The following is a 71,016-nucleotide window of genomic DNA, read 5'->3' as shown; positions in this document are numbered from 1 at the left end:
CCAATGCAAAGCACAGAGTGAGCATGTGCACATGGGCACACATTTTTATATATATGTGCACACATAAAAATCCCTGAGACTTTGGGGAGAAGGAGGAAGAGGGAAATCCCTCCTTTCATCTGCATTTAAATGGGAAGACCTGGTTTGCACTGGAAGTGAGATTTCAGAAACGTAAGGAATGAATGGCCTGCTTTGTCTCCACAGCTTTGATATATCAGTTCCTTCAGTGACAGACTTGTTAATCTTTCCAATGTTGCTTTTTCAAAAAAGACAAACACAGTGGATAAATGCGAAGGGCCAACCACATCCCCTCCCATAGGAAGTCTCGCCACATGGGCAATTCTTCCAAGTAAAGAAAACAGCCCACTTTATTTACAGGGTAAATCATTTTGACTTATCTTGCAGGGGTTTGCTCATAGCAAACTGACAGTTTCCCCCTGTTGCACAGTAAATGGCTGACGGGGAAAATGTTTTCCTTCCCACCATGTAGAAACAACCAGCCAGAAGGGGAGGAGGGGTCGAGGACTTCATTTTTCTAATACTCCATTAATGTTCTCCTTGCTGACAATCGCTGCAAAGGCCTGAACTCGCCACTCCAGGCAGCTCGAGCAAGAAACCTGAATCTCTACAGGGATTTTGAGCTAAGTACATTGAATCAAGAAGGAACTTTTGGTCTTAAAGGGTAAGTTAACCATTAAAATGATTTTCAACTAAGTACCATTACTGTCGGAAAACGGAAAAAAAAATCCACCAACCTAAAGTTGCTTCTTTTGTCTTCTGTTTAAATCCTTTCTTAAAAAAAATCCCCACATCTTCATTATCTAAAATAACAGGACAGCAGGGATAGAAACTTTTTAAAGGTATAATATTCCCAAGAAGAATGTTAATGTCTTTTTCTTTCATACACAAAAAAAATTATTTTTTTTAATTGTGATCCACTGATCCATTAGTTGGAAATATTTTTGATATGTACAACGTACTACAAAACCAAATCTGGATATAATGCAAATTGCTAATTTTTTACAGATGGAAGTTTTCAGCACAGGGTTGTGACAAAGCCCAATCTTTCTTCTCTGGAAGTCAGAGTGATCTCAAGACATCACCCTGAATAAGCCATTCCACTTCTCCAGCTCTGATCCAAGTTACAATAGTTGCTACCCTGATTTTTTTCACCCCAGCCTACCCTACAAGCACATTTTCCTTGGGCTACCTCATATAAAAAAAACCCGTCAGTGTTAAAAAGACTGAAAACCTGCAGGAGTTTTGGATTTCTTACAGTGTCAGGTGAGCACCAGGACCAGCTCCAAGGGATGATGAAAGTGGAGCAGGAAATGCATTTGCAGAAGGTGTGCTGATCACAAGAGGAAGGACAGGGTGAGTTAGGCAGCTCAGAGCAGTGCTGATGTAGGTCTGCTTCGGGTTGGAAAGAGGAGAGTCTTTCTCCCACCCTGCTTTCACAGGATTTGTACATGATCCCATTCAGCTAAATTGGGATGAACTGCAAGTGCAAAAGTCAGCCTTGGCAATTTCAACAGGGATTGCAGCAGGATGCAACTATCTGCTGAAGTGTTTTCCACAATAGCAAGCTAAATAAACCATCCAGGATGGCAGTCATCACTCAAATAACACAGAGAAGACTGTTAAATGCACTACACACACACACACATAAAGAGAGCAAGAGCGGCATTTTGCAACCCTAATACAGCAGGTTAAGAGGTGTGCAGGTTTCACATCCCCAATAATATCTTATTTAGGAGAGACATCAATCAAGCTAGACCTCAGGCAAAATCCATGTAATTGCAATGATTTATACCTTTTGACACTCTGGCCTGCTGACACTGGGAAGACAACGTGCATCAGAGTGTGCTGCAAATATCCACTAACACATTTCTCTGTGTTTTGGGGGTTGGAAATATGAAAACATATGTTCTGATTTATAAACTGCAGGTCAAATATGCAGGTGTTAATGGCTTTTTCCCTGAGATTTCAGCTCCAGCCAGACCTGTGTACGAGCAGCCAATTAAGAAACAGAAAATAGCACAGCCATAATGGTGTTCCCATCATCTCATAGTAACCAAACAGCACAGCAAAATTAGAAACACAGACCTTTCCACCAGGACTCAACCTCCAGGTAAGAAAACAACTCAGGATCCTGCATGAATCCAACAAATACTCCTGGCGTGACCTTAAATGTCATGATTTAAAGTAATAATAAATAATTTAAAGACCTTTCCAATTTAAATGGGTGAAAGTTGAAAGTTTGCACTAGTACAGTTAGTTGAAGAATTAAAAATAACTATAACCCTATTGGTACTAATGAAGGCTGAACAAAGGTTCACATTGCCTAATAGGTGCCTTTTTTTTCCTTGATTTTTTTTCCCCTTACTTTGTTCTAATATTCCCTTTGGGTCCCATCTGCACAGGTAAATTTATGATGTTGAGGATTATCCTGAAATATGGGCTCTATCTACAGTGGGCTAAAAGCCCAGGCAGGCATATAAAAGATGATCACAGGATCTGGTCCAGTTCAGCTGTCCCCATGCCTGGCATAGGCACTGTGGCAGCCAAGAACACTGTGAGTGAAGGACTTTATCTCTCCTTACTCTGCCAGTCCACAACAAAAGGGCATTGCATGAGAAGGTCAGTCCAAGGCCAGGGTTCATACTTTAATTTTCATCTGTGGCCCCATAAAATAGCAATGATCACTGTGTGTGCTTTCTTATGCATGGACAGAAAGCAGCAGCACCCAAGGGCAGCTCAGTCTCCCCATTCCCTTGGGCCAGCTAATTTTGGAGGACGGAGTCGCTCTCTAGAGGGTTTTTCTTTTTTGCCTGGAGAGTAAACCCAGGCTATTCCAACTGAGATGCCATAGGAAAATGCCTACACTGGCAAAATTCAGGCTTGAATTGCCTGAGTCACGGTGTATGACAAACTCCTTTGCTGGAAAGAGCATGACTGCAGTCTTCAGCGTTAACACATCCAAACTCCAGATGGGATCTCCGGTGTCCCTGAGGCCACATGGCAGCCTGCAGCTGCTTCAGGACAGCACTGCCCCACAACACAACAGAAGACAGCCCTGGAAAAGGGGCAAAAGGACCATAGAAGCATGGGTGTGCTTTCTGGGAAAGGTAAAAGAAGATTGATTGGTTCATTTCCTCCTTGCAGGAGGATCATGGCCAACAGCAGAGCAGGTATTGAAGGCCTTCAGGTGTGGGGATCCTTCAGCCTTCCTAGTACCTGCTCCAGCACTGCAGCACTCCCTGAATGAAACATCTTGCCTTAACATGCAGCACTGCTAAGAAAAGACAAGTGCATCCAGATGTACCAAATACAGATGTGAATTTGAAAATTAGCCTAGTTTTTCTTTGCAACAGGTGGCTCACATCATATGAGCACACACAACTCTGATACTTATTGGTGTTTTGATGTTTTTTTAAGGCTGGTTGGTCTTTTGGTTTATACAGAAATACTATCCAAAGCTGTCTGAAAAAAGTCTATACACCACTTTTCCCGTTTTAAAGACTATTTTCCCATCAGGTAACATTACTTATAATTAAGCCAAAGATTTGTGAAGATGACAAGTCAATACTTCCTTGAGACCACAGAATTGTTGAAAATTATTGTTTTAAGGGGGATTCAAAGTGACTTTGTGTTATTATATCAATATATAAATCAGCTACAAATTTTTAAAAAAAAGTTAACTGGCTACATAATTCCTAGCAAGTCTAGTTTTTAGCAACAGCAACAGAAGACCATCATTTCCAATCCCAGGAAAACATAATACATGTGGTAGAAGCTGCAACCAAAGAAAGCTAAAGAACATCCTTTAAAAACATTCCAAACATCTTTCTTTTTCATACCATGAGAGATGATTTTTTGCTATTTCTTGTTAGGCACTCTGTTATTTTGCTTATAATTCCTCAGGGACTGGTGACCTCATGAAGAAAAACAGCCAGGACAGAATTAGCCTTTATTTATATATTAATAGTTTTACCTCCAGCAGTGGAAAATACAATTTTGAGTTAAAAAATCATAATTTGTGAGTGTTTGGATAGCGGCTCTCCTGCAAAGTTGTGGTAGCAGGAATTGCTGGGGAAGGCTGAACTGTGGTTGCCAATCACTGCATTTATTAATGATTGGATTTGAAAATTAAGTGTCTACTCCAAAAGTGATGAAAGCCAGGAAGATCCTTTGCATTCCCTGGATTTTATATCAAACCTTGAACATAGAGTCGTAGCACAGTGGGGGGCACTTGACAGGGAATGCACGACTGTAAATCTCTTCCACCGTAAGCTCCCTCAACAGCATTAGTAATGGGATGGAGCTGGAGGTTTTGGGGAGAACTGGGTGACAAAAACTCCCCTCCCCACCACTGCCAGCCCCCCAGCCAAGGTCACTTTAGAAGGTGACTGATCCTTGTCCTCACCCTGCCCACTGAGAGGTCTGGTCCCGCTGCCTCCCTCCCTTCCCAAAACACCCTTGGTGGGGCTGCGAGCAGGAGCTCCCACCCCGAGGGCTGGCGAGGCAGTGAAAAACGATACCAACTGAATGGCAAAATCAATATTTGGTCAGGCTGAGGGGGGACTATCGATTCTTTTCTCATGATATCCATGTCTCCTGCACTTCCTGCTTCTCTGGGGCACTGGAAACCCAAGTCCCTCCTAGACCAAGGGTGGCCAGGCTTTGACTCTGTAACATCTGTACCTCACAAGAAGTTCACGTGTGGTCTCCCGGCGTGATGCTCGTCCATTTGAATGGCAGTAGGGACATGCTGGCACGAGGGCTACTGGGTAAGACAGGAGGAAGCAGGACAGCAGGAGATGCTGAGGGCAATGACACTGGGTCAGTGCAGGGGAGTACCACGTGAATATGCTGCCAGCTCCTGCCTCAGCCCTCTCCCTCACAGCCATGTGGCTACACCACAGTTTTAACTAACTTTTCACTCAACCCCTCATGTCTGTTTTCTCTAGGCTTTCTTGATCTCTCCCTTTCTGTCCCAAAAGTCTTTTGTCCTGGGCAGACAGCCATGAGGTCCCCACAACTAGGAGATGCAGGAAAGGTTGTCAATCCTCATATCAAGGAACGAGAGTGCAAGGAAATCCTCTGCCTGAAGACCCTCATCCTACATCCAGATTTCCACATGCTATAGGAACTGAGGGCTGAACAGCAGCATTCATCATGGGTAAATGCGAGCACAGCCAAGACCTAAGCTTGCTCTCTAAGAGACTTTATCCCAGTTTCCCCACCACTGAGGCCCTTCTTACAGGTAGCCATGGACAATGGCCAGCACAAAGGACAGTGGACCAAGAGGGAGATAAAGTGGCACTGCTGTGTCACTAACCACACTCAGGTTAGCATCTCAGAAGATGGCAGTTCTTTTCCAGAAACATTTCTATTTAAAGGTCCCTTTTCCTTGGAGAAAGCTGGGGTCTCCCTATAAGTTACTTTAGATTGAGAAGTTTGCCAAACCACACACTGCGCTACTTGGTGTTTCCATTTGTTGAGTTGTGATGGTTTTGAATGACTCTGGAAAGCACCCAGGGATACAAGAATGAGAAGAGCACAGGAAAGGTTTCCTTCTCTTTCATAAAAACATTATCCTGCCAGGTTTAAAAGCAATACTGCTCACAGCAGAGAGACTATCGTTAGCCAAGGCTTAGAGAAACCTGCCAGGTACCTCGAACTCCAGGATGGAGAGTGACCAGTGAGGCTTTTGACTTCTTGCCTGGGCAAGAGGCCATTTTCTCTGGAGTAAGAATGAGGTGGTGAAACAATTCTCCATGAACACCTGTCCAACATCCATAAACTCAGCCCATGCTGCTCAACAGCCGTGCAGATGCATCGCAACAGCCAAACACCGCAGCACAAGTTTTCTGCTCCAGGGAGGACAGAGGAGGGATTCTCACATCACCACATTCACCCAGAGTTTGGTCCCACAAGAAAGCCAAGCTTGCTCAATCATCTGCCTGTCATACATGCCGAGTCCTGCTCTGGCTTGAACAGGGAATATGGAATCCTGCTCTTCCACACAGTCTAGATCCAAGCAGAAGCAGCCTGGCTGGAGCTGGCTTTTGCCTCATACATTCTCCAAAGGCATTCCCAGGTTTTCCAGGGTCCTGGCCTCTCCCAGTATTCTGCCCTCAGCCAGGATGGTCTGACAGAGGTGAAAAAACCTGAATTCATTCCTGCTAAAGCACAAGAGAAAAGTATTGGACAGCCAAGGACATAATATCAGACAAAACTGTGCATTAAGGCAAACAATAGCCCAGCAACAAGAAACTCACCCAGGAAAAGCTCAACCACGTTGGGACCAGGGTTAGGCACGTTGTTGCTGGGAGCACCAGGTGGTGGCACAGTTGCTGTGGTGCCAGGGACAACACACAGACAGAACTCTGCCTCCCAAAGCCTTCCCACAAATGAAATGGGATCATCAGGCACCTGAAGGAGGGCAGCTCCCAACGCTGCTTGCAGGAACACAAACAAACCACGGCTGCAAGTGTCCTTTGCGGGTTGTGTCTGGCAAAAATTGCCTTTCAAGGGCTTGGGAGAGTCCATAGAGAAAGCACTCAGCCCTCAAAAAGACAAATATACAACAGAGCTGGCTAGGTGGTGGCTGCCCTTGCTAAACTTCATGGAAAAACACAACTTGTGCAAACCGAATTCCCTCGCTAACCTCTTCCCCTTGTTGAAATATTAAACAAAAATAACTTCTCTTTTTATCTTGGAGCCAGCAGGACAAATTCATCATTAAAGGAACTTCACTGAAGTCAACAGGGATATATCTGAGATGAAAAAATGAATTTGACCTATTGCTTTTTGTGTCCTTATGTTGTAACTAATAACTAAATAGCGCAGACTCCTAATCAACGGGATCAGAGAACCTGGCCAAAGTAGTTCACTTTCTTCCCCCCAGCATCGCTATCTGTACTTTTATACTGCTTTCTCTGTAAGTAACTTTTGAAAACAGGTATTTTCAGCCAGTTTAATCACATAATTTTTTTTCATGAGTATGCTGTCAAAATCTTAACATAGAGTTTTCACAGAATATTTGCTCCTAACACAGAAAATAAGTAAGCAAGAAATTTTCTATTTAAAATTTTACCAACTTCCATTAAAAAATATTTTTTTTGGGGTGTTTCAAGAATGCACATTTGTTAAAATTACTCCAGCCACAGGATGCCTAGTCTGATCCAAGGATCTCCCTGGAAGATGCATGGAATGAAGCAAAACAAAGCTGTGGCTACACAAGGAGATCCAAAACTCCGTGTCTCGGCACACTGACAACTCTTTCCATGGAGCTGGGGCATGCAATTCTTGCCAGGCAGAATACGAGGGATTCAGAGAAAGGAAGAGATGCCGGCAGAGGAGCAGCAAGATGATGAAATATGGAAGCTACCAAAGGCTGCGTTAGGCAGAAGATGCATTTTGTGTCTCGTGTTATATTGGCTGCCAGTCGATTACAGCGCAGCCTGTATAAACACGTCATGCGTGCTCTGACAGGGAGTCGGGGTGAAGCAGGGTGTCAGGGTAAAACAGAGGATAATAAAATCACTTTAGATTTATTTCTCTAAATTGGAAACTTCATGCTTACACCTGACTAAATCATCAGCCTGAAACTCTAGCTCGACTCCCACAGAAAAAGTATGAAACCTTATCCCATCTTTGTTTAACAAAGGCCAATCAAGCTCGCCTAATGAATTCTGCAGATGTAGGCGACAGGACGTGTTTGGCCATTTTAATTCTGTGGGGCTTCCTCAGACCTGTCTCCAACGTACCCATCTTACTCTTGAAGCAACTGAAGAGCTCTCAGCATCTCAAAGCCAGGCTGCCCCCCAGCAGCCATGGGCAGAGTGGACCCAGGAGTGTTACTGGACCTTAGCCATAGCATTTATAAATTCTCACCAATATTAAGGAGAGAATCACAGGTGGCTGGCGGCAGGGGCTGGAGGATGGCAGTGCTCACCCTGCTCCTGCCCAGCTTGGCAAGAGCAGGGCACCAGCACCTCCACCTCCATCCCACCATCATTGACTCTCCTTGCTCAAAAAGTGCAAAAGGACCTTTAAAAAAAAGAAAAAAAAAAGTCTAGCATAAGGAGCTGGTTAAAAAACAATAAATCAGTGGTGAAATGTGGATAACAACCTTCTCTGTAAAATCAACATGGATTGTGTTCCTGCAGAGAGCTGTCTGACAGGCCAGTTGAAGCCTGACTGCTTGCAGCCAGATTTTTTTTTTCCCCTTTTTTATAATTTTGTTTTTTTACAAGCTGGAGGAATATCTTGGATCAGGGGGAAGCAAGGAGGTCTCTTCCTTTTGTACGTGTTTCTGCTGTGTTAGAAAATCAATAAGCAAGGTCCCGACCTCAGCATAACTTCAGACATCACTCATGACTCCTTTGAATCTCTTCCCCCAGATAAACCAAATTTTCTTTTTAACCGTGCACACCAGAGGGAGTGCTGGCAGGGAGGGGATATCTTTCCTCAAGATGTGGGCAAAACCCATTTGCACCCATTTTTCCTGACAGGTAGAAATCAAATCAGAAGAGCAACACACACGGGGAGGGCAAGGGGAGTGGGGTTAGCTGAGGTAGAGCAGAGCCCAGCAGGAAATGCCAAAAAAGAAACCGTATGGAGTGTGGAGGTGCTACGGATTAATATGAGAATTCCCACTTATTTTTCTTTTTTTTTTTTTTCAGAGGGAAGGGAAAAAAACTAAAATGCACATTATTTTTCTCCCTTCTTGTTTTAGCGCTGGGCTATTTTCTGTTAAATCTCCTTTATAAAAAGATAAAACAAAACAAAACAAGATTTGCCACACATTTTCCCTCCAGCCAAGTCCTCAGGCTGGCTAAATTGGGTGATTAAAATATAGGAAGGCCTCCAGATTCCCCTCAGGACTGTTTTTAATATCTGTAAAACTGCCACTTTGTCTTGCCAAGGTAAACACCATCGCATGCAGTTCAAAGGTGAGCAAGCCTAAATGTTTCCCTTCGCCTGAAAGGAATCTGCCTTGGGACCCCGCGGGCCGTGCCCGAGGGGGACGCGGCCAGGCCCAGACCACGGTGTGGTGGCCGGAGAGGCATCTGTGTACACAACGCTAACTTCTCCCACACAAATACTAAAAATTTCTCATTAAAAATTATTGCTGTGTCAACATGTGAGGCCGCTCAGCCCCCAAATCTGGAAAAGACGTTCTGTTTTTTTCTTGCCTTTGCTGGGAAAGCAGCGGCAACAGTGGCAAGGTGAGGGGGGGGAGTGGAAATGGGATGTGAGACTGGAGTCATCTGCTGCTGACTTTGGATCTCTTCTTTCTCCCTTGTCACTCAAATTGGGACTTCCAACTGTTCCACTTCATCTATTTTAGTTTCTTGCTACCCAGGTTTTTTTCCCCTCTCTCCTCATTCGCTCCCTATTGCAGAGTTTTATATTGCCCTCACATGGCTGGGCTGGCTGCTTGGTGTTACTTTAAATGGAAATGCAATTTTAAGCCATCTCTTTTGTCGTGGAGGCTGCAGTGCCTTCAGAGCAGAAGGTTTGCTGTTATCTAGACCCATCTACACAGATGCAGCCGTAAATCCAAACGTGCTCTACCCGTGCACGAGCCCTTTCATGGGTGGCCAGGAATTCATAGCAAAGCATCACAAGGACAAAATATTTGATCCAGTGAGACAAAATTCGCAAAGCCCCATCAATTCAAACTCTTAATTTTGCCCTACGACATCAGGCATTTTGCCCCAACATACCAGAATAAAAATTCTAAAATATGCTCTGTTATCGAGCGAGGTGAAGGGAAATCACCCCAGGGAATGAAAATATGGGATGGGGTGGGGCAGAGAAGGGAGGGCAGGGAGCCAGTTGTGTGCTGTAAAACCAAGCAGCCGCCTCTGCAAAGCATCCATCCCCAGGGAGGGCTGGTGGTGGGCGGGTGGCCAGCACACCCCAGCCCTCCAAGGGCTCCCGAATCCCTGCTCTCCATGGCACGATGCACATGGGTTTGTGCCGAGACGACATGAAATACAGCGAGGCGTAATTAACCTGATGTAATGCTATATATCAATAAGTTAAAAAACCAACAACTTGCTTTGAGGTCAGGCACCCACACACGCAACTCAAACAGTGGAGACCTAATCCAAATTTATTGGAGTTTGTAACAGCTGGACTTATGCCTCTAATACCTTTTAAGTGCCTCTTTTAACAGTGAGCTGAGTGTGTCTTTCATTAAGGTGGAGTTGAAAGTATGTTAAGTTCAAAAGCATGAAAATAGCCATTTAGTTCTCTCAAAGATTAATTCTGCCTTCAGTTTGCTCTCACTGAACCCCATTAATGTCTGGGATTTGGTGTTTAGTGTCCCATTTGCATAATCTCTGTTTATTACAGGGCCTCGATAATGTGAAAGTATTAAAATATTTCTTTCCCAAAATAAGGAGGTATTAATCTTTGAATCCTCCTAGTGTCCTTAATTTGCCATCAAATCCCACAACAGAAACAAATGTGCTTAATTTGCCATCAAATCCCACAACAGAAACAAATGTGCTTTCTAATCAGCAATCTTTTCTCGCTTATAGGCCCTGATCCAACAAGCTTTTAAGCAAACAATTTACTTTAAGCAATGAGTAGTCCTATTGGAACCAATGGAACAGCTCGTGTGCTGTGATGGATTGGGGCCATAGAAAATCGCCTGATGAAAATGTCAATGCTCCCAAGAGCTGGTGAAAATATATTTTTATTATAAACACACAGAGGAACTGTTTTGATCTGAACATTATGGGGAACAAGCTTTGAAGCAATGCTTTTCCACGGTCAGACCTAAACAGAAACTGAATACCACCAGGTTGGATGACAGTTTAAAAAGGCAGCCCAGAGCCAGATTGATGTTTGTATATAATGAAATTCAGTATTGATGTGATGTGGACACTGTCCAGCCTCTATGACTTGTTAGGGTGACGTACAGAGAATGTGGAGAAGATAAAAATCAGAGCACAAGGAAAATAAGGCTCTGCACTAAGAGGAAACATTGTTTTGAGGAGCTATTTTGCTGCAAATGTTTTGAAGATAATCCACAGCCAAATGTAAAACACAGAAGTGACGATGATGTCTAAGCACCATGCACAAGATATCCATCATGTTTCATTTTAAGACAGAAAACCAAAGCTGGGCCATTCCCTACACATGTGTTGAAAACTGGAGATGAGTTCAGAGAGCCCTCAAGCCACGCCAATTAATGCCTGTGGGCACCGTGTGTCCAGGTGGTTTCAGGCAGCCTTCTCCATCTCCCTCCCCTGCAGGGGATTTTGGATAGCACCACTCCAGAACCAGGTACCAACAAGAACAGATGTTACGTGGCAGCACACGGGACTGCCAGATAAGAGGTGGTAACAGAGAGCAGCTACACCCCAGAGAACAGCATGGAGTTAATCCTCAATTCCTGCTGCAGCATACAGGGAATCACCCCTGCTCTTTTATGAATATCATATGTTCATCTGTTTGCTGGATTGCCCTTGTGTTGCCTGCTCTATGATCACCACAAGGAGCCAACTGCACACAGGTCAGAGGGCTGACGGCAGCCCCAGCTGTCCCCACTCACCAGCACCTAATGGACAACACAGGTGTCCTCCACTCTGGAGGTTCACCTTGCACCATACTCAGCTTGGCAGGAGGGTGAGAAGGCAGGAATCAAGCCAGAAGTAGGAAACTGCAAATGAAAACGCAGGTCCTAAAAGTGTAAGGGGGTCCGGGAGGAGCATTTCTGGGAAGGAGAGAGCCGTGGTTCAGACACAGCAGGGATCTGTATAAACCAGACATAAATGGCTTAAATTTTCCCAGCTTCCCAGCCTTTTTTTTGATCCTGTTACCTGCAAACTCAGAAAAGAAGAGTTGCACTGACACAGCTTCTGATGTTTTCCATGTGAAGAGAGGACAAACCACACGTGACACAGGAGACAAAATTAACTAGTCTCTCACAGTACTGCAAGAAAAGGGTCACTGCTGAAGAAATCAGGAAAATGGATGCCAGCAGCAGAAGGTTTTGCTAGGGAATTGTAGAGACCAAGAACCCATTCAGAGTTAAAATAATAAAAAATAATAAAAATAAAAATAATTAAAATAATAAAAATATTAATGAAATATAATTAATAAAAAGGACAAGACAAATTCGATGCCAGGCTCATCACTGACTCCACCCCACCATACTGCTAAATTTCCAGCACAGAGGAAATGTCAGGAGAAGAATCACTCTCGTCTCATTTTTCCCAACTTCAGCAAGCAGACCCACACACAGCACTGGGCTGGGCAGGCTGTGGACTGACCCAGCACAGTGTGAGGTGTATTTACACCTGGGAGGACAGCAACCCCTCAGAAAGAGGTTATAAGGGCAGGAGGCAGAGCACCAGCATTGCAGCAGGGAAAGAGGGAAAGGGAATTAGAATGGTAAAAGAAAGGGTGAGGTAGAAGAGGGAGCTCTGTCCCATTAGCACCCCCAAACTGGATGCCTTTGAATGTGGAAAACTGCCGGACCAAGGAGAACCCGGCAAAGAGCCAGCAAGGAGCAGGCTATTCACCAGCTTCATCTGCAACAAAGCCACATCCTGACTGCAAATCTTGCAAATCAATTATGCCCACAGGTTGTTGGGTTGCAAAGGCGGGGAAGAGGGAGTTTGTTTTGCTTTTCTTAGTAAACCACAAGACTATTTCCTAGCACATTACCCCAAGAATGACAGGCAGGGCCAGGGCTGCCAGGTGCCTGGGAAGAGGCTGCCAAGTCCCAAGGATCACCATTGCTAATTGGCTCCTCTGAAATGAGCGTGACAGAGAGCCACATTTTCTCACCCACAGGTTTCAGGGTTATATTTAACTGGCTGAGGCAGAATTAAATGTCAACTTGGCTGGAAGGAGAAAAAACAAAACAAAACAAACAGCAACAAACAAAGTGAGAACTTGTCATTAAGCCGGAGGGGAGTCAGTGCTAAGTGCACTGCGGACGGTGCCCACACACAGCCTGGCAGGCACCAGCACAGGCAAGGAGGAACCGAGGGATTTATCCCTTTAAAAGCACAGTTTAAATTCATGTTGCTTATTTTGATTTGTAAGCAAAACAGGGGGTGAGGGAGAAGTGAAGCATTTTCCCCCTCTGATTTCTGTCCTGGGTACTCCCACCTCTCAGTTTGATTTCAGCCACAGATTTCAACATCCAGCAACACTGATGGCAGAAACTTCCAGCAAAAAGAGGAAGGGGTGGTGAAAAGAGACAGACTCCTCAAACACATCTGGAGCCACTGGAGGAAGTTCAATTCAGCTGGAGCACAGGTCCCTTTGTGGGTGATGAAAGAGGGTGGAGGAGGAAGGGGAGGGAGCACTGCCTCCCCCTGCCCAGCACCTGCTCCAAAACAGGCAGCAGGGCTTCTCACAGCACACACTTCACATATCACTGGCATGGGAAGGGCAGCTCCATATCTCCATCCTCTTGCTCTCTAAACCATGGGTTTGGGCTTCCTTGAGTCACGGTACCAGTCGGCAGAACCCCATCCCCACAACCTGCTGTTTTCACCCCCTGCCTGCTTCTTACCGGCCTCCAGGCATGCAGGTGTGAGAACAGCCCTTGCCACAATTCCCAACAGCACCAAGCCCCTTCCCCCTTGGGGGAGGGCAGTGCTGGCACATCTCAGGCTTCAATGTCAGTATTGGGCTGTTTGAGACCTCAGGGGCCCCACTCAGATACAGCAAATGGGATATTTGTCCTCTGCCAAACAGGGTAATGCAAGATGTCCAGAAAGACAAGGCACATCCACGGCCTGCTTTGGTTGTGCCTCACTTGCTTTGGCTCAGGAAAGAGAACTGAGGATATCACCATGTTCACCCTGCAAGCCCTGTGGTCAGGCTTATGGAGACAACCCCAGGACTAACAAAAAATGAGTCACAAACTTCCCAATCATACTGGACAACACAAACTGATCCCACTGCAAAGGCAACCCGGCTGTGTGCCCAATCCAGAGTCATGGACTGGGAATGGAGGATCAGGACCAAGGGGAGTAACGAGGGGAGAGCTCAAACCAAGAGAGATTGGCTGCTTCATGTGCACTAAGAAAATTTAAGTAGGGATTCAGATATAGCCCTAATTTTGCATTACCAGAAGATCTCTTTTCTTTACTCTCTTCCACAACAAACTTTTGTTTAATCCAGGTAACCTCTTCCTCCTCCCATTCCCCAAACAAGACAAAATTACATATTCTAGGAAAATAGAATACAAAATCAAAAGCATCCTTTTGAAACATGGTGTTTCACTTTCCAGTGAGAAGTGAAGTATCCTGGACCAAGCTGAGTTTAAAATCATGCTTTTCCAAGTCAAAATGTTCATTGCAAATGAGATAATTGTTTTGAAGCAGTTTAACTTTGTGAAGAAAATTACAGAGTTAAATATTTTGACACTATTACATCAAAACTTCTTATTCACTGGAAACAGGTTATTTTGACCTTTTTAATCTTAACCAGGAACCAAAAATTTCAGAAACTCAACAAAATGTTGACACATCCAAATTTTCTTCAGGCTGGCAGGTCTATTTTCTAACCACCTCTTCTTAAATGAAGACGGAAATATTAAGCTTCAGCTCATATTTCTGCAGGCTTATTTTCTTTAGTTCCCATCTTTAAAAACTAGAGACCATAAATAGCCTGGGTTTTTTCCTCCAGACTGCAACACAGACTTTTAAACCAAACATTTGCAATCATCACAGCTGTAACAAGTACAACGTTTCTTCAAAGGGATTACATTGGACTGTGGTTTTCAGTACTGCCTTGTTGTCTGTTGTGAAATCTCATCATAAATTAATTTGATTCTATTATCTTTCTGATACAATCTGCTTTCTGACAGATCAGTTTTAATCTTGGTTGATTCCTGTTTCTTATTGACAGCTCAGAGCAGTGTTGAAGAGATGCAAGTTATTAATGTTGACAGGGTTTGTAATGGAATATCTTTTATCCAGCAATGTATCCTTTGTAATGTTTTTATTCCCCCTTCTCTGGCTACTTTAAGAGGCTAAACAGAAAAATCAAACAAGCCATAGAGCTTGACTTTCCTGGAACCTTTTCCAGTTCTTTCTGGAACTTCCTTCTACATCCACTAAGGATGTTATGGTATAAGGTGTTATTCATATTGGACAAAACTACTAAAACAATAACATGCTGAAGGTTAAGCACAGTGCAATCCAGTTGGAAATCCAAACTGGATCAAACAACTTAAAAGAATTTAATATTTTTCCAAATTTTGTAAATCACAATGCCAGCCAACAAGAGAAACAAGGAGGGAAATTAGCAAGAGAGCTGATGCACTACCCAAGCTTGAGATAATACTTCCCCATGCACCACTAAATAGGACAGAAAAGAAATTAAGAGATTTGGCCCATTGAGTCAGAGATAGTTGGCTGGCTCACTGGAAATTAGGCTATCTGCCTTCTGTAGTCCTGATCCCTAGCACAAGGTAGAGGAACGTGAACCTCCTCTATCCTGCTTTACCAACTATCCTCAAAACACCTTTCCATTTCACACATGATTCATTTAGCCTTAAACTCCTATTAAATATTTTCTTGAAAACATTATAACTGTGCAAGGAACACAAGAGATGAATTAAACTGTCACACCTCTCCCTTTGCACCTTCTCTGCTGGAGCATATAAATTCCAGGCACCAAAACTTCAGCAGCAGCAACTGCAACAGCTATACCAGGGACAGCAGACAAAACACCTCTAAATCAGTGTAATTCTCTATTCAGGCTCCCCTGCAAAAGTGTTTTACAGCCACCCTGGGCTCACACTGCACAAGATACCAGAATTTACAATTGGGATTTAAACAAATCTGTAAGTCCTAATGAATGGGAAAAGGCTTTTGCAGGAAGCATGACCCCCAGCAGCCTCCTCTTGGTTTCCTATCTCTCTTTTCCAAGTGTATTGTGCTCATGCTGCCACAGGCAGCAGAGGGACCACGTGTCCAGGGATGGCCCAAATAGTTCCAGGATAGAGGAAAAACTATTCTAGCATACAGGAGGGAAAAAAAAATAATAAGCCTTGACAGTCACAATTTACACCCTGAGCTTGGCATTTTCCCATTGGCCTCTTAGAAGCTGCACCATTGGGAATGCCTCTCCCAACAGCGTGGCAGGAGAGCATCCCACCTCCTGCCTCACTCACAGGAGTTCACTAGACCAAGGGCTCCCTCAGTCTGATATGTCCCCACACTGACATTTGCTAACAGAATGTTTTCCCTAGATCTGTAGGTTTACTTTGACCAGCTTCCACGTTCTTATCTTTCCTCCAAAGTGATCAGGCCCTATTCCTTGGTGTCTTTAGCAGTAGGCTCTCAGAGCTCAGCTGGCTTGCCTTCCAGTAAAATTAATAGTATCTTTCTCCAATTATCTGGAGCCCTTCAGAGCCCATGTTATTACTGGAGTGCTTTTCATTAGCTGTGCTGGTTCAAGGCTGCAGGAGGATAGAGCTCAGCACAGGAGTCAAACTGTTCTGGACAGAATGAACTAGAAACCTCGTAACACAATTAGAAGTACCCACAGGGTAACATATAACTTTACCATCAAGCCCTGAAATAACATGGCTAGCTAATGAAATAAAATAAACTTTGTTTTAATTAAAATTAAAAACATTTTATCTCTCTCATTTCAGTCTTAAAACAGGGGTAGTTCAAAAGTCACCATGGAACAAATGAGAAAAACATTTGCAAAGTGAGGGGCAGGGACGAGGGTAATATCACTGGTTTGGAGTGACCTGCACCACCAGCCCCTGGCAGGATCTTAGTCTGAAAGCAGCCTGCAAGAGATGTTTGTGAATAGATTCCTAGTGAAGACTTAAACCTAAAAAACACAGGGATGTTCTCATGGACCCACCCTACGTCTAGATTCCAGCTGAGCAGAGGATATTCCCCCAAACCAGGCAGACCTGATAGTACATGGCTTTGCTGCCACAGCCACCATCAAAGGCAAACTCTACCCCCACTATTCTCATTTCTCCTGGCCTCTTCCTCTTGTAGCTGATCACTTCTTTCTTTCACTTTGTTCTCCAAATCCTTGGAGGGGCACTCTGCCAGAGGAACACCACTGCTTTCGTCTCACTTTCCATGGTTATCCAGCACAGGAGTGAGCCTACCTAGAGATATTCTAACCAAACATGGTGCATTAGAGAGGCTTTATGCACACAAAGGGACAAAAGGAAGAGCTGGTAAAAATAATAATCAGTTTTTCTTTTTTTACATATATATATATATACAAACAAAAATTTTGGCAGAACATATTGGGGCAAAAAATATTCCATGCTTGCCCAGTTTGATTAACAATGGAGGTACGTGGAGAGCTAGACTGTATGATCAGGGTCTGATGAAAACCAGAAATTACCCAGGGGAACCAAATCCTCTTGGTTAAAGTCCCAGTTTTCTGTCAGAAGGTCTCCAACAGCTTTTCAACAGTTTCAATTTAACTTTCTTTAAAACCAGTTTGGTACCTAGTCCTGCTGTAAATGAGATTTGAGGAATTTTCTGATCTCTTAGTGCTCCATCTACACCTACACCACCAGCATTATCCACTGTAGGTATGGATGAGTACTTCCACACAGGACAAGCAGCAGTGGAACTCCAGAAGGAAAAAGTTTAAAAGTTTATATAAATGAAATTTTATACATATATATATATATATATATATATACATACACATATATTAATTTCTCTCTTACTCTTATCTGTCTTTTACTCTAAAATTCAGTGTAATCTCTGTACCTCTACATTTGTTCATTGACTCCAGTATTCCCTAGCCATTCCTGTCTGCCTACAGCAAGTTGAGGAAGACAGATCACTACTAGTCTGGAAGTGAGTTAGGGCAGGGCTGATGTGTTGGTTGGGTTTTTCCTGCTCACAGTCTGGTCTTCCCCATCTGTCCTTGAGTCCAGCGGAAGCACAGGTAAATAACAAACCATACTGCATCCTCATTCCCACTGCTGGTTAAGGGTCAACAATACTGGAGGGTGCTCTGTGGGGAGTACTAGAAGATGTTCAGAAGGCAGAAAGATCCACAGCTTATCCACAAAATCAGGCCAAAATTAAAGCACCCAAGCCCTGATTTCACAGAAAGTGGGTCTGAAATCACCTGCCCAAGCCAAACAGCTAGCTTGGAGATACATCTACCATTTCCCAAAGAACTGGCAGGATCTGTATCTTGTTTTAGTCAAGCAAAGCATGGAAAAAATAAAATCCCACACCAAAGAGGAAGTAAAATCCAAAGCCAGGGAGTATCAAATCAGTTGAAATAGCCTCCCTTGCTTACTGTGAGAGAGCTCACTTGCTCTGGAGGGGATCCAGTAGATGGGCAGCTATCTTCTATCCAAAGTTTAATTAAATTCCTGACCTCAACCATTGGATTCAAGAGCCAAAACCTTGAAGTTACAGAGAAATCTGTCAGCAACCAGGCAGGACTGTGGCACATAACTGTGGTGGGGACTCTGCCAGACTCAGCATTGTAGATGAATTTGCTCTTTCGACCAGATCTAATTGCCAGATGACCTGAGCTCCACAGCAAGCAGCAAGGCAATGAAAGACAGTGCTACAGTGGTCAATGTATCTGCTGCAAACCACAGCACAAGCAAAGCTCTTTAGGGCTCTTTGATGCCATGGGTACATTGCTTTTTGATTAAAAACAGCTCAAGTTTGCTTACTTGTGCTGTAATCATAGTCCTAGAGACCTGCTTGGTGCTAAGTGTGCACTCACTATGACAAATATTAGATGTCCATTAAAAGGAAACAGACTTCCAAAGCCAGAGCAGGAAAGATTAAGGGAAGAGGTGTGAAAGGAAAAGAGCAGAGGAATGGGAACAAAAGTCTCAGAAGCAAACTCGGGATGTAGAGAAATAAGAAGTGATGTAAAAATAACACAGGAGGTCAATCACAAGTGATACAGTTCACTGTTCAAAACATGTATATCTTAAAAACAATCTGAACTTACTCAATCCAATAAAAGCACCAGTTCTCATTACACACTTACTATAGGGAAGTATTATTTCTGTGTTGGCTTACAAATTGTCTCCCTCTCTCTTTCTCAAACTCATCGCAATCTTAACTAATACAAGTAAATCTCTGCACATGAAATATGAGCCACTGGCAGCTCTCAGGCTCGCTTTTCATCCCAAGCCTAATGGGCAAAGCACTGTGATTTCATTTCACAAGCTTTTCCAACTGAGCTCAGAGTCGATCATTTGCCAGAGTTTGACTCTTGCAAACAGCCTGCTGGAGCCACTGAACTCACAGGGTCAAATCCATCAATGGTGCAACCCCAGCTAACCTGAGACACTTCAGGCCAGAAACTGGTTTGTTCCAACGCATTAAACATCCCTGGAGACCTGTGATCACAGAACATTGTCATAACACTTAAGCAGCTATGGTATGCTAATTCAAAGTTGTCAAAATACGCATACAGCCCTGCTTGTGCTTCGCTTGGATGCACACAAGAGACCACAAAGTCCATTTATAATATGGAGAATGTCCCCAGAGTGCTGCAGCTCCATGAGATGGTGAAGGGGCTGTTCAGCACAGTGGGACAGGCTTTCAGAGCAAACTCTTTGCCTCTCCAGTACAAGGTTCTTGTTCCTTTAGTTGTGCTACCAGGCTCAGCCACTCATTTAAATGCCTAGACCAAAACCCATGTATTTCCTATCTTAAGTAGAATCCACGCTTGGTGCTCCTCTCCAGAAAGAGGGCTCTGGTAGCTTAAAGGAATTTTAAAACCCCTAACTCTCAGGCTAAAAGCCTATAAAGCTCACTAGATAGTGGGGTTTCCCTACACCCAAGAGAAATGGAAAGATATCACATGTATTCAGGTGCATTTGCTGCTGACTGGTTTCAAACGAGACCAAGACAAGATGCAAACACCTCCTAACAGAATTAAAGGCTGCTATAAAAAGCAGAGCAAGTCAGACCTCAAAGCAGTGGGGTCCCAAGACTGAAAATTAAGCCTATAGTTACACGCAAGAGCTGACCTCCCATCAATTTCCTATCTCAAGATTTTTTTTTTTCATCTATTGGAAATTTCTTCCTGCAACAAACATGGAGGAAAGCCCAGGCTACAGGATGAGAGATGTGCCAGCCCTTGGCCACTCTGCAAAGGGGCCAAGAAGCAGATCCTGGTTCCATGACACTCTCAAACACCAGTCTAGGAGCATTCCATGGTAGATATTCCCCAGGACCACTGCTGGGGGAACCAGAGCTCCGTGTTAGAAGCCCATGCATATGAAACCAGGAGCATTGCCTTTTACACTCCATCCAGGGGCAGAAGGACTTGGTGTTACAGCCCTGTTCCACCCACTCCAGTGCTCCTCAGAAAACTGAACAGACCAAACCAAGGCTTGCAAGAGAACCAGATCCCAACTCCTACCTACTGGAGGCTACTCCACTCCCAGGGTTGCCTTGGCCAAAACCCTACACCTCTCCCAGCACAGTAAAATCTGGAGCCACCCCCCCTTATCCCATTTTTATGTCTTTACCAAAGTGCTGCTGGGAAGAAACACCTTCCATGGAAAACACAGTAAAAGCAGGAACTTTCTGTTAAAAATTTCATTTTTGACAAAGGCTTCAGTTTCCCTGAAAAGTTCCCCCTACCAGGGGTTAGGGGACAGCAAGGGGGAAATGGGTTGTCAAAGAATTCTCATAGTGCTTTCTTTAAGTGCTTTGTTGGACCTGGATACAAAGAAATAAGAGAAAGGATAAAAAGCATGGACAACTTGCTACAAAACATATCAGAATCATTGCAATCCTTTGGAAAAGTATTTTGGTTCCCATTCCTATTAATTATATATCATAAAATGTCTGTAAAAATACAGCCTGTAAAAATAACATCTTACAACAAAATACTTCATTATCACTTTCTGCTTAACTGCCCTAGAACAGCAAGCTACAAGAACAGGGAAATTTCCAGGATAAGCATTAATTGGAAAATAAGGACATGTTGGATTCCTCATCAGAGAAAAAGGCACTTTTATTGAGCAAAGATCATTATTAAAATTCAAGTCATGCAGCTCATACTCTGAATCCAACAGGCAAGAACTTTCCATAGCTACTTACAGTACATTTTCATAGTATTAAGGTGATACACAGTTAGTTCTTTTTAAGCCAATTATGCAGAACAAACAACATTATTTGGGTGGATCTAGGAAAGCAAATAATATTTGTTTCCAGAAGAGCTACATGAAGCATTTGTTGACTATTCTGCTAGGTAGCTCTCCAGTTATTCACTTTTCAGGGGAATTGGCAGGAACCTGCACTTGTGGCTAGGTCCCTGTTACGTTGAATAATGGGAGAAGGGAAAGCTAAATCCAGAATCAAACCAATACAAGTTTAAAAAAGTCAGAAGCCTTAAATCATGTCGGTGTTTCCACTTCAGATGGTCTCAGTCAAAAGAGCAATGTTCCCTCCACCACACACCCTGTTTGTTCTACAGTAACTGCAATGGGTGTAAGCACAGGAGAAGAGGGACAGAGAGCACCTCACATCCTTTGGACTCAGTGGTACCAAAAGCAGCTCTGGATGCAAGTTTGAACTGTCCTAGAGGGGTTCTGATTTACAATTGTTCAGGGGCCTGGCAGCTTTGTGTCAACAGCCACTCAGGGATGCTCACTGGCAGAAAGGGGATAAAATTCTAAGCACAGGCCCTTCTTAGCTGCAGGTTTTGTGCCATGAGCACCAGCAGGACAACAAGCATGAGAAAAAAATATTCAACTTATCTTCAACTTTAGCACACCTGAGCTACCAGTAATTCTTGTTTCTAATGGGTTATTTCACCTAAATTCTGATTCCTGTTCTTGAAACAGCAGAAGAGAAAAAGAAAAAGTAACTGAAATGCACATTTTATAAAGCTCTGCTGAACTTGGCAGTAGGCTTTGGATGTCCTCAGAGAGCTCAAAATTTAGGGCCTGAATCAATTCCTATTGGAGCCTTTCCATTCATTCAACAGCAAAGAAATTGGGATTGTCAGTAAGAAGACAGGCAGGGAAGGCAACTGCACAGGAAAGAGGACAGCCAGGATGCCTGGGTTGCTTTCTCAAACTCATAGCCCAACAAGCCCCTGCACCTTCCCACAATTGTTCCCCCTCCACCCCACCTTTGCAGACAGCATTAGGCCATTTTAGCTGCTGCAACTCTGCCCAAAAAAAATTTCACCCTTTTCAAAAAAATTTCCTTCCCCATGATTCATGAGCTCACAGACCAGAGGTGAAGCCTGGGAAAGTCCAGCCCAGAAGGGAACATTTTGGATAGGCATGAATATGTAAAAGCAGGGTGTGGAGACTGCATGGGCTTTGCCAAACCCAGGCTGCCCGGGTGCTAGAAAAACCTCTTCCCTTCCGTGGGATACTTGAGCAGAGCAGGGGGGTGGGAGGCAGCTAAGCATTAACAGCTTGTGCTGCAGGGTCGGGGCCTCCATCGAGGTCAAAGACGCTCTTCATTCCTGGAACATCCCCAGTCCCTGGCCTCCCTTGAAACCTGGGAACACAGCCACCTTTGCCCCACCTTCCCTGGCTCTGCCAGGCCCACGCTGGCCACCACCCAGCTTTGAGGCCACTAATTCTCATTTTTAAAGTAAAAAAACGGGGAAAGGGAAGAAAAGAGGAAGCAAGACATGGAAAGGTCAAGTGTCTTCGCCAAGGTGAAACGGCACATCAGTGGTGGAGCTGGCATTTGAGCACGGGAGCGCCTGTTTTCTGCACCAGTGCTAAAACATTCAGACCACCCTGCTGCCTCCCAGACCACACCGCCTCTGTGAAATGTGTGGAAATTTGCAGGCATTTTCCCTGATTTTTACAGGGATTTTTTTGTTGTTGTTGTTCCACACTTGGCTCACAGCTGTTTGCCAAAATCAAATTGCTGAGGTGTTTCTGTCTCTTTAAAACTTCACGAACAGACACTTGGACAAAACCCATCAGTGACTCGCAGCTGCAGAGGGGGGGATCTGACTTAGCCTGGCAGGCTGAAAGCAAGAAACCCAAACTGAGATACAGCCCAGTCCCTCTGCCACTCCAGGCTGCTCACAACACACAATCCCCCTGGCATCAGCCACAGCTCCTTCACTTGCTGTGAAAGGTTCTGGTACCGGTTTTGATCCCTCTCAACAAATTAAGCAGCATTTTCTACAATAACTGTTTTACTTCATCCTTTCAAAGGAAAATAAATAACAAAATATTCAGATGGCCTCCTGCTCCAGTGCTATCAGGCTCTGCTGCAGTTTGCCATCCATATTTCTGGAGGATGATGACAATTTTCTCAGTTAAGCATCTGCACCTCACCATATTTCCCCAGCTTGTCACCACTCTGCTCTACTTGTGAAACATGCACAGCCCCAGCATCCTGAAAGCCAGAGAGAATCCTCTCCTGTCCCTTCTCAGCACTCATTCCTGATGGATGTACCACAGATAAGACTTCATTCCTGCCCTCAAGGTCCCTGCCAATCCCAGAGCCCTCCCCTGGGCCATGCACCTTCCTACAAATGCTCAGGAACATCAGGTGTATCAGAGGACCAGGGAAAGATATTCAAGGTTTACCCCAGGCAGAGGCAATGCTGCAAGCAAAGCACATGGAGATGATCTGACTATTTTTTCCTCCTTAAAAAAAAACCAATGTGAGACACCAACACATCTGCAACCAAATCACATTCTGCAACTTGCCACCAAGGTTCAGGACAGCAAACAAAAGGTTAAACAAACAAACCCTGAGCAATATCTCAGACTTGACAGATTAAAAAAAAAAAAAAAAAGCTTTCAGCCAGTAACATTTCTTCTTCTCCAGCTGTAGGTTCATATTTTTAATGTCAGATTGCAAAAATAATAAAAGGAGGGGGGGTGAGAAGACAAAGAAAAGCAAACATTTAGCTCACAACTGGATGGGAAATTAACTGGAAGCTCACATTTGTGTATATTTTTCCCTGGCAAAGAGAAGCCAGCTGGTATGTTGGAAGGTCCTGAAAACCTGTCCTGACATCAGCAGAAGTGTGAGCAGCAATACCTCTCCCGTGCTGGCTCATGCGTTTTCTCCTATCTCACTTCATCTCTCACTAAGCTCGAGCAAACCCACACTATTGCAGATTTATCGCCATCTGAAAAACATTAAATATCTCAGGGTTTCAAATATTTGCAGACAGCTGAAGAAGTGGCTGTGATGGAACTGTCTCTTTCTGGCATAAAGCTATCAATTTTCCATGAAAGTTAAGGCCTGGATTTTTATTTTTTTTATTATTTTTTTACCCCTGGTAAAACACTGTAACAAATGACTTACTCCCCTTTTAGCGAGAGCGAGGAAAGCGGACAATCATTATTACCAAATGTGTGCACACACAAGTAACTAAGGGAAAATAAATCCCATTTGAAGGTTAATTAACTAAGGCAGGGTCACAGCTTGACAATCTGCCCTCAGCAAAGGGGAAGCACAACATCGGAGGGCCTATGAAGCAGAGCCATAATGAATTGTGACTTGAGGCTTGTCTATACAGGGAAATTACCGTGCAGCCAGCTCGAAGCTGGATTTATAGTGCTCACTCCACATTTATAGCATGAGAACCTTTGTGCAGACTAATTAGGAGCTAGTTTACCTCCTTTACCTTCTGACAAATGCTACTTTGCACAGAAGCCCAGAAAAGAAAATTGAGCCCCATCAACTCCTTGGTTTCCTGCCTCGCTGATGACTTTGTTCAGTGAGTAACAAGTCCAGGCTGGGGAGTGAGCAAGGAGTGAGAACAGACATGTTCAGCCCCCAGAAGGTGAGCAAGAGCTGGGGCTTGAGCTCAACACCCTTCAGCACCCCCAGATTCACACAGAAACAAGCCTTCAAAAATAATCACACCCATCCTTGTTAGAAAGCTGAGGGTGAAGCACTGGAGGAGCCAGGGTACATTTGGCATCTCATTCACTCCACTCCTCACTCCATCCCTGCCTAGGCTGTGGTGCCTCTCACAGCTTCATGTGCCCAGTGGATCAGGGAAAACCACAGAGGTTTAGCCCCAGAGGCTGCAGGGAGTCAGAGCAATGCCTGTGAGGAGAACCACCATTCCAGTGCAAAGCACAAGGGAGTTCTGGTGGAGCAGACCAGGGCTGAGACCAACCTAGATTTCTTCCAAGGAAATTTCTGAGAACAACCAGCTGGCTCCCTTTCACTTTCCCTGGCCTCTTGGCCAAGCTGAAGGGCACCAAGCCAGCACCAGGCCACCACAGTGCTGAACACACCCACCCACCACAGAGGTTTTGCACAGGTCCTTCTGCTTTCACCCCCCTGCCATGCACCAAGCACAGAGGCCACACGGAGTCAGTGTGCTGCAGAGGGGGCTGTGTCAGGCACCAGCTGGCACAGGGACAAAGGGCAGAGCTGGCATGGGCAGCATCAGGCCAGGAAAGGTGACAGGATCAGGCTCCCACACACTGATTGACAGCTAAAGTCAAGTCCTTTAAGGTTGCTTCACAGATGCAGGGTCACACATGTGAAGGTAGTCAAGACACCAGGTGCCAAAAAGTGCTGGGGAAGGTCAAATATGCCATCAGCAGTTAAAAATAAACACACTTCTTTTGGCATTTTGGCCTTTTGAGGCACCATACAGACAGGGATGTTAACAGATGTCAGGAGGAGGAGGCGTGGGAAGAGCTGTCATGTGGGACCCTATAGAGACCTCAAAGTCAGCTCACCTCCCTGTAGCTGCTCTTTCCCTGCAGTAACAGAATAAAAGTAACCTCCTCTGGGGGAAAATTCTCCAAGGCTTAAGGAGTGGCAGAGGTCTGATAAGAAGGAACCCAAGCCATGGCTTTCAAGGTGAAACATGGCTCCTTTCACATCCCATTTCCCCCATACCAGAGAGGATGGGCACGTTTTAGGGGTAACCTCAAGGTGCAGAACACACTTTTTGTCCAGCAGGGTCTCTAACACAGTGAAACAGGCCAGCCAGTGGGGGACACACCATATGGTGGGCTAAAAGCTCCCCCTTTTGGGGAGATCCCTTTGGAGACAGCTCCAGCACAGGGAGGAGGTGTCTGGCAGACACATTTCCGTACTAAAACCAGAGATAAGAGCAGAAATGACTGCCTATCTCTCATCTGGTGTAGCGAGAATGAAAGGGGTTCACTATGAACATTCACTCCGTGTCTTCCCCTTGGGGCATGGAAGTCCACCATCTCTGCAGCAAGTTTTTAATTTGTCACTTTATCTCAGTTTTCTTTTCCTGCTTACAAACTGTGGGTTTCACAAAACTTCTGAGAGATCTGCTTTACTGAAAAGGAAATGCTTAAAGCCAGCTTGAGTACAAGGTGAGCCCTGCTGAAGGCTCAAGTCAGCTGATGATAAGACTGTCTTTTCCCCAGTAGTCCAAAACCCAAAGGACGTGGAGATAAAACCATCAGAGAAACTGCTGAAATGAGAAGCAGGCACACAGGCCACCGAAAGACAGAGCAAACCCCAAGAGGCACTATCTAAGCAAAACCATATGGCAATCTCAGCCGAGCCATCAAGAGATGGATTCTTTTCCTACCCGGCGCCTGCCTGTGTACTCTCCCAGCGCCTCATTGCAGTCCCTTCCAGCATAGAAGCATCCCAAGTGACCTGCCCAAAGCGATAACACCAAGCTAAAACCTCCTACATTACCCTTTTATTTCTCTGTCCTCCATCTTGCTTCTGTTTTCCCCCCACTCCACTTTCTTTTTTTTTCCTTTCCATGCATAAGTATTCTATCACTAGTCACTCCTAACCCACCGTTGTCTAAGACTCTTTGCTTTCATCTACTGGAGACTGGGAAAATTTCTTCACTGGAAGGGTGGTCGAGCAGAAAGACAGGCTGTCCAAGGAAGTGGTGGAATCACTGTTCCTGGAAGTGTTCAAAAGACACAAAGATGTTCAGGTGGTGCTTAGGGACATGGCTGAGTGGTGAGGCTGGCAGTGTTATGTTAAAGGTTAAACTCTATGGCCTTGAAAGGTCTTTTCCAAACTTAATAATTCTGTGGTTCTCAACCCAAGCACTGATGAATCAGGCACCTCACAAGCTTCCACAATGCTGGCATCACACTACCAGCACTGGCCAGCTCATGAGAAATCAACTGCAAGACAATATTCCATCACAGCCCATCAGATGAGCTCTTACACAAGCAATTGAGGGGAAGAAAAAAACACCAGTGAGAAGGAGATTAAAAAAAAATAAAAATCTGTGGGTATATAGTATATAGTTTTATTTCCAATAGTCCATTCCAAAGTAGAGATTCGCATTCATTGCTGGATATACAGATTTCATGCCCATGAAAATATAGATGGCCCCTTCTCTGTGAAAAACAGCCTGGGGAATAAAATAGGTATAAAGCTACATAGTACAAAATCTGCAGGCTGGTTCTATGAAGTCACAGCCCACCAATGTGTGCATACTGTCATATATTTACCTAATAAAATATAAATAATATTTTATGTAGGAGTCAGTTTATGAGGCCGTGTGTACGCAGAAATGGGAGGACCTGTTATACAGGAGGGAGGGAAGGTTAAAAGACCTGTGTTGTCACACTGATTTACAGGCTGATTTTACTGGTATTTAAATATGATTATTTTGGGGGATGTGGGTGGTCATTCACAAGGGAATGCCAATATCATTATTTAAGGGGTTTTCATTTATTTCTTGGGCTCGTGTAGTTGTATGAAATCTAAATACAAGAAACTGCCAAAAACTCCAAACATCCGTTTTCAGGTACGTTTGTATGGCGCCTTTACCCAAAACACCACAAAAATCAGGTAAGAACCTTTATTCCTCAGCCTCTAAGAGCAAGGCTGAAACACCCATGACACAGACAAACCCTCTGGGGACAGAAAATGTTCAGCAGCCTCCTCCAGCACAAGGAGGAAGATGGCTTTCACCGATGCTGTCCTGACCATGAGGCTACTCTCCCTCATGCCCTCACCCACCTCATATTTCTATGCTGTGCACACTCATAGTCTTATTCTTATTTTAAGAACATGAATATATACATCTGAAAACCCAAACCATTAAAAAGCAGTTGGCTCAGACTTTTACTGGAACACGTGCACAAATATGTTGTTTGGATATTTTTACAGCCATTAACTTTTCCATATATAACCCAGACCTCCCATTAGGTGTTGTGAACTGGATCGCCTCTTTACTTGCCAAGTTATATTTCAATTAAATTAAAGTCACCTTTGGTCCTAATGAACCCCCGTTGTTTGCCTAATGCCATGATTAATTCCAGCTGCAAGAAATGGTATTAGCCTGGGTGGGTACATGGTTGAAGACTCTGATTCTCCTCCAAGATTTATGGGTGCTAGAGAAGGCTCCATAACTCATGTTGCTGAGTCTATAACTTTTCAGGCAATAAACAGAAGCCTCTGCCACAACAGGCCTCCAACTGGTGGATTCACCCTTAATTTGTTCCTGCAGTAGGAACTTGACACAATTCTTTGGGCGTGGATAAACTCCTTTTTTCCCCCAAAAGCTCAGCAGAAAGAGGCATCACTTGGTGACAGACACCCTCACCTGCAGAGCCAGGAGGGACTGAAGCCTGTACTCTCCATCCACACCCTCCAGAAGGATAAAAGTTCCCTCAGAGCATGGTACCACACCAGTCTCACAGGGCCCAGAAGAGAAAAGCAAACAGGGCCCAAATTTTGTGCTGTGGTCTGAGAAGCACTGAGCTCTGGTTCTAGGGCTAAACATTTATTTTAGATCAAAGACTAGTTAACATGGAAGAGTAGTATTGGAAGCAGAAGTCAGAGGCCATTGAAACCCCAGGTCTCCTACATGCATGTCCAGCCATTTAGATGCTCAGAAGGAAGAGGGTGGCTCAACACCCTTGCTCAGTACCATTACAGTGGTCCTAGACACACCTAGAGCACATCTAGTGGTCCTCCAGGAGATGCAGACATAGGACACTTAGCTGTGAGCCAAAACCCACCCTTGTGATGAGGTCTCAGCTTTGCCAAAAGGGGCTGCCTCAGTGCTGTAGCAGAACCTAGACTTTAGGCACCCCAGCACTAAAGAGCAAAGGTGCATCTGAATGCAGAATCTCTCTCTGAACAATTTCTTATGCAGTAAAGATCTGTATGATCAACAGCCACGGCTGAGCTTCTCCTTCATCACTGTATCTAAGCCCCTTGGACCCCACTTGCACTTACAGTCATCACAGCACCAAATGGCAGAATCCCACCACCCCCCTACCTCTGGTGTAGCAAAGGCAGATGCTTGCCAGGCACAGAACAGTGCTGGAGGAGATCTGCCATCCCTGGCCACAGCCTCTAAATTCCTGCTGTACCATGAGATCCCAAAGAGAGCATCACAGTGAGCTACAAAACCCTAGAGTTTTTATTTTACAGGTGAACTTACTGATGGCCACTCCCTTCTTGACTCCCTTCCCTGCCTCCCCTCTGTATTAAGGCCATAGAAGTTGCCTGAGTGTTCAAAAACATGACAAGATTATCAGTCCTTTTATTAGTGCCAGGGGCAACCTGATACCATGTCCCAGGCTGGCCAGTTGCTTCACACCTCCCAAGACAGCATAAGTCTGCCTTATTCATAGCTGCAGAGGTTTTCAGAAAAGAGAGAGAAATCAGCAAGTTTCCAGAAAATGTAGTACTGTTTGGACTGTTCAGAGATCAAACAGGATAAGAACAGATGGGATACCTCAGCTGTATGAAAATTTCTGCCCTCTCCTCAGTAACATCATCATTACAAGAAGAAAAAAAAACCAAAATTGTTCTGTTGCCAGAACCCTGCTTTAGGTTTGTATCTGTGTAAGACCAGACCTGTTGCTTACATCCAAGGCAGCCTTTCCCTGGCAATCAGCCTACAGGATCAATTCTTCGGAGAATTATCACCTATTTAAACCAAGGTATATCTGGAGTAGCTCAATCTAGATGGAGCATAAAACAGATGAGAATAAGAGATATGATTGCAGAGGGGACAAGGTAGCAGAAGCAAATATCCTTGGGTCCAAGGTTCAGAATATTTTTATTCCATACAGCAGCTCAACACAAAACACAGCCTGAGCACAACATTACCATATTCAGTTCCCATGACTTCTTTGGCACCCCCCTCACCTAGACCAGCACTGCACTTGAGCAAGAGTGAAGAGGCAGAGCCAAACCATGTTACACAACTCCACAAAGAAATACAGAGGTTCAATATGCTTCAGACAAACCCAAGAATAACCATTACACTGTGGAAAGTATTTGCCACTAAAGCATTTTTCATTAAAAGTGGCATTTCTGAGCGTTCTATCCTGCTGAAAAGCAATACCAGTCTCACATCAGAAAGTCTTTAAGAAAAATTTCCATTGCTATAATTAACTTCTATGTTGAGATTGTATTGTTCCTCTTCCACAGAAAAAATCTCAGCAAAATTTCCATGGTTTAGAGGCAGCCAAAAAGGTGTCCTACTCCATTTTTCAGGAAAAACTTGTTGTCACAAGGCATCTAGGAGAACTTCAAGTTATACATTGGGTGCAGAGCAAACACAGGGTAAATATCTACTCCCCTGATACCCAAGACAAGCCAAAAGAAAGGCCCAGCTCGTTCTGTGACATTGGAGCAGCTGCAGACTCTTGTCCAGCAGCTGCTACGGGACCACAGAAGAGTCAGAAACAATAAAGATCCAGGCTTGTACAGCATCTTCTTCCTCCCAATAGACCTTTTCTTACAAGATGTATTATTGACTTGCAAAATAGATAAAGAGACTCCAGAATGGAGGCAAAACCTTGACAAGGAATCTAAAAGGAAGCCCAGGCAGCTCAAGCAATCTGTACCCCTCGCTGCAGCCAGCTTCTCACCCAGCCTGGCTTCAGTGCTCCAGCAGCAAGACACCCTCATACATGAACTGGTATTAGTCCCCACAAGACCAAATTCACTTTTTCTAGACAGGAACAGCCCTGAATGAGGCCCTGTAATTCCCCTGATCTCTGTTTTTGGGTTGCTAACACGTACAGAAGAATAGACCAGCCACTACAGGAACCTGCCCCACACATTACTGCAAAGTCCTCTGGCTTGTGTGTTGCATTTCAGAGATGTGGAGGGGCAGGCAAGACCTCCAAGGTAAAATCTAGAACAGAATTTAACTCTGTCACCTGGGCATTGAACTCATAACTTGCAGATTTCTCTGTACAGCTTGCTCCTCACTATTCAAATAAAATAGGAACATGCTTGAATTCTACTTTGAATATAGACCTAGTAATCAGGTGCTGTTTTTATTCACACACCCCCAAAGAGATTAATAATTGCATTTCCTCCTGGGAATAGCAGTTCACATACTGACAGTGATATTAATTTCATCTTTCTGAGAGAAGAATATTTAACTTTCTTTTCTTAGCCTCAAGACCTAACTCCGAAGATACTGGTGCACTGATGGTTGATTTCTCCATCCCTGTAAAAAGGTCAAAGCCATTCTCCCACTTGATCAGACCTTACTGAATTTAAAAAATAAAGCTGCTGTGAATTGGGTAAGGAGGGGGCAGAAACAAAGGAGAAGAAGAAAGTCTAGTTTATGTCCATCAAGACAAAGGAAGCAAAAACTACAACTATCCCACAAACATGGAAATATGATCAGCTAAACCCCACAAAGAGCTCTGAACCAGATGCATCTCATGCATGCTGTTGCCTAGAGAATAATTAGGAGAAATAAAAAAAAACATGAGAGTAAAGGTTGCAACCATGATGACATTGTATTTATTGCTCATAAAAACCTTATTTTCCTTTGTTACAGCAGAATTTTCTTACATTTCAGGAAAAAGATCAGAAACATCCTTACTGTTTAAGCTGCTCATTTCCAGGACACAATCACATGCCAGAGAGAGCAGGTCAAGAGATTGTGAAGCAGCTGACCCCATTCCCAGCAGAAGACATCCTACCTAAGAACAAGGCATCATCTCAGATCTCCTGCTTCCAAGCCAAGTGCATCAGGTTGGTGCTAAACCCCCTCCTCCCCCCAGCCCCCACAATACCTGATCTGCTGCTGCCTGCCAGCACCCAAGCAAACCCCAGTATTGTCCATTTTGGTGGGTGCTGGCTTCCAGGATCTGAAGCAGATGTTGCCAGATACAGGGACTCCCTTTGTGAAAGCCACATCCTGTTCTGCTGCTGAATCTTGGCTCAGGACAGCTATCTATAACACATCTGCCCTCACTCTGCCAGTTAAAGACCACTGACAAGTACAATTAACACCAGGTCAAACATACCACTCCACATTTTAGAGACTCTGGTTTCAGCTGTTGTAATGAAGCTCTTTGATTGTGCCAATGACTGGTAACAAACACCAGGACATAAAGCAGGGTCAAGAAATATCTGCAGGGGTTTTTTTTCCCAGAAATCAGTGAGGATTTTAGTCCGTATTTTGCTTGTTATCTGAAAGAAAAGTGATTTGTTAAGATTACTGCCTCTGTACCAATATGAAACCTAACATATAAATACTTATTTTATATGGAGTACATATTGTAGAAGGTTAAATGATACCCCAAACCATCTACAAACTCAATATAAAGTTGAACAGACTTATGCTGGCCCTCAGTTATTTAAGGAGGCAAGTCACCCAGGGTAAAACCAAAGAAAACACAAAAAAAAAAAAAAAGAAAAAATCATTCCTAAATTATCATTCCAAATTTTCTTCCAGGCCTGCTTCAAGTCCCATTGATGCATCTTCACTCCTTATAAAAAAAAAAAAAAATGCCCAATGCTTTGTCCAGAGATTCTGATGAACAACAGAGTGAGGATATTCCAGGATATCTCAGCAGAACATGAAGCTAACAGGGGGAGCAGATGTATTCCCCAGCTTTTAGCAGCTTCAGTTTGAAACTGATCTTCTTGTTGTGCCATTAGACACTGCTCAGTCCCAGGACTTGGTTTCACATGCAGGGAACACTCTGTGAAGGCTCTGGGTGGAGCTGCATGGACAGGCACATTAGATGAGCACAGCTTCTGCTCTACTTGTGGTTTAACCCATGAAGAAAGAAGAATTTCCAGGAATCCCATATGCTGCAAACACCCTTTCCCAAGAGGAAAAGAATTTTCATGTGGTTTTACAGAGCCAGAAGACCAGGTTTGTTGGACTGGTATTTGGTTATACTCCCAGCTACACCTGATCCCCTTCACTGCTCACTCACCATCCTACAGGGAACACCTGTAGCAAATCATCCACTTGTCCTAAAACAGCATGTTTGGATAAGAAAACTGAAAAAAATGAGACTTCAAAAGCAGGCTCACATCGTATGAAATGCTCCTTCTGCAAGCAAATCACAGACTCATGTGTGTAGCTCAGGTGGTTTGTTTGTTGTGAAACCTCAGATTCTGCAGGTGACCTTCTCCCATCCCACCAGCCTGCACTACTGCATGGGACAGCTGGCAACACAAATACATCCAGCCCTTACCTTCAGAAGGCTTTCAAAGACTGCTCTTAAAAGGTTTGCACAATGTAGCAAAACAAAAGAACTTTTATTTTCAGTAAAAAAAAATTCCGCATTCCCATCAGATTCTGTTTACAAAACATATCAAATCAACTTTTCAACCTTCCCTTTGACAATATAAATCAAAGTAACTGCCACCCATGCCACATCTTCAGTCCTCAAACCTAGAAGAGGATCACTGCTCATCAGAAAGAGACAAAGTTGCCCAAGCAGCACCACAAAGAACTTAGTCAAAAGGAATTTTTGAAACACCTAAAGAGAATTGTGAATATGAATTCACAATAGATATGAATAGGTTAACACTGCAATAAGCTCCACGTGGGTACAACAAACCAATAGCAATAAATATATGACGACAATCAGCTTCACCTTTAAACTCATGTCTCCTAGAAAAGCAAATAGTTGTCACCTGTGAGCCCATGGCAGATGGTGACACCCAAAGTCACCATGATAAGGTGGCTGCATAGCTGGGGGAGCTTCTTCCTGAGGAACAAAGCTTGTCCTTACCTTACAATCCAAGTGAAGTTTATAGCCAGGCACTGCTGTCCTGATGGACCACCAATCCCAGCTGCTGGAACATCAAGGAATCTGGGCAGAAGGCAAAACAGAGACTCATCACAAATGGCCAAAATGTTCCTCTCCCTCCATACCCCAAGCATCCAACTCCATCCATCAAGAACATCTTTCCAAAGCAAACCCTGGTGGGTACATGTTGCATGGAAGGCAACATCCCACTGCAAATGGATAGAAGAGTCCAGGGCAGATCCTTCCCTTCCTCAAATGGCATCCCAGGTAGAGTCACCTCCTGGAGATGGAGACTGACACTTCAGTCAGACTAAGTTAGCTAACACTTTTCACCTGGGATACTCATAGCTAAGCCCAAAATGGATTTGCTGGCAGTGTTCACCCCTTGCTGTCATGTTGCTGGCACCTGGCCATACCCCTGAGCAGTAAAGCAGACAAAAGCACAGAGAAAATTATGGGATGAACTCTTGGAGCAGCCATACACTCATCTAGAGTTTCAGACCCTTCATTTGCAGATCAGTTCTGGCTGACACTATGGCAACTGGGCCACAAGAGTTTCCCTTCTCCAAGGGGAGAGACAAATTAGCCCCATTCCCATTGCTTATTTTTTCATGCTCAGCACTAAAAAGCTTTATCCAGACTACAATTATTCCATCATTGACTTACTGCACAGGCAGGTTTGGAGGATCATCAGAAAATAAAGGAATGTCTCTCCAGCAGCATCTCTCAACTACTATGCCTTAAAAAAAAAAGCATATATATGTGTATATATATAAACATATATATACACAGATGTCAGAGTTCTCAGAAGATAAGTCTGAGAAGAAGGAATTCTGAGCATTCAAGATGCAATTTAAAGTCCTTCAGTTAAACTACAGATATTTTGCCAAAGTTTCTTTTGAAAAGTGAAAGGCTCATTAAGGCTCATTCCACCACAATACAACTCTTTCCACCCCATGTACTTCAAGAAGAAACAATGTTTGCTCTCTAAAAATGTTTTAGAATTTTTTTTTCAAGAAGACTAGGAGAGAGGGGCTAATAATATTTTTAATCTTTTTTTTCTCCTCTTTAGCTCCTTTACCTTTCCCCTACCATTTCACTATAGAAAAAGAGGAAACGCCACTTAAGCACGAAGTTTAGTTCATGCTTTTCCATTCCATCAAAAATAGATTCAGAAAGTAAGTAAAACACTTTTTTCCTCAAGAAAAAAAAAATCAAGTTTTTAGGAAAAAAAATTTAATAAAAAACCCTTTAATAAACTCCCCCTTCTGAGTTTTGACCTGGTGCTCTCTCCAATTAGGGCTACACATTTAAAGTCCTTCTAACAGAGGCATAACAAACCTATATTAAGCTCGTTTATTGTTACTTGCTAGCACAAAAATTTCTTCTTTCCAGCTAAAACACCAACCTGCAGTCACAGCCTCAGAAAGAGCTAGATCCGAGGTCAGAATCTCTAATCCTAAAGCCTCCTTTAATTTTACAATCAACAAATCCATCCCTGGTGAATATTCCAGAGATTACTTTCCAAGCAGCAGAGTGAGATTGCCTACCTAACTGAAAGGCAAGCAGGAAAAAAAACTTACACGAGTTTTGCTGGCAACCTAAATGTCCTATTCTCCCCCTCCAAGCAGGGCACACCCCTCCATCCTCACCCCTGCTCAGCACCTTGTGCTGCACAGCTGAGCCTGCTGTGGGAAGAGTGGTTTATGTTGGAGAGATGCCTTGGGCTGGGCTTGTTGTCACTGGGCAGGACCTGTTGTTAAGGGGGGGGGGGTGTTCATCGAATCAGAATTCTAGAATCATAGAACCACAGAATCATAGAATCCTAGAATGGTTTGGGTTGTAAAGGACCTTATGGATCACCTAATTCCAGCCTCCTGCCATGGGCAGGGACACCTTCCACTGGACCAGGTTTCTCCAAGCCCAGTCCAGCCTGGCCTTGAACATTGCCAGGAACGGGGCAATGGGCATTCACTGGGCAGCCTGTGCCAGAGCCTCATCACAAAGAATTTCTTCCCAGTGTCCAATCTAAATATCTTCTCTTCTAGTTTAAAACCATTCCCCCTTGTCCTGTCACTACCTGCCTGTGTAAAAAGTCACTCACCCTCTGTTTTATAAGCTCCCTTCAAGTATTGGAAGGCTGCAATGAGTCCTTCCTGAAGCTTTCTATTTTCAAGGCTCATCATCCCCATCTCTCTCCCCTGTCTCCATAGGAGAGCTGCTCCATCCCTCTGATCACATTTGTGGCCCCTTTGGACACACTCCAGCAGGTCCAAGACTTTCTTGTGTTGCAGGGTCCAGAGCTGGATGCAGAGCAGGGCAGGGCAGAGGGGGAGAATGTCCTCCCTTGACCCTCTGGCCACACTGCTTTGGATGCAGCCCAGGATTTGGTTGTTGTTCTGTGCTGTGTGCATGTCCAGCCTTTCAGCCACCAGAACCCCCAGGTCCTTCTCCACAGGGCTGCTCTCAAAGACATCTTCTCCCAGTCCATACCCATGTCTGGGATTGCCCTGACTCAGGGCAACACCTGGTACTTAGACTTTTTGAAGTTTGTGAGTTTCCCATGGGTCCCCTTCTCAAGTTCCCTCTGGGTGACATCCCGTCCTTCAGGACTGTCACCTGCACCACTCAGCTTGGTGTCACCTGCAAATTTGCTGAGGATCTCCCACAGTCTGTGGGAGAGGGAGATCAATGCCATTGATGGAAATATTAAAGAGTGCCAGTCCCAAGACACAGCTCTGAGGGACAGTGCTTGTCACCAGCCTCCACCTGGACATGGAGCCATTGACTGCGACTCTCTGGCTGCAGCAATTCAGACAGTTCCTTATTCACCAAACAGTCCACCTTTCAAATCCATGTCACCCCAATTTGGACATAAGGATGTCTTGTGTTAAAGGCCTGTTGTGACAGCATAGAGCTCACACACACACACACAGGGTGGCCACCAAGCTGTGATAGATGGCACCAGGGGCATTGCTCTCCTGGACAATGACAAGCAGGGTCAGTGCTTCCCACACTGGCTCCAGAGCAGTGCTGCTTTGCAGAGTTTGGGCTCTTTAAATGATCTTTAAGCTTCTGAAGTGATGGGTCTCTGAAAGGGCACAGCCAGGCTCAATGCAACAGGATTCCACAGTGTTCCACAGCAATACTTGGCTCTATGCACTGCCTCCAAGTTAGTGGGTGCCTGGGTTGATTCCTTAGCCAGAATATTTGTCTCAGCAGCGTTCAAGAAATAGAGGACTCCAAGCCAACTCCTACAACAATTAAAGTCTCCAGTATTATGCCCAGTAGAATCCACACTGAAAATTCTGCCAAGCCTCATCCAAGTGCTGGCCTAGGACAGCAAGAGAGACATTCCCTTAGACAGCTTGCAAAAGCTCAGTTGTAGCTCATGAGTGCTGCAGATTTATCAGAAGAGATGGGAAGTGCTGAGCATACCTTGACTGTCTCTCTCCATGCTGAGCTCCATCACGTGCTGAGTTTAAACTGGGTTGGCCACAAGCCTTTTGGATGTGAGCGTGGAAACCACTCCATGACAGCAGAAGCCCTGCCAGGGCTTTGGTAGGTTCTGTGTGGTATTTCTGGGACTTTCCACACAGAGGAAACCATTAAAAACTGTGCTTTTCTGCATATGTGCTAAAACCTGAGAAATAGAGCATCCTCGTGCTGTAATAGCTGGAGTAATAGTTTCATGTTCCAAATAACAGCAGTTATTTGTTCAGTTCTTTCTTCTCTGTCCCCAGAAACAATGACCAGATACAGAGGTTGAAAGACCAAGAGATCCCCTTCAGCTCCTTTCTCTTGAGGTTGCCTTATATACCCCTGGGAGAACAGACCCTCAATTAAATCTTCTTAGTGTCCTAGCACTATTCATAAACCAGTAGGGTTTCCAGGCAACTGCTGCATTCTCCTGAGAAAGCAGCATCTCCAGCCTGCTTTGCCTCTAGAAATACTTCACTCAAACCATGCATGAATGGCAGACATGTATCTGGATGTTCATTGAATAAATGACAAAAGCTGCTGCCATAGCTTAAAGTCTGTTTTCATTATGGTGAAGTGAAATGCAGAGCAACATTTACTTGCAAAAGCAGATATCTATTATCTATCTATCTATCTATCTATCTATCTATCTATCTATCTATCTATCTGTAGTTCCTTCCCCTGAATGGTGGAAAAAGTCACTTTGCTCCACAACTCCCTGGTAAGTATTGTGTCCCTCTGAAAACCATGCCCAGACTAAGTCACTTAGAGCCAAGTATTTCCCTTCTATGCAAATGAGGTTCTAACGAAGCCAAGAACAGCTCCGTGTTTCCAAAGACAGAGACTAAGGATGCCTGTTGGCACTTGCCCTCTGTGTGACCTCAGAGCTGTAAGGATGCCACGGAAGCCATGTGTAGTGGGACAAGAGGGTTCAGGCAGCCTGGAGATGGGGTTAGGGCAGGCAGAGAGCCCCAGTGGGTGAGCACACAGCTTGGTGTCCAGCTGCCACTGCAGCATCTTTGCAAGAAGCTCTCTGATTGCTGAGCTGGGCCAATTTTGTGGGCACAAGGTCTTTGCAATATTTCAGGCACCTGAGGCACAGCAAGCATCCTAATAGGTTATTTTACGACCCAATGCAAATACACAAAACCCCACTACACACAGACACAGATTTCCTGGAGGGTGGTGGGGAAAGAAGCCCTAACTCCCCCCAGCATTTGCACTGCTTGATGTGGTTGGTACCTGTGTGCCACCACTGCCTCCATCCTTCACCAACTCACCCAGCCCTGACTGCACACACCTGATGGCTCAGCTGGGTTCTGCTGGCTTTTGCAGGAGGCAGTCAGAGGGCTCATCTGAGGATATCCCAACTCTTTCAAACATACTGCCCCATTCCTGTATGCTACAGTGGCGTAGGAAATGCTGCTCCTTTCCCTACGCAGCACAGCAGATGCAGAGTCAGGAGTTTGAACACAGCTTTAAGCCATTGCTGTAGATGCATCAGCTTTCCTGGCTTCCCTCGAGTCTCTAGCTCGTCGTGTCTCACGCAGCCCCCACTCAAAGTAGAGAGAAGGATAAACATCTCAGACAGTCTGGAAAGGCTGGGTATTCCTCCCCTTTCTGCATGACCGCCATGGACTTGTCTTCCAGGGTTTCACAGCTCTCCCTGGGCTCGACTGTTCGTTTCATTGCTCCATGCTTGGCCTCTCCTCCGTCCTCCCCACAACTCCTCGCAGTCGGGGGTCACTGAAGCTCGAGCTGCCGAGCCTCCCCAAGACCCTATCCCTCATTCCCAACCCGTGAGTCACTTCCTCTCCTCAAACCTCACCTTTCAACTTCCATTTTTCATTTGCTTATGATTTTCTCTCTATCTCCATAGGGGTTTTTGCTCTACAGCGTTCAGTTGCAGCCCTGTTGGTGCAGGCAGGAGTGCTACCAGTGGTTTCAGCAGCAAATGGGGAGGGGTGAGAACATCACATAAACACATGGGGCTAAATCTTCCCTCCTTGCAACGCAGTGCCAGCCCCTGTGGGGATGACCTGCCCTGCATCCGCTGAAAATCCCAGCCTGATTTGCTTGGGGCTTCTTTTCTCCCAAGAAAACAACATCATCTTTCAAGAAAGCAAATCCATCGGAAAGAGGAAAAAAAAAAAATCACTATTTTTTTTCAGATTATTTGAAACTGGCACCTTTTTTATGATATTTCATTGGTATTTTGTGTTGAAATTATTGTTATTTTTGGAAACCATCAGAAATATGGCTTTTGGTAGGAAAATGTAGTGTCTGGCCAATAATCAGGATTTCAAGATTTCAAGCAGCATGCTGAAAAATCACCTCTAATTTAAAATGAAATATGAAAATATAATTAGTGATAATTTAGTTTCATAATTTTTCATTTTAAAAGAGCTTTTAAAAATCCTCTTTTGTCTATGAAGCAACACAAATTTTTAGCTCATTGTAGAACCATGCAGGCTGAGGTTTGGGTGTTTTGCCATCCTCGGCCCATGGCAAGCAGTAGCAAAGGGACTTCTGAACAGCGGGGTCTGTCTGGGACTTCTGGCTCAGTGGTCTCTGATGGACACATCCTTTATGGCTCTGTCTCACATAAAGCACTGTGGGTAAGTAATCCTTAGTCTTTTACTGTGTCAGCTATGGATAGAAAAGTCCTCTGTGGAAGAAGTGGATGTTCAACCAAAATGGCCAGGCCTGGGATTTTAGGATGTACAATAAACTACCTATGGTCAGGGCAAAGAAAATTCAATAGCCACTATGACTCCTTCCAAAATGTCACTCCTACTTTTGGCATCCTCCTCCTGAGCTCTTCTCCCTTGCACTCTCACTAATGCTCAGTGATAGTCCGTGCCATTTCCTCAAGGACTTGCCAGCTGAGCACTCTCCCTCCTCACTAAGGTGGTGTAATTGTCCAAACTAAGCTCTTCCTCCTGGAGTTTCTTCTTCCAAAGGTCCCCAGCCTCAGCCCAAACCTCTCCAGACAGCGTTTTCTTCCAAGAAATCGCTGGGCAGAGATACCTCTAGGAACTCATTGCCCTTGACCAAAAGAACCCAGCCTGGGTTGGGTCTGGGCTTGCCCCTCTGGTTTATTGCTGGCTCATGTAAATCCCAGTTTTCTTCTCCTGCTTCTTACACAGAACCCAAATGCACTTTCCCAGCATCTTCCCTAACACGAAGTCCAACACTTTGCCAGGATTTGCTCACTCTGGCTGTGCTTGAGCTCTCACTTGTCACTGCTGGAATAGTGACAGATGCAAAGCAGGGATGGAAGAATGAACCCTGCCAGGGGGAATGTGGGTGTGCAGGGAACAAGGGACAGACAGGGTTTGGGAGGGTGCTCTGGTGCCTGCACTCACCTCAGGGAAGCCTGGTGGTGCTAGAGGATCTTCCACATCCCCAGATCAGCAAGCCAGAGATGAATTACTGGGGACAGCTGAGACAGGAGGCAAATGGCATCACACTGAAGCCGAACAAGGCCTGTGACTGTGCGCTGTGGGATCCTAAATATTTGGAGAGCAAAGGTCAGGAGAACAGGACACTTCTCAGAGATGATTTTCTTCCCACCCCAGGCAGGGACATGGAACTGCTATGCCTGGAATGACCCTGGGCGTTAGCCAGAGCCAGCACTCTTATGGGTCACTGTGAGGTTCAGTGGTACCTGCAGGCAGGTCTGTGTTCCCCAGGTTTTGGTTGCCACCGAGGCCCAGCATGGTGCCTTCCCTGGGCCTGGCCAGTATCTGTGGCAGACCTGATGTGGTGCAGGCTGAAGGCAGGAGAAAGGAGCCCTCTGCCCAAGCCACATCCTCGGTGGGCATGGTAGGAGCTGCTGCTGGGTGGCTGATCCTCCTTGCCATGAAGGAAGATCATGTCCCCCGTGCCTGCTGGCCAAGCCCCTGGCTGTTTCCAAAATAAACACTTGGGCATGACAACGCTGACATTTGCTGTCCACAAACAGGCGCTGGGAGAAGGAGGCAGCGCGTTCCTTTTTGCAGGCTGGTCACGAGGCAGGAGATAACCTGCTCAGTGCAGGGAGTTGGGATCATGTGCCACACACCATCCATCCCTCCCTCCCCCGGAAAGAGCATCGCTCCACCACAGGCTCAGAGCTTTTCCTGATGTCCCACGCCTGGCTGGTGCCTATCGCTGGGGTGTAGGCAGGGGTGGTGAGCTGGGATTTCACCTGCTGCCTCTTTTCATGCTGGAAGAGGTTAAAAAGGCATCTGGAGGGAGCTAGGAGGGTGGTGAAGCTGAGCAAAGGATCCTGCCATAGACGTGGACATAGAGGATCCAAGGGTCACCACAGCTCAGCCCACCCACAGGAACAAGCATCTGTCAGACTCCTGATGGAGAAGGGTTCATTGAGACACTCACAGCTGACAGGGAGAGGTTTCAATAAGGACACTCACCTCAGGGTGCTCTCTGATGCTTCAGCCTTTCTCACCTGTCTCAATTCCTGTTCCCATCTGGGAATCAGGTGAGATCTGCTGACAGAATGCTGGCATCCCTGGGATTTCCCCTGGAGGGAGGGCTGGGGACAGAGGCCAGTCCCTGGGAATGTGGTGCCAGTCAGTTTTATTCTGGGAGAGATGCCAAAGCTGAGCACAGCTGCCGAAACAGGGGCTTTCCTCACGAGCAGGCTGCTCTCCTGCCACCCCTGCCCTTGGCTAAACGCTGTGGGGAAAGTGGGGAGAGATTGTACATCCCTGCCCTGCACCCCAAACACCCCTGCAGGGGGGAGAGGCATCAACATCCCTCCCAACCACGATCCCAAACTCTCACACTGGAGCTGTGTGAGCATTGCTGTCACGCTCACTAATTACCCAGATAATTCAGCTCAGGGAGAAAAGAAGGGATTTATTTTTCTGGTTATTGCTCCAGCCAGGTTAAGGCATCTGGAAACAACTCCTACATATTCAAGCTGAAGTGAATATTGAAGGACAAGTTGCAGCAACAAAAAGTCAGGCTGTTAAATTGCACGTCCATAATTAACACTCCCAGCTCATTATGAAAATGGCCAGGAACCACCAGGCTGACCTGGGAAACTGAGGCACAGAGCAGCAAAGAGGCATCCCCAGGAGCAGATCACAGTTCTGCCTCATCCCCAGCACCATCCTGATCTCCCCCTTGGTGGAAAGGCTGGGTGGAATCCTTGCTGAGCCAGACCCAGGTCCCGTCTCTTGGAGAGCAGCAGGCGAAGCAGTTTCGGGGGGTACTGAGGGCACAAGGCCGTCAGGGCCTGCGCTAACCGTGTGGGTGAATTCCTTCAAGCTGCTGGATGCTTCTCGCAGCTGCAGAACAAATTCAATAACAATACTCTGAGCAATGCCTTTTTAATAGGCACGAGGTGAAAAGAACCCGACGAGTCAATATTTGCGGATGAAAACAAAATAAGCCGAGCTGTTAGCAGAGAGGAATGCGAGGGAGGCCGGAGGCGGCCGGGGTAATTATTATTTCATCTGCCAGACAGCCGTGGTCCTGCCCCTGCCTCCTTCCCCCGCTGCCCACGCTGGCTGTGCCGGAGGGAGGGCAGGGGGAGGTGGGGATGGGGCAGAAAAAAGCAAATTTGGCTGCGGCAGCACGGGCCTGTGGCTGGGGCTGGCTCAGCGCTGCGGCCGCCGGAGGGTGAGCGCTGCCCTGGCCCAAGTATTTAATGTCAGCGCCTGGAATGTGCTTAACACAACATTTTACAAGGGAACATTAGTCAAGCATCTGCACTGACAGAGAGGGTCAGCGATAAGGAGCCAGTGCATGGGAGCTGCAGGGAGACGGCTCTTGTTTCAGGCTAAGGAGGGCAAGCCTTGCAGAGGTGGTGCCAGGGCAGGCTGAGAGGGCCACGATGAGCCAGGCAGCCCTGCTGCTGGTCTGGCTGTCCTGACAAGCATCACACAGGAGTGAAAGAGCCACAGTGACGAGCGGGGTCCTGCTTCCCACACTCCCCCAGCTACTGCCTGAGGTCTCTGAGAGCCCTCCTCCAAACCTCCTGCAAGGTGGGATTTGGGGAAACCTGTCCAAAAGCCATGGCCCGCCACATGCCCTTGTTTGCAGCAGTGCTGGTGTTTGGCTGTCCGTGGGTGGGAGCTTTCTCATGACACATCTCAGGCTTTGCTCCCTTGCCACAGGGTCTCTTGAGAGAGCAGCTTCCCCCTGAGCCGGCACTGTCGGGCCATGGCAAGAAGCATCCATCCCTAATCAGCAGGAGCAAGATGTGCCTGGAAATCACCCAGAAATCAGGTCAGTGAAACATTAGTCAGCTTTGCCTGTGACCTGAAAACAGCGCTTCCCTCCATCTATTCCTGGAGCTATCCCTGTTCATTAGCCTTCTTGGCCCCTAGGCTTAAAAAAATGGCCCAGTGTCATGACTCTTTAATAAGATGTCATCTTCAGCCATGACAAACACGAGCACTCAATAAATAATAGCCCTGCCATGTAATGTCATGCCTCTGCCATCTGTTGTAGCAATGACTGTGCCTCGCTCACCTGCCACCCTCTCCCGGCTGCTCTGTGTGAGCAGCGAGAGAGCCAGGCCAGGGCTTGTCCATCCAGCCCCTCTGACAGCTGCCAGGCTCAGCTCTGGGGTGGGCAGGGCAGCCAGCACTTCTGTGGGGCAGGGAACATGCTGGGACACAGGTGGAAATGTGTAATCCAGGGCAGGAGAGGGATCATGGCCCCCCAGCACCTGCTTCGGGAGATGAAAGGGGATTCCTCACTGTCCTCCCTCTCTTCTCCTTATTCTCACATTTTTTCTCATTTCATTATTGTCTTTTTTCTTAATATCTTTCTCCTTCTGTCTGTTTTCCTTTCCCCTTTCCCCTTTTTTATTTCCTTTAATCTCTTCCACACTCCTGCATCTCTGTGCTGGTTTCCTGCTGGCCTGTTTGAGCACAGTCTCTCTCTGCTTTTGCTGCAAACTCACTTCCACAAAACTCTCCAAGTATTGCCTAAGGGACAGAGCAAAGCTGAAGGCATTTAAATCTCACCTCAGCAGTCTTGGAGCAGAGTTCCCCTTGTCCTCCCCATCCTCTACCCCTAGTGAGCATCGAACCCTTTGTGCCTCAATTTACCCATCTGCAGATCTGGGGTTAATGAACCAGAGCAAACCTGTTGCCACAGGTTTTTCACACTGGTTGGCTGTGGACACTCAACTCTGCTCCCCAGCAGAACACCTCCTCTCTGAGCCACGAAGAGGAGACTGCACTACAGAGCAGCTGTTGCTCCTCACTGCTCAAGCAGCTCCTGTTTCCCTTCTCCACACCCCATTCCTGCCCCTTGGTACAGCCCCTTCCCAGGGCCGGGGGGACACAAGCATCAGGTGGGAGCTGCAGAGCCAGGAGGTAATCGTTGGTAACAATTGTTTTTAAAAAAATTAAAACGATTTGAAAAATGGTATGGATTAATGGAAGCCATTTCAGGGAGAGATTCAAGTGTGCAATGCCCTCAGTCTGCAGTGAAGGAGAAGGACACTGCCTTTCAAGATGCCTTTTTTGCCCCCTCCCTTTCCTGTGAAACTTGGGTTACACCGAGTGCGTAAAGGATCGCAGGACGTGGCAGTGCTGTTTGCCATGAAAGCTAATAGGGCCATGCCTGCTTTCATCAGGAGTGTAACCAGAGCCACGGATAATGTTTTAAAAGGCACAGCAGCTTCAAGTGCAAGCAGGGATTTATTAATGAAATCGAAACCACGCTCAAGGCTTTGCGAGTCTTATTTTAAGGGTCTGAAGGAGAAAGGACTGGGCTGCCTGGCTGGGTGGGCAGGGAAGCAAGGTGGCCAGAGCTCTGACACTGAGCACTGGTGACAAGCAGTGGTGACAAGGGCTCACAACATTGCTGGGCTGCTGTTCTTGCTCTGCCACAGGTTATCTGCCCAACCCTGCTCATGTCACTTAGCCTCACTGTGATTCAGCTCTCAGCCTGCACAGGGGGACACGAATCACTCCCCTACAACACCTTTAGAGAGAGATTATACTTCTGTATAAATAAGGATCATGGTCCAAGGACACTTCCTGTCTCTGCCTGACTACTCTGAGGATGAGACAGGTTAAAAATGTCCCAGGAGGTGGTTAGACCAAGCAAATAGATGCCCAGACTCCGAGGGTCTCTGGTTCTGCTACAGACACCCGGTCCATTCATGCTTGAGGTCCCTGGTTTCTGCCACTTTGAAACAGAGGCAGAGCAGTGGCCGCTGCTGGAAGGTTGAATTCCCAGTTTTGGCCAGCTCTCAGTGCTCCTGATGCTCCTCAATAGACTCAAATAACTCCTGTGTGCTGATGGATGTGTTACCAGTCCTCAGTCAGGCTGCAGGAGGCAGCAAACACAGTCTGCTCCTTCTGATTCAGGAGAGAGCCCAGTATGACCTACAAGTGTATCTGAAAGCTGAATTTGGTGCTAGGGCAAAAGGCGACGGTGCTCCTGAGAGCATGTCTTGATTTAACCCCAGAAGACAACTAAATAAAACTGAGATTGTTGCTCAGTCACCCTCAACCCATTGGGGTAGGGATGAGAATCAGAAAAAAGTAAAATCCATGTAAAATGCATGGGCTGAGAACAGTTTAATAATTGAAATTAGTTACAGTATAATATTAAATAATTAATAATAGTAAGGGAGATAACAAAAAGAGAGAAGACTAAAACCCAAGAAAAACAAGTGATGCACAATTGCTCACCATCCCATCCCCAAGCAGTGGCAAGTGGCTCCTGGCCAACTCCCCCCTGTTTATATACCAAGTATGATGATTTATGTTATGGATTATCCCTTTGGTCACTTGGGGTCAGCTGTCCTGGCTGTGCTCCCTCACAGCTTCTCGTGCACCTCCACGCTGGCGAGCATGGGAAACTGAAAAGTCCTTGACTTGGGGTAAGCACTACTTAGCAACAGCTAAAACAGCAGTGTGTTATCAACATTATTCTCACACTAAATCCAAAACACAGCACTGTACCAGCTACTAGGAATAAAATTAACTCTATCCCAGCTGAGACCAGGAGAGAGCATGATACGGGGTTAGGATTTGTTTCTCTATCTCAAGGACAGTGTGGCTGGTTAGCAAGTGTGAATTGTGCAGAATAGATATTCCTGCATCTATTTATCTCTTTTTAAAAGAGGGGAAACCCTGTAAAGTAAGCATTTCTGTTTGGAAAAAGCTTGTTGGAAAGGCTTTCTTAGCCTCAGATGCCCTTGCCATCTGCACACATAAGAAACTCTTCATAAGGTTCTCATTTCCTCTCTACCTTTTTTATATAGCCCATAATAAGATCCCTAATTTTAATGGACTGTATGGATCTCACTAGCAGGGAATGGCTCTAGCAGAGAGGCTTTAACCCTCTGTTTCAACAGGATCAGCAATGGAGCTTTTGGTCCACTGCAGGCCTTGGTAGGATTTCTGCAGCTGCCTCCACCAAACCCTCCTGTCCTGCTAGGAGAGCCTCAGATAGACAAGAGCCAGGTAGTGTTTGTGGGAACTTGCCCCTCTCCCTCAAATGCTTACAAAGCTTTACAAGGAAAATTAGCAGTGCTTTGCCAAGCTGGAAGATGTGGAAAGAGATGAGTTTGTTCAGCCAGAGAAGGAGATGGTGGAGCCACCATCCTCCTGGAAGCAAAAGGTACAGCAAGGGAAATTCTACCTACATATGGAGAAAATAATTCCTAGTGAGACTAGTGACAAGAGAGTTATAAAAACACGTGGAAGTGTGACTTCTCTGGGCTGATCCTCCAGGGAAAAAAGAAACCCTAAAAGTAAAACCCCAGGGGAGTGCAAATGGTCACAGCACTGCGCTGCACCAGATCTGGATCTGTTTTAAAACCCTCCTAATGTCTTGGGTGAGATGCAGGGCAGAGTACAACCCATCCCAAAAGATGTTTTGGTTTTGTATCCCTTGTTTGGACGTCAGAAGCCTCGCTGGGATCTCGCCTGGGAAGAGCAGCGCATGGGAGCTGATGGAGTTGTTATGGCAGATGGGTGAAGGCAGCGCCAGGCAGAAGGATTCACAGAGCACGTGTCAGCAGATCTGGGCTGGTTCCTGGGTCTCTGACAGCTCCTTTCTCCCAGAGCTTCTGGACTGGAGACAAAATGTGATTTCTTGCTCCTTCCACTGAAAGACGGCTCTGAAAGTCTGATTTATGCTGAACACTCTGGAAAAGAAGAAAGCTTGGCTGTGGAACCAAGTTCAGCTCTCAGCCAGGAGAACCTTGTATGGGATCAGCAAGTTTTAACCATGCAAATGGAATCTGAGTCCAAACAGAGCCCTGTTTCATGACTTCTGCCTCTCTCACTGCACAGGGTCAGGCTACCTTTATCCTGAGCAAGCCCTCTCATCCTTTCCTAGGATCGAGGACAGGCTGGGAAGTTGTCGACAACTTTTATCCTTTTTGTCTTTTCTCTTATATTTTTTTCTTTTACTTCTAATTTTTTCTTCCCTCCTGCAAGGCACAGCCAAACACGTCACAGCTCTGTCTTTCACTGAGATGATTCCCAGCTGCCAAAATGTACTGGAAGAGGTCCACCTGCCTGTGAGCCTGTCACCAAAAGCTGTGTCTGAGCATGGCCTCATGCTGTATGACCCCAGGCAGTCTGGAGGAGTGCTCAGGGCACTGGGGAGAAGGAATTTCTTGGCTCAGTTGTCAGCCATGAAGGTGAACAGGTGACCTTTATTATCCATGCCTTTGTTTCCCCAGGTGGATGCAGCAGGCCAGAGGCCACCAGCTGTCCTTTTTCTCCAGACCCACCACCTCCTGGATGATCCTGAAAGTGGGTTATGGGAGTGATGTTTGGATGTTGCTTGGGATGTCTCCAGTCACAGTAGCAGCAAATCCTCACCCTGTGTACACAGGTGAGAGCGATTCAAAGGCAGCACTGATGCACAATGGAGAGGTGAGACCTCCCATCCAGGTCTGATCACACTGGGAGAATCCGAGGTGCTCAGAAGGCCCAGAACCCTCTGTCTAAGATGGGAAACTTGTGCCAAACAATCTGGTTTACAAGGGAGGTACAACAGGCCCTGAATGGGTCCTGATGAACCTGGACATCTCCCTGGAGTACATACAGACATGAAGGAGAGGTGACAAATACAAGCTGAAGAAGGGAAAGCTTGGATTAGATACTGGGGGGAAATTTACCCTGAAGATGGTTCAACACAGAGGACCAGAGGTGTGGGAGAATGTCTATCCTTGGGGACATTCAGAACTTCACTGGAAAAAGCCCTGGGCAATCTGATCTAAACTGACTTTGCTTTGAGGCTGTTGGACCAGAGATCTTCAGAGGTTCCAAATAACTTGAATTATCCTGTGACCTACATCCAAAGCACTACCCAAGATTTTCTTGCATCATCTAGAGTTCAATGAGCCCATCTGGTTTTCTGCTTCTACATCAGCAGGATCCTAATTCTCCCTTATGGTTTAATCCCTTAATTCATTTGCCGTAATCCTGTAGTATGTGGCTGGAGGAAAAGGAAACAGCACAGCAAAGAGAGAAATGCAACAAGTGCCCCTGAGATTAGTATATTACTCCTCTTCTTTCCTGTTTGCCTTCCTGCTGTTCTGCTTCCATGAAAATTTGTGGGATTTCATCCAAAGCTCCAGATCTCCTCTCCAGCAGTGTCTAGGGATGGATGCTTAGAAAGAAAATAAAAGAAACATTGAGTACAGAATGATTCTCTCCCTGCTAGTCTCTGCCAACCTCAGGCAGCCGAAGCCTGAAGGACATGTGAAGTTAAAGGCCACATCCAGACTTGAGCACTTGGTAGTTACCACCTGAGAACCTGCCAGCAGAGTGAGTTTTACAGGATGACCCAGGGAAAGTATTTCCTCTTCTTCATGTGAAACAGGCTGTCCAGTTCTCTCACTGGACACCTTCCTGTGCCCTCTCACCTCATCAAAGCTGCCCTGGCAAAGTTCATCTGAAACATGGCTATCTGGGGAGCTGGATGGTGTGTCCAAATACCCTGTGTTTCTTCAGAGGTGTGGGTGAGCTGAAGCACAGCTTTAGGGAGGAGAATCATCTACACACATACTCACCACTTTTGTCCACCAATGAAGCACATGGTAGTGGTAGGAATTTCCCCTCCATGGCATTTTGGGGTACTTAAAGTTCATACAGCTGCAAGGGGGGGAGAGAGGGGATGCCTCGCCTGCCCCCATGCTGACACTCAGGGCTGGTTTCGAAAAGATATCAGTGGAGTTTGGAAAAGAAGCAGAAATATGTATTTCCCTAATAAGCTGAAAACTTCAATAAATGTTTTCCCTCAGTAGGATGTAGCTGAGGAATCTGGGGACCATTGCTGGAGCCAGCCTCTCTGAGAGGAGAAAGTGGAAAGCCAGTCCAAGTGCAACAAATGCCTGGACAATAAAGGGATCTGAAGGGGTTCAAGGGTAGGAGGGATTTTTTTGTCTCTCTGTTGTTGTTTCTTGGTTAATATTTACATGTCAGAACCAGCAAAGCACACCTCCAGATCATACATGGGATCTTTTTCTCCATACTTGGGCAACAGAACATATGGGCAGGACAATTGTGCAAACAAAGATGTGTGCCAAGCCCACCACACTGAAGGGAAGAAATAAAAATACCAGTTATTTAAAACACGTGTATTAACAGAGGGGTTGACCTCTCCCCTGCCTTTGTGCTCTGCTGACATCGAGGAGGGAGATGAAAATCCTCTCTGGAGCATCTGACCGGCCCCAGCCCCCAGGAGATGGAGGGGCTTTGCTGCACTGGCCCATGGACTCTCTGGGTCACCCATGGGCACCTGCTCCATCTCTCACTGTCACCCCTGATGTCACATGCACCTCTCCACCCCAGCAGGGGCCTGGGGAGCAGCACACAGCTGCAGGAGAAGCTGGTTGAAATTCCCAGCCCTTCCCTAGCAAGGGGAAGTACAGCTTTGGTTCAAACAGAGGGGCAAGGCAAGCGGCTGCAGTGTTGTGATACCTGTGGGACACTTTTCACATGGCTGAGACTCATCTGCCTGTGCCTGCAGCATCTCCTGGCTACAGTGACAATGACAGCCACAAAAGGACAGGATTCAGACAAATCAACTTCCAGCCAGCAAGGCTCTAGATCTCTCTCCTTCTCATGCCACTCTCATCACCCTTCTTCCCTGCCTCCCCTCTTCAAATGCATCCAAAAGATTCCAGCCCAAATGTTCTAAATTTTGGGATGAACGGTGTTCCCAGCATTTTTTCTTTGTAAGGGGGATAGAAGGATACAGAATAGCAAGGGGCTGCTATCATCCAGTCCCTGCCCAGCTTTGCACCAGGTCTCCAAACCATGAAGAGAAGGATGGGGTCCTGCCTGGGGCAATTACAGCGACCACATCTGGATGCTCCAGCACCTCGGTGACGAGGTTGCAGTGCCCTCGGGGAGATAATGGGAGCCAGAAGGCCGGAATGTCTTATCAACTTGTTTGAAAGCAGAGTCAAGCCCTTCAAATGAAAGCCCTTGAGAGAGAGGAGATGATCTTCCCTCAAGTGTCAAGCACATTTCAGCAGTTTAGTTTTTCCCTCCACCAAACTCAGCCTCACAGCACCGGCTTCGACATCAACCCTGGACCTGCTTCTGACAGAGCTGAGCACCCGTGCTTGATTCAGACGGGGGGAGCCAGGATCAGGCCTCAGGTGGGTGTTTCCAGAGGCACTTGGAGCCCTCATTTCTTAGTTCAGCCTTTCCAGATTTGAGCTAGGTATTTTTCCCTCTGCAGACCAAAGAAGGGGTTAAACCGAGCTTACCTTTTCAGGATCAGGACAAGACAATCACTTGGCTGGAAAGGGAGCAAGATCCAGCCCCCTTCTCTCCCCCTTGCACCGCATTCTTCTTGCCACCCTGTTTCTCTCCTGCACATCCCACTGCGAAGCTGCTCTGGTTGCTCAGCGATGAGCTGTGAAACGCTAATGACAGGAGAGGGGACAACAGCCTGTTGTCCTGCTCGTCCTTCCCTGACACCTGCCAAGGGCAGGAGGGAAGGAGCTGAACACAGCCCGATTTCCCCCCGCCCTGCTGCAAGGCACCTAGAGCTGAGGCCACTGGCTTTCAGTGAGATTCCAAGTCTGTGTTTCCCCTGTATCCACCTCCTGCTTAAAGTGGAGGGGGAATTGTCCCAAGAGGTGTGCGAAATTGCTGGTTTTATTCTTCCAGTCCCGAGAACAAAAGGAGCATCCCGAGACGGAGCCTCGAGTCTGCTAAGGCAGTCAAATCCCAGCTGGCGATCGTGATTTATCCAGGGGATGAGTTTTGGGATGGGCTCAGCAGAGACACCCAAAGCTACACAAGGGCCGGTGTTGTGGCTGGGCTCCCGGGAGAGCGGCTGCAAGGGGTGAGACGGGAGAATGGATTTGCCAGCTCTGCCTTGTGTGAGGACACCGGCCAGCCCATCCGCGCCGGTTCCTGCCTCTGCCCCCGCTGCTCCCTAACGAGGTTTCCAGCCCGGCTGAGCCCCGCGCTGCTGGCAGGACCGCAGCCGTGCAGGGCTGAACGCGACTGCCGAGGGACTGGGGATAGCAGCTCCCATCCCCCGATTTCTCTCCTCCACGCTATTAGGGAGGGTTCGGGTTACACCAAACTAACGCAAAAGAGGGGCAAAACTGAGGAGGGGGTGCAAAAAATGTCGTCACTTACTCATGGAAAGACGGGCGAGGGGGTTATAAAGCCTGGGCCGATGGTATCTTTGAAAGGGGCGGCTCGGGGTTGTTTTCGGTGGTGGTCCCTGTGCCCTGTGCAGGAGTTTGTGATGGAAAGTCTGCAAAAGCCATTAGGACTTTTGTGCTGGGGCACTAGAAAAGCAACGCAGACACCACTCACTTTTCTAAATAAACATTAGTCTTAAAAAGTTTGCACTGCTGACCCCCGCAGCTCTGATTACTTGTAATTCTCTGAACCATATTTTAAGGCTTGTAACTATATTTTTTTTTTTTTTTTCGGGGAGGGGGCGGGTTTCGTTCGTTCCTTCCTGCAGCCGTGCCACAGATGTACCGTGTGCTCCGGGCCCGGAGGGGGTCTCTGCCCACCCCCAAAACTCGTCCTTATTCCACAGCTCTGCAGCTACAGCCCCTCCACATATTCAACTCTCCACGATCCCCCTAAGAGGATTTTTCTTTTTTTTTATTATTATTTTTTTTTGTATTTTCCTTTATTTCTTTATTTCTTTTAGTGGTTGGGATCGATGCCGATGAAGAGATGCTGTTCCACTCTCAGTGCAGAGGCGGGGCCCCATCCCCACCGGGCTGTGCCCTGAAACAGCCCCGGGAACCCTCCCCAAACCCCCCCAAAGAGCCACATCTTGGCAGCTGCACCGAGGTATCATCAGCATAATTGGAAGGGTCACATGTTAAACCCTCGCTGTTGTTCGCGGTAATGTAGCTGTGTCCCCCGGTTGCACATTTACCGATTTCTCGCAAACCAACCATTGTCACAAGGTTCATTCCAGGAGGAGTGATCCAATGGGTTGCCACGGCAACTATAATGACATTAAAATAGAGGCGGCAGCCGCCGCCCCCCCACCCACCCATCCCTCTTCTCCCTCCTTTAAAAACCGGCAGCAACCCGGCAAAATCCTTCACCTTCCCGTCGGGGCAGCCCGGGAATTCACACGGGTACCCAGCGCAAAACAAAGTGTGGTTTTTTATATAAAACCTTCCCAGAAAAAGCGGCCCGAGGGAATCCCCGCGCCCGCGGGAGGCGAAAATGCCCAAAGTGCCCAATTCCCAAACGGGAACGGAGCGGATCCCGGGGCTGGGAATCGGGACCGAGCCGGGATCCATCCCTGCCCGAGCACTCGGAGGGAGGGGACAAGGTACAAAGCTAAGGGGTCTAAAGCCCCGCCGGGGCACCTGCGGCTTGGGCGGTGGGAGCCTCTCCCTCGGCCCGGCCCCGCGCTGGAAATCCGCCGGCCACCACTTGGTTTTCAGGGAAACGTTCGTTTCCGATTAATTTGCCATTATTATTTCTCATCGGTTCTGCTACGGTGCTTTCACGTATTTTTATTTTTCCCCACGAATTTTGGGGGCAGAAAGGATGTTTTTAAAAAGGACCCCCTGTTTCCGATTATCACCAGACGCCTTTCCCTCTCGATGAATCTGCTCTCTGTCCCAGGCACATAAATAAGTGTGACCAAGGAATATTGTGCAAAAGCAGAAGGAAAATTCTGGGAATATCGACTATAATGTCAGCTGGATCTGGCGGGAGGCTCAAATATGTTTAATTTCCATATAAGAGAACGTATAAGGCTCAAATATGTTTAATTTCCATATAAGAGAACGTAAAGAGAAAATCTTTCGTCGTCGGCAGCTGATAGCAGCGCCTGAAATCGAGCCCTACAGGATTTCAGTGACGCTTTCCGGAATATTTTTCCCGGTCTCTCAGTGAGGCCGGTAAACGAATAGATCCTACCAATTTCTCTCCTTTTTTTCCCATGTGAGCCCGTGGGCGAGAGTTTGTCGAGCAAGGACACAGAGGAAAGACCTTACAGCTCCACTCAGAGCCGTGGTTTCATTACCTCTACCAAAATGTGCCCAACACCTGCCTGCGGTTGGGGCAGACCCCTACTCCGGAAGGAAAGGGAAACGTGCCCACTGTTGGCAGCGCCGAAAAAATAAAAAAGTAAAAAAGAAAAAAAAAAGGAGGGGGTGGAAGGGGGAGAATTCTGCGCAGCCCGAAGCGGCGCCGCCCGCAGCCGGTTCACACGCGGTTTGCGGCCGTGGAGCCGCGGCACCGGCACTCGCACCACGCCCGAAATCCGCCCGGAGCCAGGGGATGCTCCCACATCCCCCCTCGGAGCGCCCGTGGCGGGTGGGGAAGGGGCCGGGGCTGCAGGGTCTGAGGGCACCGCTTGGCCCCGGCCTCCGAGGGTGCCCGACCCTCCGGAGCTCCCTCCCTCCCCTGAACACAACCTCTGAGGCTGCCAGGGGCGCCCTATTGCCACTGCCACCCGCATCTCAGCAGAGCTGGTGAGGGTGGCATGCGGGGACCACCCCGCAGCTTGGCCAGGGTTGGTTCCACCTCTGGAACCTCTGGCTCTGGGCCACCTCTGGTTGTGCCAGCCGCCGTGCCCGGGGGGACCCGAGGGTGCGGTCTCCCCACAGCAGCTGGGGTGGGGAAAAGCAGCCGAGATGGTGAGAAAGGACCGGCCGGAGCCGCGGGAGAGGAGAGGAGAGGAGGCGGTGGGTGGGTGTCCCCCGCCGCAGGGCCAAGAGGGAATCCCTGTCCCTAGACACACATCCAGCTCCTTGGGTGTGGGAGCCCCGGGACAGCAGAGGTGACTGAGGACATAGCATGGGCTCAGCTCGCTCCCACTCCAGGGAGGTCAGAAATGTTCTTTTTGACGATCTCCTGAGCTGAAGAGCCGTGAAAAACGTCCCTCTGAAATGACCCTCTTGGCAGGGACTTATTGAAGGACATACACAGAGTAGGAGCATGCCTGAGGAGAGATGGCAGCCTCGTGGGACAAGAGAGAAAATGAAATTAAAACCGAGTTAAAAAGGAGGAAAGAGAGAGAAAGGTGGGAAACTGAAATTATCCTCCTTGTGAAACGTGTCGGGCTTCTCTGGAGCAACTGCAGAGGGGAGGCCTTTCCACTAGGGTGGATAAATTTACTCGTGTCCCACATGACCGAGGGTGGGGGACCCGGGGCGGAGGGGGGAAGAGAAGGGTCATGGGATTGGGATTTGGGTTGTAAGTCACAGAGGAGATGTGGATTTCAGTGCCGCGTTAGGTGTCAGCGGCCTCCGATTTTGCAAGAGAAGTAATTAAATAAGAGGGAGAAAAAAATGGAGGGGGGGGGGGGGGAAGAAGAGAAAATAGCGTTTTAGAAATAACACGGGTGAAATCTCAGGGGTTTAGGGCTAGGAAGGTGCGTTGGGGGAGCGCCTCTGGGGGACTCTGCTCGCCATGGGGAGGGATTGCCCCGCACATGTCCCAGGGCCGGCGGTGGCCACTCGGCTCTGAATCCTGCCCGGCCCCGGCGCTCTCGGCCGAGCCCTGTGCGCTCCTTCTGTTGCCTTTATTTTGTAGCCACGTTTCTCTCCTGGAATGAGGAGATCGCAGGGGTGCCACAGGTCGGAGCGAAGGGGTCGGCACTGCCCCACCAGCTCATTCCCATCTCGCTCTCCTCGCACCCCACCGGGACCTGCCGCGGGAGGGGAACCGCGGTCCGGGCGAGGAGAGCCCGTCTGGCTGGACCCTGACATTTTTTGGCCCCATACCTAGAGAGAGGAAGCTTTTCCTTCTCTATTTAGTTTGTTTCAATTTAAGGAGTAAGCGGCGGCACGTCCATTCCCGGCCGTGGAGTTTCCCCACACCGAGGTCTTGTTCTCTGTCCCCTCTCTCTCTGGCGAGGGCTGATGGGGGGACATCATGGGGGCCCCCAGCTAATCTAGTTCGGGTGGGGGGAAAAATTCCCACGGACTTTGCAGGGAGTGCAGCTGCAATGAAAGGCGATGGTGTGCCCCGCAGAAAGCTCTCGGGGCTGAAGAGTGATGTGCGAGGGCGGGGGGTGAGCGGGGGCTCATCCTCGGCCTTTCCGAGCGCTCTCCCCTCGCCTCCGCCGCCGGGGAAAAGTGAAGTAGCTGGGAATTTTTGTGAGAGTGAAAGGAATCGCCGGTGTTGTTTCAAGCCGTTTCAAACCCGCGGTACTGACGAGAGAGGAATCTAATTTCACTTAAAAGGCGAGCTAAAGCAGGGCAAACGAAATATGAATGAAAGAGATAAATACAGCCCCGAAAAGCGCTTCTCTGCCACCCTGCGTCATGGAGTCCGAGCCTCAGTAACTAGAAAGGATCAAGGGTGGCAGAAACACCACTAGATCGGTCATTAGACAGATCCCGAGGCACCGACACCAAGTCTCCCATGGTGAAACTGACGGACAAACTCATCACACCCCTTGGGTCTCCCTCCCGACCTCTCATCGGGGAGATTGTATCCCGTGCAGGTTTCATCCTGCAATGGCAGGGAGGGATGGGTATGGTTCACTCCATCCCCCCGGATCCCGGGGAAGGGATGCGGGCAGCCAGGCCGCTCGGGAAGCGAGGAATCCCGCTCAGGAAGGGCCGCCGGGCTCCGGGATGCTCCGTGCCGGCTGAGCCCCCTCCCGGGCCACGGGCGGCCGCATCCCGGCTCTGTTCACCCGAGGATATCACTAACATCTGAGTGATTTTTGTCCCGTCCTGGATCTCAGCGTCACCTGTTGCTGCCACGGGCTTGCGGCGCCAATGTACATCTCATTTAAAAAATGAACAAAGTGCGAGTTGGTCCCGCACAGACCCCCCGAGCCAGGCGGGAGCGGGCACCGGCACCGCAGCCCCGCAGCCCCGCACGGGCTCCCCGCTAAATGCAGCGCCTGAAAGGGGCTGTGCGGCTCCAGGCTCCAAAAACTCGCCCTGAGCTGCTCCGCAGCACCCCGGCCACAGGCAGGGGAAGCGCTGAGGCCGGAGGAATCGCCCTCCTGGTTCAAAGGAGGGGAGACCCCCTCGCTGCGGCCAAGAGAGAGATTCCGGGGGTGGACACGGCCGGAAATCTCCTGGGCAGAGTGGGAAAGCGGCCCTCGACGGACCCCAGAAGAAGTGGGTGAGGCAGAAGAGACAGACAGCGAGAGAAAAGGGAGGAAAAAAGAAAGGGAGAAAGATGAAGGAGAAATAGAATGGAAGCAAAAGAAATAGAAAAATAAAAAGAAAAATCGTTAGACAGTGTAAGATCATAAGAGAGAGAAAAAGAAAAAAGAGGAAGAAGAAGAGAGACGAAAAAGAAGACAGAGAGAAAGAGAGAAAAACAAACCAAAATAAATTAAAATTATTAAAGAAAAGGAAAGAGGGAAAAACCAAAACACAAAGAAATTTAACAGGGTGGGAAGACAGAAAAAAAGAAAGGAGAAAGAAACAGAGAGAAAAAAATAGAGAAGAAAGGGAGAAAGGGAGGGAGAGAGAGAGAGAAAAAGAAAGAAAGAAAGAAAGAAAGAAAGAAAGAAAGAAAGAAAGAAAGAAAGAAAGAAAGAAAGAAAGAAAGAAAGAAAGAAAGAAAGAAAGAAAGAAAGAAAGAAAGAAAGAAAGAAAGAAAGAAAGAAAGAAAGAAAGAAAGAAAGAAAGAAAGAAAGAAAGAAAGAAAGAAAGAAAGAAAGAAAGAAAGAAAGAAAGAAAGAAAGAATTAGAAGAGTGGAAGAAGGAAAAGGCAAAAGAAAGAAAGAGGAAAATAATTATAGAAAGAAGAAAAGAAGTGAAGAAAGAAAGAAGATGGGAAATTACAAAGGAGAAATAAAAAGTGGAAGAAGAGCGGATGAGAAATAAAAGACGACAGAGAGGAAGAAGGACAGGCGAGCTGTAGTTCGGGAGGTGAGGGGAGAGCACGGAGCCCCTGCCCCTCTCTTGCCTGACAGACAGACACAGGGGCGAGCACAGGTCCCTGACCTACAGCGAACACCTCGAGGAGATTTCAGAAGCACCAACTTCATTTCCAAAGCAATTTTCCCGCGGCTGAGCCGGCTCCAACATCTCTTCCTGCCCTCTCCAGATCGGAGAACAGGATTTTTTTTTATTATTTTTTTTTTTTTTAAAAACATCTCGTTTCTCTACATTCTGCTTGGGAAAGGAAAGAAACGAAAGAAAGATGGGGAGGGAAAAAAGATGCTGGAGGGCAATGTTTTCAGGTCGGGCACTGGGGCACGGGGAGATTGGACGTTATTATTAAATCCTAAATTCACCGTGAAAACGGGAGTTTCTGCGCAGTCACAAGGAAAGGCCAGGGCAGTCCTGGAGGAAGGATCAAACTATTGGAAAATATGTTGTTGGTGTCTAAAGGTGGTTTTTATAATCCAGGATGATTTATTTTTGTTCGGGGCTGCGAGGAACTAGAAAGAGAAAACAAAAAAACTACCGGAGAAAGGAATAAGATCTTGACCTTTCCTAATTCTCCAAATGAGCAGTAATGGAAAGCAGAAGGTGCCAGGGGAAGAGGCAGGAGGTGAGGGCCGAGCGGGGCCGGCCGGGCCGGGCTCCCGCAGCCGCAGCGGGCGAGGGAAGGGCCGCTCGCTTCCCTCCTCGGGATCCGCACCACTTAACACGGGCTGAGTTAAGCCAAAGCAGAGAAAGCAATTACACACACACAGCCCTCCCGCTGTGGTCCCGACGGGGATATTCCGGGGCAGGATCGTTTTATCTCGCCCCGACAAAGCCGAGGAGAATCCGCCGTTTTTCCGCCTCTCCCGGGCTGCGCACACGCGGAAATCCGCCGCGGAGTAACTACGCACAGAGCGACGCGCTTTTGCTGCAATCCTTTCACCTGACATGCAGAAAGCAGAGGAGTGGGGGCACATTAAAGGAAAAAAACCCAAAAACCAAAAAATTCCATGAATGCATAACTAAAGCCAAAGCAAGGCAGGGGAATCCGCGTTCCACCCCGGTCCTACTCGGAAACAGCCGCCGATGGGGGGAAAAAACCCTAAACGTGCAGAAAAGGATCGGGCTCCTGGAGGGCTTTGCCCGGGTTTTAGCAGTGACAAAACAACCCCCGAGAACCTGAGCTACGGAGCCTAAGCACGGGAGGGGAGGAAAAGGGAAATGCTAAATCGCCTTTCTGGCCAGGGACTCCCAAGCAGCGACTGCAACAGCTAATTATTTTCCTTTCAGTGCTCGGTTATTGCTGGTGTCCTCCTCGCCTCCCCTCCAATAAATAAATAAAACCCTCCTTTAGGCAGCGAGGCGTGAAAAATGATCCTCGCTGAACGCTTAAAAATAACGTCCCGTGAAGATCGGGGCCGCGGAGCCAGCCTGCCCCGTAATTAGGGGCCATTATCCGTCCCGCCTAGCCGAGGCAAAATTTCTCATGAAAGCCCCGAACCGAGCCGTGCCAGGGCATTCCGGAGCCAGGGGAGACCCCCGGGTCCTTCCCCGCCGCCGCCCGTTCCGGCGGATGGGGAGAGCCGGTTCCCGGGGCTCGCAGACACTGCAGGAGGAGTGAGCCCGAGCGGGGCACGGAACGAGCTGCGGTGCTTCAGGGAAATTCAGGGAATTGGGAAAATTCTAATCTTAGGGACGCTTGGGGTTCTTCCCCCCCTAAATAAAACCTCGACCGTGCTCGCAGCCCCCGCAGGGCCGATCCCGACCCTTCCTGCGTGGGCACCACGAGTCCCGCTAAAGGGGGGGATCCCCCCGCTCCCAGGTCAGTTCAGCTTCAATTCTGTCCGGCGAGCGCGGCTTCAAAACCCACAAATCCGCAAGGCAAAAGGAGATGAACGGAGCCGGGGCAAGGTGTCCCAGACCCAGACACCGCCCCCGATCCCCCTCTCCTGAGCGTGTGGGGCAGGGGGCTCTCGGGGGAAACACCGCTTCCCCGCTGAGGACCCCCCTCCATCCCTTCAAGCCCTGAGACCACCAACTTGGAGAGCCCATTGCAGCAGCGGGACCGGAGGGGCCACACGCCTCCTTCATCCCTACGGGCATCGACTGCTATTTCTTATCCGCTCCTGGCACCCTGGGCTCCTGTCCCTCCTGCACTTCACAAACAAACAAGCCAAAAATTATTAAAAATCGCTACTTTATATTAAAACAACTAGCCCCCCTTGTGCCAGGCGCACAACCAGCACCCAGCCTCGCTGTCCACCGCTTTCTTCCCTCGGATCCCGTCTCCTCAAAGCAAGCTCGGTTATTAAAAGAGGCTGAACAAAGATAGCCCCGAGAGCAGCTATCAGCGCATTTTAACTTCATCAAAGACTTCGGGGGAGAGGGAGAGGAGGGGTCTGGCACCTTCTAGTAATGAGCTTGTCAGGAACACCCCTGCCAGAGCAATTGAACAATTTGCACACAAGCAAAAGAAAAGGAGAGCGGAGGGAGGGAGGAAGGGGAAATGCTACAAAAGCCCCTTCAATTTCCAACCATGTGCTTGGCAATCTGGAAAATAGATTCATTGGCCTCCTCTTTTCTCCCATGTCGAGTCTTGTAGCCCCTTTTGTAGGAGCTGGACATGAAAGGGAGACAACCAAGTGCCGGACACGAAGATCGCTTTTCAAAAGCAAATGTGTGTGAAGGCGAGATGTGAGACCGCTCGCTGCGGGGAGGCGGCACGTTCAGGAACAACATCAACAAACTGCGCGGAGGTTCGAGGTGGCACAGACAGGGCCAGCGGAGGGGGGATAAGAAAGGGATGGGTGATGGAAGTGAAAAGAAAAGCCGATCCCCCCCGCTCCTCGGCGCACACCGCCCGGCTCCTGCTCCTGCCTGAGCCCCGCACAAAGCCCCGCTGCCCGGGGACCCGCTCCGTCCCCCGCTCCCTGCCTCGGACGCCTCAGCTCTTTTTGCCTTTTTCTCCTTCTCCTTCAGCTGGCTGCCCGGTCAGAAAGGCCTCGATTCTTTCGATCAGGGTCCCTGCCAACAAACAAACCAAAGAGCCGCGTTTGGTCCCTGAAATAAATAAATGGGAGGTGGGGAGGTGAGGGGAAGTTTGGAAGAGAACGGAACGCTTTAAGATGTTTATTTACTTTGTAAGTTGTTGCAAAATTTAGGCAGAGATCAAGTTTCATTCGGTCATTCAAATACTGCAGGCCCAAGGGGGAACGTGTATGCGGGGGGGAAAGCCTCCAACTTATTTTCTCATGTGTCAACTTTTCCAAACAAAATAAAAGGAGGTGTGGGGGGGAGGGGGTGAAGAAGGGAGAACCTTTTTCCCGGCCGCCACCTCCTTCCCCCTGAAAACACCCGTGCTATTTTTTGGTTTTGTTGTTTTTTGGGGATTTCTTGTTTGTTGGGGTTTTTTGGGGGGTTTTTTGTTGTTGGGTTTTTTTTTTTTTTTTCCTGGGAGACACCAAAATCCAAGAAAAAAAAAAAGTTTATAAAAAAAAAATAATAATAGTAATAATAATAATAATAAAATCCGGGGATGTTTTGGTTTGCCGGCCCGGGCAGCGCTGGGCAGGGGCCCCCGCAGAACGCCCGAGGGTCCCCGGCCCGAGGCCGGGAGCCTCTCGCTTCCCCGAGGCCCGAGCGGGGCTCTCGGCTCTCAGCGTGACAAAGGACATCGCAAAGAACCATTTGGATTGTTATTTTTTTTTTTTTTATCCAGGTCACAAACATTTATTAATTTACACCGACGGTGGACAAAATTCTGTTGCCTTTTCCACATCAAATTATTCACAGATTCTCTCAATAAAATAGATATGACGGATGCACAACCAGTGAAGAGTTAACTGGACTCCGCTCATTAGCTCCCGAATAATCTATATACAAATAATTACCAATACACCAAAAAACCCACGCACGGAGGGGGTGGGAAAACAAGGATTAAAAAAAAATAGTATGGGAATTCTCCAAACTTCCTGACTGATCCGATTTTCTTTTAAACGTGCATTTGAATATCTAATTGGAGAAAAAAAAAATTAAAAAATTAAAAAAAAAAAAACCGCAGTCCTGAGTTTCATAGACTTTTCTTCTTCTTAAAAAACAAAGAAACCTTAAACAGTGCCTTTTAAAACCAAACCCGAAGCTTCAAAGAAACTAAAAATGAGATCGGACCATTAAAACATTTTCTTTGAGAGCGGGGGAAGAGACACACACACATGGCAAAAACCACCCGGCAGAGAGACTTGCAGAAACGAAAACGGGCTCGCTGCGACCGGGGGCGTCCGCAACTCCCCTGGCCGCTTTCCCAGGCGATCTGAGGGAGCCCCGCGGAAATCCCGCACCTCTCAAAGGAAACATTTCCCACCCTACGACCGCTTCGTTCTTCACATGCCCCCCTCCTCCCCTCCCAAGACGTTGCGTGTTCAACCAGCCCAGGTCCCAGCTTATGTTACGGCCACTTTATAAATACGCTTTGGTGCTTGTAGGACCAAATCGTGTTATTCTTTCCCTCCTCCCGCCCTCCCGATGTATTGATTATTTTTTTTTTTTTTTTCCCCCGATCAAAGAGAGAGACAAACAGATCTGGATGCCACTGAGCCTGGAAATGAAGTAAAAATTAAAAAAAAAAAAAAAAAAAAAAAAAAAAAGGAAATATTTCCTACCTTAAAACACAACAGAAGGAGATGGGGGGGAGGGACACGGGGAGAGGGAAGGGGAGCAGTTTCGGAGGAGTGGAGGAGAGCTGGAAAGGGGCCGTTTGCTTCGCGACTCTCCCCCCCATCCCCCTCCCCTTCCCCAGTCCACAGCACACTTTAAAAATGACAGCTGCTGAGGGTTGTGATTTTACTGGAAAAGTTCTGGGCCGGCTGGAGGAGCGGCTCGTGTGCCAGGCTGACCTGGGGCTGTGCCGGGGCCAAGGCGGGGCTGAGCACGGCCAGGACCTGCGCCGGGGGGCCCGCCTGGCCGGCGGGGTAGGGCGCGGCGGGCGCGACGCTGGGGTTGGTGCTGGGCGGCGGGGGCACGGCCCCCCCGATGATGTTGTCTATGGAAAAAGAGGGCCGGGAGGGGTGGTTGGTGCCGCCGCTGCCGCCGCCGCCGCCGCCGGCGGGCGAGGGGTCCGGCTTGAGGGTCTGGAGGAGGGCGGCGGGCAGGGCGGTGGGGCTCAGCTGGGGGTGGTAGAAGGACTTCCTGCAGTTCAGCTCGCCGCCCAGGAAGGAGGGCAGCCCCGAGGCGGCGGAGAAGACGGAGGCGGCGGCGGGAGGCGGCGGAGCCGGTAACGGGCAGTGCGGCGCCGGGAAGGGGAAGGCGCCCGCGGCGCCGCCGCCTCCGCCACCGGGATGGTGGTGGTGGTGGTGGGGGTAACCCTGGAGCTGCAGGCCGTAGTTGTAGCCGTAGGGTCCGTAGGCGAAGCCGGGCAGGAAGGCGGCGGGGTCGGCGGCCCCGGCCCGCAGCAGCAGCTCGGGGTGCGGCGGGTGCAGCTGCTGCTGCCGCTTGAAGCGCTTCCTCCGGCGCAGGAAGCTCCCGTTGTCGAACATGTCGGCGGACTCGGGGTCCAGCGTCCAGTAGTTGCCCTTTCCCGGGTTGCCGGGCTCCCGGGGGATCTTGACGAAGCAGTCGTTGAGGGAGAGGTTGTGGCGGATGCTGTTCTGCCAGGCGGGGAACTTCTCCCGGTAGTACGGGAAGCGGCCGCTGATGAACTCGCAGATCTCGCTCAGCGTCAGCCGCTTCTTGGGGCTCTGCAGGATGGCCATGGTGATGAGGGCGATGTAGGAGTAGGGCGGCTTCACCAGCGGGTTCTTCCCCCCGGCTCCGCCGCCGCCGCCGCCCGCGGGCGCCTTGTCCCCGGGCGCGGCGCCGCGGGCGCAGGCGGGCTCCGAGCCGCCGGCGGGGCACAGCCGCTCCGGGGACCCCCCCATGCGCGCCTTGGCGGCCCCGCTCCGCGCCAGCGCCAGCCCCAGCGGATCGCCGCCGTCCTCCTCGTCCTCCTCGTCCTCGTCGTCCTCCTCCTCCTCGCTGTACTTGCCCCCATCCTGGGGCGGGCCCACCACGTCGATATCCGCGTCCTCCACCTCGGAGAGCGGCTCTTCCTCCGGGGAGCGCTCGGACATGATCCCGCAGCCGCCGCCGCCGCTGCTGCCCAAAGTCATTGTTGTGCGGCCGGGGCGGCCGGGGCCGGGCTCCCCCCCCCACCTAGCGGCGGCTCCCGGGATGGGCCCGGGGCCGTGCCGGAGGGCTGCGGCCGCCGCTGGGACTCCGCGCCCCGGCGCCGCCGCTCCGCTCCGCGCCCCGCTCGCCGCGCCGCTGCTGGCGGGACCGCGGTGGAGGCTGCGGGGTGGTGGCTGCGGAGGGAGGGGCGGCGGAGGGGGCGCGGGGCGGGGGCGGGGGGACGGGGAGCCCGTGGGCTGGGCAGGGCGCTTGGGAGAAGCGATAATAAATAATGGTGATAATGATAATAAAAGGAGAGAAACACGGGGGGGGGGGGGGGGGGGGGGGCGGAATGAGGGGAAAAAAAAAAAAACGTTAAAAAAAAAAGAAAAGTGGGGTTTGCGACGGCTCCTTCTCTGGTTGGGGGGAGGGAGGGGGAGGGGAAGGGAGGGGCAGGGGAAGAGGGAGGGGGGAGGGCAGAAGTGGGGAAGGCGGCTCCCCCCTCCCCACCCCTCCCGAGCTGGGAGCCGGTGGAAACGCTCCCACACTGCGCCTGCTGCCAGCGCTCCCCAGGCCTTTATACGGCAGCCCCGGCATCACGTGGCGCCCGCCGCAGCCCCCACGGGGCACGATGAGGGACTGACTGCCCGGCCCGGCCCGGTCCCCGGGGAGCGTGTCCCCCGCCCGAGATGCTTTCGAGGAAAGGCGCTGCCCGCTCCCCTGGCGCTCGGATGCCCCCGGCTTCGTCTGGAGCCGGCTGCTGTAGGAGGGGGGCTGTAGGATCGACGCTGGATAAAGCCCCTCCCCGCCCCAAGCGCCCCGCGGTGCCGGAGGCTCTCAGACCCCATTTCTGCGCGATGCTTTGCTCGGCCCGGGGGTCCGCGGAGGGTCCGTTCTCCCCCCGAGGGCTGCCCGTCCCCGAAGCTGGGGATGAGCTGCAGACCTCCCGCAGCGTCGCCGACAGGGACCCTCACTCCGTCAGGACCGAGCCCTCGGCCCCCTGGAGGGATGGTGTGAATTTGGGGATCCCCGCTCCCCTTCTCCGCGCGCTTACGTCACCGACACGTCACCGAGGCCGGAGCACCCCGCCTGGAAAGCCACCTCCTCCGAGGGCTGCCACGGAAGGGATGCTGCGCCCGGCAGGTGCGGGCCGGAGGGCGAGGAGCGACACTGCCGAGCCTCTCCCCCCGCTAGAGATAACCAAAGCAAAGGCTGTGCGTGTCCGCGGGTGCTGGCACCGCACCCGAGTGCTGCATCTCCGCCCGACGCGGCTGGCTCGGCCGGGTACCACTTTCCCAGGCGGCCCAGCCACAGCCCGGCCAGGCCCCAGCATCCCTTCGGGAGGGGAATATCCCGCGGCCTCGGGATCTCCTGTCCGCCGCTCTCCTGCCTCCGCTTCCCTGGCGGCTGGCAGGGGGAGGTGGTGGGCAGCAGACACCCACCTTGTCGCGGGCTGCAGGCGAAGCGGGAGAATTTCCTTCGAAACAGAGGCACAGCAGGTCCCCCGGAGCCCCGCTGCCCCCCTTGCAGCTGCCCTGGCGCAGTCCGGGGAGCACGGCCACGGCGGAAGCTGCCCAACCCATGTCCCGTAGGTGGCTGTGACAGCAGGTTGTCCCCGTCTCTATCGCGGACTCTTTGAACCACGCTCGCACCGTTAGGTTTTGGTTTGGTTCGGGTTTTTTTTCCCTTGGAGGCTCTGCAAACACGTATCTGCTTTCCCGTGGGAGGATGCATGGGGAGGGAGGAAAGGGATGGGTTCCTCCGAGGGGGTACCTTGAGGAGATGTCCCCCCGCCAGGGCCACGTTCAGCAGTGTGAGAATCCGCGGTGATGAATTGCCAGTCTCTGCCGTTAACAGGTGCGAGCATTTGGTGACAAAATCTCCAGCACTAATACCGGGGAGCCGGGCCAAACAGCTGCGCGGCCCCGCTTCCAAATGCCGCTCACAATTACTCAAGCCCTAAGGACTCGATGCACAGGCTCGGCGGATTCGGGGGGACCCCGAGGAGAGGGCAGAAGCGGATGTCTCCGTCCGCACATCTCCAGTGGAAGCAGCGATTTCAGAGCCGGAGCCTCTGCGCGGAGTCGGTCGGATCCTCCTTCCTCGCCGCCAGCGCGGACATCGGGGAGAATTTCTCGATCGGAGGGGAAAAGCAGAGGGGGAAACTGTGCTGAGAGTTTCTCGGGAAGGTGGGAAGTCTGTCCCCCGGGGCGTGTGTCAGCTCTGGGAGAGCTTTCCTTAGCTTTCACTTTTATACTTCTCCGATGCTCCTAACCTGTGTTCACAACACATACACATATACCTCCCTCTCAGATGTTTGCGTCTGTATACATATTCAACTATACCTACATTTATTTTCTTTCTTTTCCCGATGTATTTTTTTTCATATATACGTGTATATATAATTGTCTAACACGGAGAAATGCCTCGGAGATGCCGCATCTTTCCTACCAACACTGTTTAAACTCTCCGTTCATCAGCCCGGTGGAAAGGCGATGGGAACAACAAATGGAAGAGAGCGAAGAGGGAAAAGACCCGAGCCGCTTTCCATTTTTATTAAGTAAAATAATAGTTATGCCTCCCCTACATAAACGAAAGTGTCATAAAAAATTCCGAAGCAGCTGCCAGAGATTTCGACCACACACACAACGGGGCGATTGAATTTCCACTTGGTGCATTTCATGGCAGCGAGGAACCGCCGGGAGCTGCGCCTTGTGTCTCTGCAGGGCGGCGAAGGGGAGGGCAGGGGGGCAGCAAAATGACCGCTGCGAGCGGCCGGGGGCACAGGACACCGCCCGGGGGATGCTCCGGAGGATGCTCCGGGGGAGAAGATGCTCGGCCGCCCCCCGAGCCCCAGCGGAGCCCGGTCGCAGGGCGGCTGCCTCCCGATCGCTCCGTCTGGAGGCTGGTCCCGCACGGCTCGAAGTGAAACAGATGTGGGTGTCTGCTGCCTGTCCACCCCTGCCCTGCCCCGGCTGCCGCCTCTCCCCCTGTCTGGAGAGGTGGGCAGACCTCTCCGGGGAGCCCCCGGCAGCGGGGAACTCGGGTGCAGCCGCTTGCTGCTATACCCGTGGTCATGGGGACCCCGATGAGGCCGAGAATGTTCGGGGGAGGCGAGGAGAGGAGAGCTGATCCGAGGCGCTGCTGATGGGATGCGGCCGCAGCCGGACCTGGCTCTCCCGCTCAGCATCGCGCACCCAGAGCGCCAGAAACAGCGTGTCCCGATCACCCAGCACCGACACGACTTCTGCCTCTTTCAAGGCACAATTTAGCCCCCGTTTAAGTCGAGGATGAACCACAGTGGAACGAGAGTGAATGAATTTCACTCTCTCCGTCTCCGAGCGGCTTCTGTTCGCCGAGTCGGTCTCAGCCTCGGCTTTGCCACGCAAGATCGGCTGCAGAAACAAATCAAAACGAGAAAAAGTACCTAAACTACACCCGTCCCGAGATGATTTAGAAAAGGGAAACCCTGGACTGAAACAAAGCAGATGGTCGGATCCCAGACACGGTGCGCACACACACACACGCTCACACACACACTCCCGGCCGTGCATCCACACACGGAGCCACGGGCGCGATTTAATGCAACCGGGCTAAGAAATGATGTGGTCTCCCGAAAGAAAAACCCTATTGATCTACCAGAAAAGATTGCTTTGTCATCGTCCCGCTGAGCCCGGGCATGCTATGCTGGGAGGGAAGAATTTTTCCTTGGGTAGATTTTTAATTTTTCTGCTCTCCTCTCTGCAGTATTTCCTTACAGACAGCTTTGCTTCCCCTTTGAACCTAACTCTGCTATACATTTCACTTTAATTTTCGATTGTGGAATCAAACGTGCTTGGGGATGGGTGCTGCTGGAGTGGAGAGAGTCTCCAGAAAGTCTCAAAAGTGAGGGGAAAAAAAATAAAGGCCATCAACGGATCATTATGATTTTTTTTTTTTTTTCTCCTTTAAATTGATTTTCACTGTCTTTCCCGCCTGCCTTAACGAGGGTTTTGATCCAGGCGTGTGGGGCCGGTGTTTGATGCCCTGCTGACCGCTCCAGCAGGTGGATCCCCACGGCCGAGGTTTTCCCCCCGGCTGTCCCAGTGCCTCCACCCTGCTGGAGCTCCTGAAAGCTGCAAAACTGGCCACAACGAACAGGAACCTTTGGGATTTTCCCCCCCAGGGAAGAACTCTTGCCCTGACGGTCCCCCCAGCCGGGGGGAGCAGGCGGAGGGCAGAACGAAGCCCGGAGCGCCGCAGGGTGCGATCGCTGCTCCTGCCCTGGCACGGCTCATGCCCGGGGCTGTAAGTGGGGAGAGCCCCGGGAAGCGAAGCCCTTGGGAACTGTGGAAAGTTCAGCTCCAGCCCAGCCGATGTTGCTCCCACACCCTTCCAGATGATCTGTTGGGTTTGTGATCTATAATCGTTCTCGTTTTTTCTGCCGAGCAGCATCTAAATTCGTTTATTCTGATGAGAGCCGCATCTACAAGTCCCCCAAGGCTCAGTGATGGATTTTTCTTTATTACCTCGTTATCAAGCTTGGCTGACCTCTAACTTCTCTGAAAACATGAACAAGACAGACCTGCTGCTGCCTGGGCTGCCCCAGGGGGCTCTTTTTCCACTTATGCGATTTCCTTTGATATTATTTCTCTTCTTTCCATATCCAAGGCTCAGACCTTCAGTGCTCCCTGCAGTTCAACCCTTTTTCCAGCCCTGCACTGCCAGCTCCCAGCTTGCAAAGATCAGTTTGCAGCCTGCACACCATGAGCTCCCAGCGCAGGGAGGTCAGTGGGAATGGTGGTGACAGATAGTGAGAGATATATGAAATTCCCAGATTGGAAACCACCGGAGCCAAGTGCCAATATCCATCCCTGCAGCGTTCAGATGTTGGACAGCTCGGGTTTGTTGACTTGACTTTTCAAATGTAGGTGTCTCAAAATCCACACCAAAAAAGGCCTGAATTTCAATGAAGGCTTTTCCCAGGAACCTGATGTGCAGGGCTGAGTCCCCGTGAAACTTTGGAGCACAATTACCCCTGTCTTTTCTGCTCCTCAGACAAGTGGGAAATAAGTTAAAAACACGTTTATTTAAATGCTATGATCTGACTTTAGGACCTCTGTTCCGGGCTTGCAGTTCCAAAACTTTGCCTCATGCTCTCTTTTCATGACTGATCCCATCCCATGTGGGTTTGAAGCCCACTAGGCAAGCTCATGCACAGCTTAACACTCAACTGATTAACTCTGACTTGCTTTAAGCCCTTTTTTCATACCATTCTTCAGCGATCTGACATGAAAAGAGATACACACACTTACATGACTCAGAGGAACACAGCGATTTCAAGCCATAAACCACCAGGTGCACTTTTGAGACTCACCAAAGCCAGCTCTCCTGGTTGCCATAAAAAACACATTAGCCAAAGGCCGATGCATGTGGAAGGCAATTATGCTCTGGCACATGGCAATGTGTATAGAACAGCCTGGTAACGGTGCCTACCACACAAGGAAAAATATCCCTGTGAAAACAAGCCTGCTAAATCACTTCATTCTTTCCAAAATCCCCTGAAAATAGAAGGAAGGATTTTTAGGGGTTTTTTGGGAGGTGAGAGATATATGTGGGAGGGAATCAGATTTTCCAAAAGTGGGTGCACCGGTGCAAGAACCTAAATAAATGGCCAGATCCACAAGGATTTAGAAAGTCATGATGAGGTTTCTGAGTCTGGATTTTTCATGTTAGCATCTGATCATGCCAAACTTGTCCAGGAAATCCCTGATGCTGAGTTTTCTGCATTCAGCAGTTCAGCAGCTCATGCCCACCTCACCCACTGAGATCACAAAAGTCCACTTCTGCCAGAAGTGCCAGTTGAGGACCTTCAGCTTGGGTGCCAGAAGCAATACAGAGAGGGCCTTCAAAGGAGGAAATGACAGATAAGGAGGAAAATTACTGGAATACAGCTTAATCAGTATAAAAAAGTTTGGGGATTTTGTGGGGTTTTTTTTGTTTGTTTGTTTGCTTGCTTGCTTTTTTTGTTTTTTTGGTTTTTTGTTTTTTTGTGTGTAGAGGTTTTTTGTTGTTGTTGTTTTTGTTTCGTTTTTTTTCATGTAGAAAAATGTTGGGGATAGGAGTCTTTGTGGAAGTATCCAGCAATCCCCAGCTGGGGATCAGATCTAGGTCCATCTTCTGTATCCTTCTGAAAAATCAGCCCTGCATGCACATGCTGATGATATCTATGGAGCTGCCTCGCAAAGAGCTTCATAAATATATTTTGCCTCTTGACCTTATATAACATGGCACAGAAATATGACACAGGGCTCATTTTCCCTGTTCTCATCTTGGGAAGGAGCTGAATAAACAGAGAGGAAAAAATTGCAACCTAAAGTATGGGAAGAGATGTGAGGCATCTCACACATGCAGAGAAGCAGAGGCAGAACCAAACCTCTTAATCCTCTCCACTTATTTACTGAAGGACTGTCAGGTGGAAAAAATATTAAACTGCACCACTTCAATATTGTGGCTGAATCTGCACAGAAGGGTGAATTTCAGCTCCAGATGGGTGTGAACTTCTGTTCCTTTTTTTAAACCACTGGAAGAAATTGCTACCCTGAGCTTCACAAGAGAGGGGAAAGCTGTCAACACACAGTTTCAAATTATTCCTGCCACTCTGGGGGTGTTGAGGCTCCACATACACACATATCCCCACTTCTTTCACTTACTGCAGGGAAGCCTCTGCTTATTCTTGCTGGGAAGAGGAAAATGGAAGAAGCAGCACTGGAAAAAGCAACACTGAGGGCTGATGAAGGAGTGGCTGATTTCACATCTGGCTTTATGTTACTCGGAAATTTCTGTGATTTCTTCGAGACGGATATTTAGCATCACTCAGCTAACTGGAACCCAACCGTGCTCAATATGAAATGCCTTTTCTTATTACCATTCTCCAGGCTTTTGTGTAGTCTAGCTATTTAGCATTCAAATTGTGATACAAGAGGACATAAGTTATCCGTTCCCTGAAAATACATCGCTGGGGTCCTGCGGGGGATGCAGGCTGGTGGGCTTCCCTCCCAGTGCAGAGATAAGCGTGCCATCTAGAGGAAATCCCTTTTATTGCCAGCACTGGCAGCTGAAAATTATCCAATAAAGCATAATTAACCTCTGG

General features: G+C 48.4%; 1 protein-coding gene and 2 long non-coding RNA genes across 8 annotated transcripts; 1 reads left to right on the top strand and 2 right to left on the bottom strand.

The window, feature by feature from the left end:
* Positions 1 to 26,686: 26,686 nt before the first annotated feature.
* Positions 26,687 to 36,801, bottom strand: LOC147651729 (uncharacterized). 3 transcript variants are annotated; one of them, XR_015273761.1, is made up of 6 exons: positions 35,536 to 36,801; positions 34,619 to 34,691; positions 33,935 to 34,015; positions 31,973 to 32,372; positions 31,780 to 31,879; positions 26,687 to 26,856 (listed from the first exon to the last, which is right to left on the bottom strand). It is a non-coding gene; the product is annotated as an uncharacterized LOC147651729 (long non-coding RNA). The 3 variants fall into 3 exon arrangements; XR_015273760.1 differs by lacking the exon at positions 26,687 to 26,856 and having other exon boundaries at positions 31,675 to 31,879; XR_015273762.1 differs by lacking the exon at positions 26,687 to 26,856 and having other exon boundaries at positions 31,675 to 31,879; positions 32,207 to 32,372.
* Positions 36,802 to 42,110: 5,309 nt separating this feature from the next.
* Positions 42,111 to 52,255, top strand: LOC147651728 (uncharacterized). Of its 4 annotated transcripts, XR_015273763.1 has the most exons (4): positions 42,441 to 42,884; positions 43,564 to 43,675; positions 46,773 to 46,881; positions 47,327 to 52,255. It is a non-coding gene; the product is annotated as an uncharacterized LOC147651728 (long non-coding RNA). The 4 variants fall into 4 exon arrangements; XR_015273764.1 differs by lacking the exon at positions 46,773 to 46,881 and having other exon boundaries at positions 42,111 to 42,884; XR_015273765.1 differs by lacking the exon at positions 46,773 to 46,881 and having other exon boundaries at positions 42,426 to 42,884; positions 48,111 to 52,255.
* A 10,179-nt stretch (positions 52,256 to 62,434) lies between these two features.
* FOXD2 (forkhead box D2) lies at positions 62,435 to 64,035 on the bottom strand. Its single transcript, XM_086841862.1, is given in 3 exon segments — positions 62,435 to 63,055; positions 63,057 to 63,100; positions 63,103 to 64,035. Coding segments are annotated over 3 exon segments (1,332 nt in total). The 5' UTR covers positions 63,887 to 64,035; the 3' UTR covers positions 62,435 to 62,551.
* Positions 64,036 to 71,016: the final 6,981 nt, after the last annotated feature.

This window comes from Cyanistes caeruleus, chromosome 9 (assembly GCF_971803275.1).
Source record: "Cyanistes caeruleus chromosome 9, bCyaCae1.hap1.1, whole genome shotgun sequence".
NCBI lineage: Eukaryota > Metazoa > Chordata > Aves > Passeriformes > Paridae > Cyanistes > Cyanistes caeruleus.
Note: the sequence above shows the minus strand (reverse complement) of the source record. Positions and strands in the feature narration are given on the sequence as shown.